This window comes from Spermophilus citellus, assembly GCF_964194105.1.
Source record: "Spermophilus citellus genome assembly, chromosome: 2".
Classification (NCBI taxonomy): domain Eukaryota; kingdom Metazoa; phylum Chordata; class Mammalia; order Rodentia; family Sciuridae; genus Spermophilus; species Spermophilus citellus.
In genome coordinates, this window is record NC_138183.1 from 257,610,821 (window position 1) to 257,671,768 (window position 60,948).

General features: G+C 58.1%; 1 protein-coding gene across 1 annotated transcript; it reads left to right on the forward strand.

Moving 5' to 3' along the window:
* Window positions 1-34,273: 34,273 nt before the first annotated feature.
* MUC6 (mucin 6, oligomeric mucus/gel-forming) lies at window positions 34,274-60,679 on the forward strand (the record flags this gene model as incomplete). Its single annotated transcript, XM_081280508.1, has 31 exons — window positions 34,274-34,331; window positions 37,922-38,038; window positions 38,144-38,384; window positions 38,503-38,629; window positions 38,980-39,070; window positions 39,157-39,266; window positions 39,419-39,626; window positions 39,740-39,862; window positions 40,292-40,412; window positions 40,495-40,633; window positions 40,704-40,808; window positions 40,891-40,960; window positions 41,045-41,182; window positions 41,382-41,543; window positions 41,621-41,715; window positions 41,819-41,951; window positions 42,105-42,354; window positions 42,429-42,481; window positions 42,576-42,685; window positions 43,078-43,229; window positions 43,447-43,588; window positions 43,677-43,784; window positions 44,220-44,405; window positions 44,517-44,756; window positions 45,390-45,546; window positions 45,669-45,812; window positions 46,398-46,460; window positions 47,005-47,043; window positions 56,937-57,085; window positions 57,965-59,128; window positions 59,450-60,679. 31 exons carry the CDS (start codon window positions 34,274-34,276, stop codon window positions 60,677-60,679), a joined length of 6,225 nt encoding a protein of 2,074 aa, XP_081136634.1.
* Window positions 60,680-60,948: the final 269 nt, after the last annotated feature.

Sequence of the window (60,948 nt, forward strand, 5' to 3'; positions counted from 1 at the left end):
AACATCACAGTGATCCTCACCATGTACTCTATGTTAGGTGTATGTGGAACATCACAGTGATCCTCACCATGTACTCTATGTTAGGTGTATGTGGGAACTTCACAGTGATCCTCACCATGTGCTCTATGTTAGGTGTATGTGGGAACATCACAGTGATCCTCACCATGTGCTCTATGTTAGGTGTATGTGGAATATCAGAGTGATCCTCACCATGTGCTCTATGTTAGGTGTATGTGAGAACATCACAGTCATCCCCACCATGTTCTCTATGTTAGGTGTATGTGGGAACATCACAGTGATCCTCACCATGTGCTCTATGTTAGGTGTATGTGAGAACGTCACAGTGATCCACACCATGTACTCTATGTTAGGTGTATGTGGGAACATCACAGTTATCCTCACCATGTGCTCTATGTTAGGTGTATGTGGGAACATCACAATGATCCTCACCATGTACTCTATGTTATGTGTATGTTGGACATCACAGTGATCCTCACCATGTGCTCTATGTTAGGTATATATGGAACATCACAGTGATCCCCACAATGTACTCTATGTTAGGTGCATGTGGGAACATCACAGTGATCCTCACCATGTGCTCTATGTTAGGTGTATGTGAGAACGTCACAGTGATCCACACCATGTACTCTATGTTAGGTGTATGTGGGAACATCACAGTGATCCTCACCATGTTCTCTATGTTAGGTGTAAGTGGGAACATCACAGTGATCCTCACCATGTGCTCTATGTTAGGTGTATGTGGAATGTCACAGTGATCCTCTCCATGAGCTCTATGTGAGGTGTATGTGGAACATCACAGTGATCCTCACCATGTTCTCTATTTAGGTGTATGTGGGAACATCACAGTGATCCTCACCATGTGCTCTATGTTAGGTGTATGTGGAACATCACACTGATCATCCCCATGTGCACTATGTTAGGTGTATGTGGAATATCACAGTGATCCTCACCATGTGCTCTATGTAAGGTGTATGTGGGAACGTCACAGTGATCCGCACCATGTGCTCTATGTTAGGTGTATGTGAGAACATCACAGTGATCCTCACCATGTACTCTATGTTAGGTGTATGTGGAACATCACAGTGATCCCCACCATGTACTCTATGTTAGGTGTATGTGGAACATCACAGTGATCGCCACCATGTACTCTATGTTAGGTGTATGTGGGAACATCACAGTGATCCTCACCCTGTTCTCTATGTTAGGTGTATGTGGGAACATCACAGTGATCCTCACCATGTGCTCTATGTTAGGTGTATGTGGGAACATCACAGTGATCCTCACCATGTGCTCTATGTTAGGTGTATGTGGAACATCACAGTGATCCTCACCATGTTCTCTATGTTAGGTGTATGTGGGAACATCACAGTGATCCTCACCATGTTCTCTATGTTAGGTGTATGTGGAACATCACAGTGATCCTCACCATGTACTCTATGTTAGGTGTATGTGGGAACATCACAGTGATCCTCACCCTGTGCTCTATGTTAGGTGTATGTGGAACATCACAGTGACCCTCACCATGTGCTCTGTGTTAGGTGTATGTGGGAACATCACAATGATCCTCACCATGTGCTCTATGTTAGGGGTATGTGGGAACATCACAGTGATCCTCACCCTGTGCTCTATGTTAGGTGTATGTGGGAACATCACAGTGATCCTCACCATGTGCTCTATGTTAGGTGTATGTGGGAACATCACAGTGATCTTCAACCTGTGCTCTATGTTAGGTGTATGTGGGAACATCACAGTGATCCTCACCATGTTCTCTATGTTAGGTGTATGTGGGAACATCACAGTGATCCTCACCATGTGCTCTATGTTAGGTTTATGTGGAACATCACAGTGATCCTCACCATGTACTCTATGTTAGGTGTATGTGGGAACATCACAGTGATCTTCAACCTGTGCTCTATGTTAGGTGTATGTGGGAACATCACAGTGATCCTCACCATGCGCTCTATGTTAGGTGTATGTGGAACATCACAGTGATCCTCACCATGTACTCTATGTTAGGTGTATGTGGGAACATCACAGTGATCCTCACCCTGTGCTCTATGTTAGGTGTATGTGGAACATCACAGTGACCCTCACCATGTGCTCTGTGTTAGGTGTATGTGGGAACATCACAATGATCCTCACCATGTGCTCTATGTTAGGGGTATGTGGGAACATCACAGTGATCCTCACCCTGTGCTCTATGTTAGGTGTATGTGGGAACATCACAGTGATCCTCACCATGTGCTCTATGTTAGGTGTATGTGGGAACATCACAGTGATCTTCAACCTGTGCTCTATGTTAGGTGTATGTGGGAACATCACACTGATCCTCACCATGTTCTCTATGTTAGGTGTATGTGGGAACATCACAATGATCCTCACCATGTGCTCTATGTTAGGGGTATGTGGGAACATCACAGTGATCCTCACCCTGTGCTCTATGTTAGGTGTATGTGGGAACATCACAGTGATCCTCACCATGTGCTCTATGTTAGGTGTATGTGGGAACATCACAGTGATCTTCAACCTGTGCTCTATGTTAGGTGTATGTGGGAACATCACAGTGATCCTCACCATGTGCTCTATGTTAGGTGTATGTGGGAACATCACAGTGATCCTCACCATGTTCTCTATGTTAGGTGTATGTGGGAACATCACAGTGATCCTCACCATGTACTCTATGTTAGGTGTATGTGACAACATCACAGTGATCCTCACCATGTACTCTATGTTAGGTGTATGTGGGAACATCACAGTGATCCTCACCATGTGCTTTATGTTAGGTGTATGTGGGAACATCACAGTGATCCTCACCCTGTGCTCTATGTTAGGTGTATGTGGAACATCACAGTGATCCTCACCATGTTCTCTATGTTAGGTGTATGTGACAACATCACAGTGATCCTCACCATGTACTCTATGTTAGGTGTATGTGGGAACATCACAGTGATCCTCACCCTGTGCTCTATGTTAGGTGTATGTGGGAACATCACAGTGATCCTCACCCTGTGCTCTATGTTAGGTGTATGTGGGAACATCACAGTGATCCTCACCATGTGCTCTATGTTAGGTGTATGTGGGAACATCACAGTGATCCTCACCATGTGCTCCACCTTAGGTGTATGTGGAACATCACAGTGATCCTCACCATGTGCTCTATGTTAGGTGTATGTGGAACATCACAGTGATCCTCACCATGTGCTCTATGTTAGGTGTATGTGGAACATCACAGTGATCCTCACCATGTGCTCTATGTTAGGTGTGTGTGGGAACATCACAATGATCCTCACCATGTGCTCTATGTTAGGTGTATGTGGAACATCACAGTGATCCTCACCATGTGCTCTATGTTAAGTGTGTGTGGGAACATCACAGTGATCCTCACCATGTTCTCTATGTTAGGTGTATGTGGGAACATTACAATGATCCTCACCATGTGCTCTACGTTAGGTGTATGTGGGAACATCACAGTGATCCTCACCATGTTCTCTATGTTAGGTGTATGTGGGAACATCACAATGATCCTCACCATGTGCTCTATGTTAGGGGTATGTGGGAACATCACAGTGATCCTCACCCTGTGCTCTATGTTAGGTGTATGTGGAACATCACAGTGACCCTCACCATGTGCTCTGTGTTAGGTGTATGTGGGAACATCACAGTGATCCTCACCATGTGCTCTATGTTAGGTGTATGTGAGAACATCACAATGATCCTCACCATGTGCTCTATGTTAGGGGTATGTGGGAACATCACAGTGATCCTCACCCTGTGCTCTATGTTAGGTGTGTGTGGGAACATCACAGTGATCCTCACCTTGTGCTCTATGTTAGGTGTATGTGGAACATCACAGTGATCCTCACCATGTGCTCTATGTTAGGTGTATGTGGGAACATCACAGTGATCCTCACCATGTGCTCTATGTTAGGTGTATGTGGGAACATCACAGTGATCTTCAACCTGTGCTCTATGTTAGGTGTATGTGGGAACATCACAGTGATCCTCACCATGTTCTCTATGTTAGGTGTATGTGGGAACATCACAATGATCCTCACCATGTGCTCTATGTTAGGGGTATGTGGGAACATCACAGTGATCCTCACCCTGTGCTCTATGTTAGGTGTATGTGGGAACATCACAGTGATCCTCACCATGTGCTCTATGTTAGGTGTATGTGGGAACATCACAGTGATCTTCAACCTGTGCTCTATGTTAGGTGTATGTGGGAACATCACAGTGATCCTCACCATGTGCTCTATGTTAGGTGTATGTGGAACATCACAGTGATCCTCACCATGTACTCTATGTTAGGTGTATGTGGAACATCACAGTGATCCTCACCCTGTGCTCTATGTTAGGTGTATGTGGAACATCACAGTGATCCTCACCATGTGCTCTATGTTAGGTGTATGTGGGAACATCACAGTGATCTTCAACCTGTGCTCTATGTTAGGTGTATGTGGGAACATCACAGTGATCCTCACCATGTGCTCTATGTTAGGTGTATGTGGAACATCACAGTGATCCTCACCATGTACTCTATGTTAGTTGTATGTGGGAACATCACAGTGATCCTCACCCTGTGCTCTATGTTAGGTGTATGTGGAACATCACAGTGATCCTCACCCTGTGCTCTATGGTAGGTGTATTTGGAACATCACAGTGACCCTCACCATGTGATCTGTGTTAGGTGTATGTGGGAACATCACAATGATCCTCACCATGTGCTCTATGTTAGGGGTATGTGGGAACATCACAGTGATCCTCACCCTGTGCTCTATGTTAGGTGTATGTGGGAACATCACAGTGATCCTCACCATGTGCTCTATGTTAGGTGTATGTGGGAACATCACAGTGATCTTCAACCTGTGCTCTATGTTAGGTGTATGTGGGAACATCACAGTGATCCTCACCATGTTCTCTATGTTAGGTGTATGTGGGAACATCACAATGATCCTCATCATGTGCTCTATGTTAGGGGTATGTGGGAACATCACAGTGATCCTCACCCTGTGCTCTATGTTAGGTGTATGTGGGAACATCACAGTGATCCTCACCATGTGCTCTATGTTAGGTGTATGTGGGAACATCACAGTGATCTTCAACCTGTGCTCTATGTTAGGTGTATGTGGGAACATCACAGTGATCCTCACCATGTGCTCTATGTTAGGTGTATGTGGGAACATCACAATGATCCTCACCATGTGCTCTATGTTAGGGGTATGTGGGAACATCACAGTGATCCTCACCCTGTGCTCTATGTTAGGTGTATGTGGGAACATCACAGTGATCCTCACCATGTTCTCTATGTTAGGTGTATGTGGGAACATCACAGTGATCCTCACCATGTGCTCTATGTTAGGTGTATGTGGGAACATCACAGTGATCCTCACCATGTTCTCTATGTTAGGTGTATGTGGGAACATCACAATGATCCTCACCATGTGCTCCTTGTTCGGGGTATGTGGGAACATCACAGTGATCCTCACCCTGTGCTCTATGTTAGGTGTATGTGGGAACATCACAGTGATCCTCACCATGTTCTCTATGTTAGGTGTATGTGGGAACATCACAGTGATCCTCACCATGTGCTCTATGTTAGGTGTATGTGGGAACATCACAGTGATCCTCACCATGTACTCTATGTTAGGGGTATGTGGGAACCTCACAGTGATCCTCACCCTGTGCTCTATGTTAGGTGTATGTGGGAACATCACAGTGATCCTCACCATGTTCTCTATGTTAGGTGTATGTGGGAACATCACAGTGATCCTCACCATGTGCTCTATGTTAGGTGTATGTGGGAACATCACAGTGATCCTCACCATGTTCTCTATGTTAGGTGTATGTGGGAACATCACAATGATCCTCACCATGTGCTCCTTGTTCGGGGTATGTGGGAACATCACAGTGATCCTCACCCTGTGCTCTATGTTAGGTGTATGTGGGAACATCACAGTGATCCTCACCATGTTCTCTATGTTAGGTGTATGTGGGAACATCACAGTGATCTTCAACCTGTGCTCTATGTTAGGTGTATATGGGAACATCACAGTGATCCTCACCATGTTCTCTATGTTAGGTGTATGTGGGAACATCACAATGATCCTCACCATGTGCTCTATGTTAGGGGTATGTGGGAACATCACAGTGATCCTCACCCTGTGCTCTATGTTAGGTGTATGTAGAACATCACAGTGATCCTCACCATGTGCTCTGTGTTAGGTGTATGTGGGAACATCACAATGATCTTCACCATGTGCTCTATGTTAGGGGTATGTGGGAACATCACAGTGATCCTCACCCTGTGCTCTATGTTAGGTGTATGTGGGAACATCACAGTGATCCTCACCATGTGCTCTATGTTAGGTGTATGTGGGAACATCACAGTGATCTTCAACCTGTGCTCTATGTTAGGTGTATGTGAGAACATCACAGTGATCCTCACCATGTACTCTATGTTAGGTGTATGTGGGAACATCACAGTGATCCTCACCATGTGCTCTATGTTAGGTGTATGTGGGAACATCACAGTGATCTTCAACCTGTGCTCTATGTTAGGTGTATGTGGAACATCACAGTGATCCTCACCATGTACACTATGTTAGGTGTATGTGGGAACATCACAGTGATCCTCACCATGTACTCTATGTTAGGGGTATGTGGGAACATCACAGCCATCCCCACCCTGTGCTCTATGTTAGGTGTATGTGGGAACATCACAGTGATCCTCACAATGTACTCTATGTTAGGTGTATGTGGAACATCACAGTGATCCTCACCATGTACTCTATGTTAGGTGTATGTGAGAACATCACAGTGATCCTCACCCTGTGCTCTATGTTAGGTGTATGTGGAACATCACAGTGACCCTCACCATGTGCTCTGTGTTAGGTGTATGTGGGAACATCACAATGATCCTCACCATGTGCTCTATGTTAGGGGTATGTGGGAACATCACAGTGATCCTCACCCTGTGCTCTATGTTAGGTGTATGTGGAACATCACAGTGATCCTCACCATGTGCTCTATGTTAGGTGTATGTGGGAACATCACAGTGATCCTCACCATGTACTCTATGTTAGGTGTATGTGGAACATCACAGTGATCCTCACCATGTACTCTATGTTAGGTGTATGTGGGAACATCACAATGATCCTCACCAAGTGCTCCATGTTAGGTGTATGTGGAACATCACAGTGACCCTCACCATGTGCTCTGTGTTAGGTGTATGTGGGAACATCACAGTGATCCTCACCATGTGCTCTATGTTAGGTGTATGTGGAACATCACAGTGACCCTCACCATGTGCTCTATGTTAGGTGTATGTGGAACATCACAGTGATCCTCACCATGTACTCTATGTTAGGTGTATGTGGGAACATCACAGTGATCCTCACCATGTACTCTATGTTAGGTGTATGTGGAACATCACAGTGATCCTCACCATGTACTCTATGTTAGGTGTATGTGGGAACATCACAGTGATCCTCACCATGTGCTCTATGTTAGGTGTATGTGGAACATCACAGTGATCCTCACCATGTACTCTATGTTAGGTGTATGTGGGAACATCACAGTGATCCTCACCATGTACTCTATGTTAGGTGTATGTGGAACATCACAGTGACCCTCACCATGTGCTCTGTGTTAGGTGTATGTGGGAACATCACAATGATCCTCACCAAGTGCTCTATGTTAGGTGTATGTGGAACATCACAGTGACCCTCACCATGTGCTCTATGTTAGGTGTATGTGGAACATCACAGTGATCCTCACCATGTACTCTATGTTAGGTGTATGTGGGAACATCACAGTGATCCTCACCATGTACTCTATGTTAGGTGTATGTGGAACATCACAGTGATCCTCACCATGTGCTCTGTGTTAGGTGTATGTGGGAACATCACAATGATCCTCACCATGTGCTCTATGTTAGGGGTATGTGGGAACATCACAGTGATCCTCACCATGTGCTCTATGTTAGGTGTATGTGGAACATCACAATGATCCTCACCATGTGCTCTGTGTTAGGTGTATGTGGGAACATCACAGTGATCCTCACCCTGTGCTCTATGTTAGGTGTATGTGGGAACATCACAGCCATCCCCACCCTGTGCTCTATGTTAGGTGTATGTGGGAACATCACAGTGATCCTCACCATGTACTCTATGTTAGGTGTATGTGGGAACATCACAGTGATCCTCACCCTGTGCTCTATGTTAGGTGTATGTGGGATCATCACAGCCATCCCCACCCTGTGCTCTATGTTAGGTGTATGTGGGAACATCACAGTGATCCTCACCATGTACTCTATGTTAGGTGTATGTGGGAACATCACAGTGATCCTCACCATGTACTCTATGTTAGGTGTATGTGGAACATCACAGTGATCCTCACCATGTGCTCTGTGTTAGGTGTATGTGGGAACATCACAATGATCCTCACCATGTGCTCTATGTTAGGGGTATGTGGGAACATCACAGTGATCCTCACCATGTGCTCTATGTTAGGTGTATGTGGAACATCACAATGATCCTCACCATGTGCTCTGTGTTAGGTGTATGTGGGAACATCACAGTGATCCTCACCCTGTGCTCTATGTTAGGTGTATGTGGGAACATCACAGCCATCCCCACCCTGTGCTCTATGTTAGGTGTATGTGGAACATCACAGTGATCCCCACCATGTACACTATGTTAGGTGTATGTGGGAACATCAGAGTGATCCTCACCATGTGCTCTATGTTAGGTGTATGTGGGAACATCACAGTGATCCTCACCCTGTGCTCTATGTTAGGTGTATGTGGGAACATCACAGTGATCCTCACCATGTACACTATGTTAGGTGTATGTGAGAACATCACAGTGATCCTCACCATGTACTCTATGTTAGGGGTATGTGGGAACATCACAGCCATCCCCACCCTGTGCTCTATGTTAGGTGTATGTGGGAACATCACAGTGATCCTCACCATGTACTCTATGTTAGGTGTATGTGAGAACATCACAGTGATCCTCACCATGTACTCTATGTTAGGGGTATGTGGGAACATCACAGCCATCCCCACCCTGTGCTCTATGTTAGGTGTATGTGGGAACATCACAGTGATCCTCACCATGTACACTATGTTAGGTGTATGTGGAACATCACAGTGATCCTCACCATGTACTCTATGTTAGGGGTATGTGGGAACATCACAGCCATCCCCACCCTGTGCTCTATGTTAGGTGTATGTGGGAACATCACAGTGATCCTCACTATGTGCTCTATGTTAGGTGTATGTGGGAACATCACAGTGACCCTCTCCATGTGCTCTATGTTAGGTGTATGTGGGAACATCACAGTGATCCTCACCATGTGCTCTATGTTAGGTGTATGTGGGAACATCACAGTGACCCTCTCCATGTGCTCTTTGTTAGGTGTATGTGGGAACATCACAGTGATCCTCACCATGTGCTCTATGTTAGGTGTATGTGGAACATCACAGTGATCCTCACCATGTACTCTATGTTAGGTGTATGTGGGAACATCACAGTGATCCTCACCATGTACTCTATGTTAGGTGTATGTGGGAACATCACAGTGATCCTCACCATGTGCTCTATGTTAGGTGTATGTGGAACATCACCGTGATCCTCACCATGTGCTCTATGTTAGGGGTATGTGGGAACATCACAGCCATCCCCACCCTGTGCTTTATGTTAGGTGCCCGTGGCAGCATCCCAGCAAACCCCTCCCATATGCTGTCATAATGTACCTATAAAACTATTTATAAAGTGGTGAGACTGGCTGAGCTCCATGGTACTGATCATCTCCCGGGACCAAGGTACTAGCACCAGGCAGCCCAGCCCCTTCCAGCTGGACCTAACTGGCCTCGCGGGGCTACCTCCAAGGCAGACCCAGCCCTAGTGTCACCGGCACAGAGTGGCTTAGCCCAAATGCAGCCCTGGCAGGGCCTCTCCCTCCCTGCGCAGGTGTGCCCTTGAGACCTCGTGTAGATGAGGTCATACGTGGCCAACATGGGGCTGCCTGGGCCTTTGCACTCTCTGAACACCTGGAGAGCGTCTATGCGGCCCCACATCCCCTCCCACTCCTGCGTGGGTTAAAGTTAGGATGTGGGCCCCAGTGCCGTGGGTGAAGGCCGGATCAGTGAGCACACCGAGGACTTTGTTTTGGGATAGAAGCCTGGGAGAGGCCAACCCAGCAGGCTGGGACCCTTGAGCAGGCCATGGATCCGCTGTGCAGGTGGGCAGTGGGCAGGCCTCCTTCGGGGCTATCCGACAGGAAACTGGATTTCAGGAGTTCAGCCACTCTGGGGCAGCCACCCCCTTTTTCCCTCAAGATGTGGCACAGGTGACACAGTGACTCACACTGACCAGTGTCCTCACTGTGTGACGATTTCCAGTCCTCCCTCAGCGAGTTCCTTGAAGGCAGTGACCTATGTGTGCTCTTCCATGGCCACCCTCACAGTCGGCGCACTCCATGACTTTGCTTCTGGCTGGGTAGGTGTGGGGTGTGGATGCATGCACGGATGGATGGAGCATGGAGTGCAGGTGGGTGAACACATGGGTGGATGGGTGAATGGATGGGTGGATGGACAGGTAGATGGATGGATGGGTGGATGGACAGCTGGATGGATGGATGAGTTGATGGATGGGTGGATGGACAGGTGGGTGGATGGATGCGTGGGCGGATGGGTAGATGGACAGGTAGATGGATGGATGGGTGGATGGACAGGTGGATGAATGTGTGAGTGGATGGATGCGTGGATGGAAAGGTGGATGGATGATTGACACATGCACACAACATAACAAAGTAATTTAGCCACCGTCCCTCCCCAGCACGTCCCCCTCCCTCCTCTGGCCCTTCCTCTGCTGATCTTCCTCTGGTTTTTGTGAGATCTGCCCCCCTCTTTCTCTTCACTTTTCCTCTCTAGTTTCTGCATGTGGGAGAGACACTGGCCCCTTGACCTTTCGACTTTGGTCTATTTCTCTTAACAGAATGGCCTCAGGTTCCAACCATTGTCCTGCAAATGCCACAACGTCACCCTTCTTTATGGCTGAATAAAATTCCATGTGTATATATACCTCATTTTCTTTAAAAAAAATTAGTTGGAGATGAACTAATAACTGTATTTAATCTTATTTATTTATTTATGTGGTTCTGCAGGTTGGACCCAGGGCCTCCCATGTGCTCTCCCACGGAGCCACAGCCCAGCAGAATCACCACTTTGTTTCAGTCCATTCCTCTGCTGACGGACACCTAGGCTGGCCCGGGTCTGGCTGCTGAGAATCGTGCTGCGGTCAGCAGGATGTGCACGTGTCCCTGCGGTCATCAGGATGTGCACGTGTCCCTGCGGTCAGCAGGATGTGCACGTGTCCCTGCGGTCAGCAGGATGTGCACGTGTCCCTGTGGTGTGCTGATGCCAGCTCTTCAGGGTGAGTGCCGAGTCGTGGGGAGCGGGTCCCATGGAGGTCCCACTCCTCTCTTGAGGCACCTCTGCTTGCTCTCCAGAGTGGACATACTAATTTGCAGTCCACCAACCTGGTACCAGTGGACCTTTCTCCCCATTATACTTGTGTTCCTGATGATGGCCGACTGACTGGAGTGCCCTGAGGTCTCACTGCAGTTTGATCCGCATTTCCCTAACTGATCATGATCTTTTCATACATTTGCTGGCCATTTGCATTTCTTCTTCTGAGAAGGTCTGTTTAGTCCACTCGCCCATTTCTGATCAGGTTATTTGGGCTGGGGGGTCACGTTTTTTGCCTTCTTCTGACCGTCTGGATATCGATCCTGCAGACGGTAGCTGACAAAGCTCTCCCATCCTGTGGGTTCTCTCTCCACATTCCTGATCCCGTCAATGTGCAGAAGCCTGTTAATCTGACGCTGCCCATTGGTCAACTCTTGGCTTTCTTTCCTGAGCCGGAGGGGTCCTCGTCTTTGTTCTCCTCACAGTGTATTTGGAAGAGCGAAAGCTGGTGATTTTGATGAATCCAGCTAACTGATCTCTTCTTCCACAACGCTGGCTTCGGTGCGAGACAGGAACTCTCGTCTCCCCAACAACCGTGCAGCTCCAGGTGAGGGTGCTGCAGGAGCTTCCCTAGGCCGGGGGAAGGCTGGCCGCGGTTCACACTGGCGAGCTGCTGGGACCCTGCGGTGTCTCTGCCAGTGCCACCCTGACCCAGCGAGTGCGACCCTCTCACCTGCTCCTTCTCAGCATTGCCGTGGCTACCTTCTGTCCTTGCACCTCCTGATTTTAGAGCCCATTTGCCAATTTCAAAAACAATTTTAAAAAATGTTTCCCGTCTCTAGGCATTTTTGACACGTGGCATTGGACGCAGATCCGTTTGGGAAGGACTGACATCTTAGCGCGTCAGTCACGGTCGGGAGTCCTGCTCCTTGGGTCTGATTTCTTCAGAGAAGGTCTCCACCTTGCCGCACCCTGGTCTTCCGCCTCTTCTGTCTGATTTTCCCCTAAGTTCTACATATTTCCGATGCTCTTGTAAGTGGCACTTTAATTCCTAGATTCAATTGTTTGTTGCTAATATACAGAAATACAATCGAGTTTTTCAGGACTTTTTAACTGTGGCATTTACACAGAATGTTTTTCCACATGTGAGATATATGGGCAGCCATCTCCCCAATCTTGCCTTTCAGATCCAAACTTAGCCCGGGTTAGACACTAACTCCCGTGCCCCTCCCCGCTCTAGGCACACCCCAATCTACTTCCTGTCTACACTTTTTGTGTGTTTGCACATTCTTCAGTGCTGGGGGTTCAACGTGTGCTAGGTAAGCACTCCTCCCGTGTGTCAGATCCCAGCCTTTTTGTTTGTTTGTTTGTTTTGAGACACGTCTCATTAAGTGGCCCTGATGTAGGACAGATGAGGCTGAACACCTGAGGAATTTTCAGGAAGCAGGAATTTATAAAGCAGATTTATTTCAGCTGTAGCTGTCCAGAGATGCTAATGTATAAAAAGCTTCTGGACCCCAGGTGTGGAAATCCTTTGAGATTTACACTCAGGTTTACATAACAGTGGGTGGTTATGTAGCAAGTACCCTTTGTCCCAAATCCTCAGGCGGGACAGAGGCTTCACAAGTTTTCACCAAGAAAACAGAAACAGTAACTTTGGTACAGTAAGCTCTCTTGAAACCGAGTATTACACAATTTATCTGCAAACCAGACTTTTACAAGAAACAGGAATCTTCAAACCACATTGACCTCTCTGCAGAAATGCTGTTGACGTTCTTTGTAAAATCTTGCTGACAAGAAGCTTAATTACTGGGAGGGGCTTCCCTGGAGAAGCTCAATTATGGTAAGGGTCTTTTCGGGGGCTACGTCAGCCTAGGTGGCCTGGAACTTGTGCTCCTCCCGCCTCAGCCTCCCGAGTCGCGGGGGTGACAGGCTGTGCCCCGTAGCCTGCGCCATCAGATTCTGTCCTTGGCAGGTGACTACCATTCCCTGTGGGACCCGCTGGATCTGGCCCATCACGCCCCCGCGCTGCTGCCCCATTCCAGCCCCGGCTTTGGCAAGGTGCAGAGATCTCCCAAGACCCTACTTTCAGCCCTTTGTGATATGCCCATGCTGTGGCTTCCCACGGGCACCCGCCACGGTCTAGCACCTGGCAGCCCTGCTCACCAGGGCCTGGAGCCCCGCCCACACGGCCCCGGAGCCCCTCCCACACGGCCCCCGAGCCCCGCCCACACGCCCCCGAGCCCCGCCCACACGGCCCCCGAGCCCCGCCCACATGGCCCCGAGCCCCGCCCACACGGCCCACGAGCCCCGCCCACAGGCCCATGAGCCCCGCCCACACGGCCCCGGAGCCCCGCCCACCCGAGCCCCGCCCACACGGCCCCCGAGCCCCGCCCACACGGCCCCCGAGCCCCGCCCACACGGCCCCCGAGCCCCGCCCACACGGCCTGGGGAGAGGAGATTCTTCCCACCTCCTCTCCAGGGCAGCGCCCAGCACGTGCCCTTCCGCTCCACACAGCGGACCCCATGCCGGCAAGGATCGCGCAGTGGTCTTGTGTGCACTTTCCTGGTGACCAGGAGTGCGTCCTCTTTTTCTGTCATTGTCCATTCGCAAAACTTCTTTGTCCACTTTGAACGGCTTGCACTGACCCACCGGCCCAGGCAGCAGCTCTCGGGACCCTAGCTGCCTAGACAGCCGTTCTGTCCCGCGTGGCAGTTCTGCCTCTTCCCAGCCTGGACGTCTGCTCAGGTTCCAGCCAGCTCCGTCCTTCCAGGTCTGTGCGCAGGACGGCCCGGTGGCTTCTCAAAGTCCTTTGGAGGCCTGGCGCGGTGGCGCCTGCCTGTAATCCCAGAGACTTCGGTGGCTGAGACAGGAGGATCGCAAGTTTAAAGCCAGCCTCAGCAACGGTGAGACCTGACTGTTAACAAAGTACAAAACAGGGCTGGGGATGGGTCAGAGGTTGAGTGCCCTCGGTTCAATCCCTGGTACCAAAAGAAAAAGCTACCCTCCTGTGTCTGCAAGACGGGTGCTTGTGTCATGTCCCACCACCCCGAGGGGGCAGAGCTGTGCCCCTCGGTCAGGAGACACAGGGCCTCAGGCTAGGCCCACCTGCCTTCCTAACATCCTCTGCTGCACGTTTCATAGGTCATGGGATGGGACTTGTTAACATGGTCCTGTCGGCCCCTGAGCTCAGGAGGGATGTCCAGCCACAGCTCTCTTCCTGGACCGTCTTTCTGTGGTTTTCGTATGGGGTCAACGCTGGCCTCAGAGGGCGCTGGAAGGGTTCCTCCTCTTCACTCTTTGGAGAAGAGTTTGTGTAGAGGTGGTTCTCGTTGCTCCCTCATCACTGGGCAGAGGTCAGCAGCCAAGCCATCTGGGCTCTCTCCGAGGCAAAGCCTCGTTTAGTTCCGTTTTAGTTCCAGTCGATTCCTTTACCACAGGGGGCCCTCCTAGTCATTGGCTCATGAGCAAGTTTTGGTAAAATGTATCTTCAGGAACCTGTCCACCTCCTCCAGGGCTGAACCTGCCCGGGCCTGTCCGAGCGTCCCTCACGATCCTCCAGCAGCTGTGGCATTGTGGCTGTCACACTCCTGTTCCTCTCAGTGGTGACGAGTCTCTCCTTGCCTGTTGGCCTGCCCAAGGCTTTCCTTGATGGCTTTGCTGGTCTTTCTCTAGTGTGTTACTGCGCGGCTTTATCAGGGTTTGTATTGGGCTTAATTTGCTCCTGTTTTCTTGCCCGATTCCCAAGGTAGGGGCATTGGCTGGAGCTCTTTCTTGTTTTCTCCTGCAGCGGTCAGTGCTGAAGGCTGGCCCACACACTGCTGTAGCAGTATCCCACAAATCACGGCCACTCCTTGAGCTTCTGCCCCCTCGTCCGCTCTCTGGGGTCTCTCCAGCCACTGCGCCTTGCAAACGCACCAGGATCCAGTACTGCCCAGCCAGGGAAAGGAAGCACACCAGGCATTTCCAGCAGAGGGGAGCCGTGTGGAAAGCGGAAGAGCAGAACTCGGCACTGAGGCATCCAGCACGGGAGCCCTGCAGCTTCCACTCCCAGGGCTGCAGGAGGAAGATGGAAGAGACAGGCTTACCAGAACACAGGCACAGAGAAAGAGGAGGGTCTGCAGGTGGGCTCAGCCACGCTCGCATGGACAGTGCCAAAAGAAGCTGCAAGGCTGCAGGAGGAGCCCTCCTCGGTGGCTTGAGGGACTCTAAAGAGAAATGTCACCCATCCCCAGCCCCCCACAGCACCTTCCAGGAAGCTGTCTGGCCAGGAAAGCTGGAAGTACTATCTGAAAATCTCTGGCCAGGTGTATCAGTCAGCTATTGCTGCATAAGAAAGCACTAAAAACCCAGTGGTTTCAAACAATAAACAGTGGGTACACGTGTGTGCACATGTGCAAATGCACACAGGTGAGTCTACACATGTGTTCTCCAGTGTCCCTGAGAAGGCCTGCCATGTCACATGGTAGCAATGATCACACCTAGAGCCCAGATCTTGGTTTCTAACTACCTTCCTCCCATAAAAGGAACCACAGCTCCTTCAAGGAGTGGCTGAGATTCTGGGCAAGGAAATGGCAAGATAAACTGAAGCATTTTGTGATGCTGGAAAATGAGGACGCACTCCAAACAGGATGAGAGCGTGTCAGAGGGACAGGGAGAGCCATGGCCAAGGGGCTCCCGGTGGCCAGAGCTGGAACCACAGATCACACTGGATATGCCCAAAGAATGAACTACCTAGGAATTCGGTGGTGCAAAGAAGTGACAGAATCCACTCGTTTTATAAAAGAATCCCAATTAATTGGTGTAGGAGAAATGGGGAAAATCAAAACTCACCATCAGTACCATGAGCAGGAATTGCTGCTGCTGATATCCACTAAAGACTCTAAAACCAGTGGGCTAAGGTCTGAAGAGAAATAAGCTATTTGCATAAATTCAAAATATCTTCCCCAAGAAATTTACCACTTATGAAGTAGCAAAATAGTGAGTTTGCTGAGAGAAGGCACCGGCGCCCCTCAGCCAAGTGGCCCATGTCATCCCAGGCTGCAGGCCCCTCCTTCTATGACTGAAAATGCACCACATTTTCACTCTCCCACTGGCTTGACCCTGTCCCTCGGCTGCAGGGACCTGGAAGCCCAGGGTGCAGGCACCGCCCTCCTCTCTGGTGCCTGTGGACCCAGCTGTGGGATCACGGGTCATGTGGTAGTTCTGGTTCTGACCCTTAAGGGACCTGCAGACCCCTTCCCGTGACATCTGCACTGATGAACGTCCTCTTGTGGAACAGGCTCACAGTCATCCAGACAGTGAGCGGAGGCGGGGTCTGGCTCCTCGTGCTGGCTGCGTGTGCCCAGACCCCCAGAGCCCACCAGAGCTCCATCCTCCAGTGGAGGCACAGAAGCTGTGCCAGGGGGGTTGAATGGAGGGGGTCTAGCCCACGGATTTGTTGGGGAGTCTGGGAGGTGCCAGGACCAAGCAGGGTGCTGGGGTGACCTCCCCAGGCCTCAGGGGCCCAGAAGCTGGTGTCAGACTGAGGGGGTGCCTGGGGCTGGACCTGGGGGGAGCCAACACTCCAGGGTGGGAAGAAGGCCGTCTGCTCCCACGGCCACCCTCTGCCTCCACCTGGTAGGCAGAGCTCTTGGAAGCAGCTGGCCCAGTAGTCTGGGAGGACCACAGAGAAGTGGACAGAGGCTAGAGCACCGTGTCCCCGTCTTGGGTCAGTCCAGGGATGGATCCCAAGCAGAACAAGCTGGAGGTGAGGGTGAGGCATGAATGGAGAGTGAAGAGCAGCTTAGCCCAGGAGCCACAGCGATGCCCGTGAGCCTGCGGTCAGCCCCCAGGACTGAAGGGGCGGGGAGGGGGTTCTCCCCCCTGAGAGCTGCCCTGGAGCAGACACCACCCATGTTCCAGGGGTCCTGCGGGTGGCCTCAGGTCCATGCAGAGAAGGGTCCGGGCAGAGGTGGGAGGCAAGGCCCTGGGGAGGTTCCAGCAAACACCTGGTGGCTGCAGGTGTGCTGGGAGGTGAGCAGAGGGGAGGTGAGTCTCCTGGAGAAGCACCCTGGACTGTTCCTCTCTCCCCAGCTGTCCAGAGCCCCAGCTGCACTGGGGAAGCAGAGCTGGGGGCTGCGGGCACCAGCTCTGAAGCCACGGGCACTCCAGGAGATGCAGGCATCACGGGTGGGAGACCGGGGTCCATGGACCGCCAACCCAGGCCATCTCCCTGTGGCCCTTCTGCAGCTGCTCTCCAGGTTCCAGAGCACACGCTGGGGGACACTGCTGAACCCTCGCCTGGTGCCCACACACAGGCCCATGCACAGTGCCCACACACAGGGCCCACGCCTGGTGCTCCTGCACAGTTCCCACACTGGGTACCCACACATGGTGCCCATGCAGTGCCCACACATGGTGCCTACATCTGGTGCCCACACATGGTTCCCATGCATAGTACCCATACCTGGTGCACACACCTGGTGCACACACCTGGTGCACACACATGGTTCCCATGCACAGTGTCCATACCTGGTGCACATACCTGGTGCACACACCTGGTGCCCACACAGGTGTCCATGCACAGTGCCCACACATGGTGCACATACCTGGTGTACACACCTGGTGCCCACACATGGTGCCCATGCACAGTGCCAATACCTGGTGCCCACACAGGTGCCCATGCACAGTACCCACACATGGTGCCCATGTATGGTACCCACACATGGTGCCCAACATGGTGCCTATGCACAGTGTCCATACCTAGAACCCACACTTAGTGCCCACACATGGTTCCCATGCACAGTGCCCAAACATGATGCCCACTCCTGGTGCCACACAGGGTGTCCATGCACAGTACCCACACATGGTGGCCACATCTGATGCCCACACCTAGTGCTCACACATGGTGCCCATGCACAGCGCCCACACATGGTGCCCAAGTGCAGTGCCTCTGCCTTACTTACTTGACCCTCCAAGAGGGCCCTGGAGGCCAGAGGCTCATCCCAAAGCCCCCCAAAAGTAGAACGAGATCCTGGGTTGGGCCCTCGCAGGGTTTTCCAGGGGGTCCCAGTCAGGGTGTGGGGACTGAACCATTGTGTGTACAGGAGGGATGGACTCCAGCATCCTGGGGCTCCTGGTCTCTCCCAAGGACGTCCCAGCAGGAAGCAGCCAGAGACTGCGTGAAGAGTCAGCAACAGCCACTGCCCAGCTGCCCCACCACCGGCCAGATGGCTCCAGAGCTGGCAGCTGGGCTGTAGAATAACTCACAGCCGATCAACTGCCGGTGAGGATTTCACCTCTCCCCTAATTCCCCCCGTCCACCACAGGGGGAGGTGGCTCTAAAGCAACCTAAAGCCATGACCAGAGGATGGTCCAGCACAGAGGGACTCAGTCCACTCTCCTCACCAGCACAACACAGAGGGACCCTGGTCGTGACCTCGGCCACCAGCACCCCCCCCCCCCCCGTCTAGGACAACACGGCCTCCCAGGGCACCCCGGGCTGCCGAGGGACCTGCTGGAGGTCGAGGTGGGCATTCTTGAACCTCACACTCAGAAAGTCAAGGGCTGTTTAATGAAGAGAAGCTGGGCAGGGCTGGGGCGGGCTCAGCGGTGGAGCGCTCCCCAGCACCTGCGAGGCCCTGGGTTCGATCCTCAGGTATTGTGTCAACTACAACTAAAACACAAATATTTAAAAAGAAAAGAGAAGAATCAGGGACCAGGGCTGTGCCTAAGGATGCTCCCCAGGCTGTCGGTGGCTGCCCAGACTGTGTGGAGGGGAGGGGTCCGAAGGCCATGAGACTGCGGCTGGCAGGGGGCGACGCTTTCTCCCACCCACCGTCCTACATTTTCCAGTGTCTGCAACTCTACAGCGTTCTGTGGAAGACACTGCCCTGTTTGGCATCTCCCCGGCCTTTGAGGTAAGTGCTCCCCATGTCACAGCCATGGGCAGGGCCACCGCCGGGTCACAAAGTAAAGAGGGAAGGGCCTCGCTCCAGGGTCACCGGAGGCCATAAACGCCTGTGTCCCACACCACACCACCATTTAACAAAATCAAACAACGCAATAAAGGAAGAGCGCCATAAAGACAGACGTCAGTCGTGCGGATTTTCAGCCACGTCCAGTCCGCAGTCCCAAGGGGGCGGGGAGCCCGGGTCCTGGGTGCCGACTCGGGCCTGAGCCTGGACCTGGGGAGAGGCAGGGAGGCCCCCCCCTGCATTCCAGTCATTTTTCCAGGCCACACTCGGGCCGTGGCTCACAGACGTGGGCCCCAAGGAGCTCTCAGCTGGCTCTGGGTGCCCTCCTGGGGACAGTGACCTCAACACAGCAGGTCTCCCACAGGGTGTCCTCAGAGCAGACAGGGGTCAGACTCATCAGCCTCTGGCCAGTTGGGAGACAGGGCCAGGGGTCCCCAAAGGAAGATGAGGGGTGACAGGTGGGTGCAGGAGCCTGCGCAGGGCACCGGGGATCTGGCCTCCAATGCAAACCCACCTCCGGGTGTCCAGGCCAAGCTCCCAAGCGTGGACCCAAGCCAGAAGGCCAGAGGTCACTCCCTCTGGCTGGCCATTATCAAAGAACAGAAATAGGAGGCAAGGTGGGGAGATGGGAGAAGGTAAGGTGGGGCCTCTGCGGTGGGGCCAGCAGGGCAGCTCTGCCGACGGTCAGATGTGGCCAGCAGCTCCACTGTGGTGCAAGCCCAGAAGAACCAAAACCAGGCACATGAGCGGACAGACAAGACGTGGTCCAGCCGTGCAGCTGGACGCTACTGGGCCTCCAGAGGGAAGGACCCCAGGACACTGCGCTTGGTGAGAGGGGCCAGGCACAGCAGGACAGACACTGCAGGATCCCGCGGGGCCCCCGCCGCCCGCAGGTCCACAGAGGCAGAGAGCCTAGGGGCCGGGGCTGGAGGGCGGGAGTCAGGGCCGGAGGGACAGAGCTTCAGACTGAGGAGATGAGGACGCCCTGGAGGTGGGAGGGCCACAGCAGGTGAGTGTGCCCAGCGCCCAGGGTGGGGCACTGGACGTGGTCCGGTCGGGAGCCTGATGTCGGGTGTGTTTTAACACAGTGAAGAATAGGATTTCTAGGGGATGGTTGTGGCTCAGTGGCAGAACAACTGTCAGCATGTGTGAGGCCCTGGGTTTAGTGCCCAGCACCATAAAAAATGAATTAACTCATTAAATTTAATTTTTTAAAGAGAGAAAAATCCTTTTAGATAATCAATAAGTAAATAGATAAGTGACCAGGGTGGCCAGTCCCCTGCTGTGACCCCTCGGGGAAGGTGACAGAGCAGGGGCAACTCTGGGGGCAGTGCAGTTGGGGGATCTGCACCTCCACATGGGAGTGACCTCACCACCCCCCAGGTGCAGCCCCCAGAAGACGTCAGGGAGTCCTTCATGTTCTGTCCCCAGCAGGCCCATCCTCCCATGGCCGCTGGCCACAAGGAGGATCTCCAAGTCCCGAGAGCGTGGGCGATGCCCCACACCACCACCTCAGAGTCCCCAACAGGTGTCAGTCCACTTCAAACCATGATGACAAACACACCACGTGCCGACCTGGTCACACTTTTATGGAAGATCATCCTGTTTCCGAGACAAAGACGTAGGTGACCAGAGCGCAGCCCCCCAGGGTCTTGAATCCCGGTCATCAGGTTCCCGGCCTGCCCGCCTACTGCGATGCAGGCCTGGGGTGAAGGTGTGAGCCCCTGGGCAGGCTCTCTGAAGGTGCGGCTCCAGGGCTCCGGGCAGCCGGGGTCTCCCACGTTCGGTCGGGAGCACTCAGGGTCATGGCCCCGCCAGGCCCACGCGGTGGCTGGGGGTGTCCAGAACGCTGCTCTTCACGAGCAGGCACAGACTCACAGGGCACCAGGTCTCAGCTGTGCTTCCTTTGTCCTGGGAAGGGCCTAGCAGCGCCCGTGTGGACAGGCGGTCCCATCCCGTCCTGCGGAGGCAGAGGCAGCTGGAGCACCATGCGGGTGTGAACGATCCTGACCTTGCGGGGCCACGCGGACATCGCCTCCCTCCGCCCTTCCTCCCCTGAGAGCATGTAGGGGAGCACGGCCTGCCCCGCCGGGCCACATGGGGGTCTGTGCCAGCAAGGAAGGGCTGGGGTGGGGCTTGGGGGCACAGGCTAGCCCACATGCACGAGGTCATGGAGCCATGCCCAGCACCACTAAAGCAGAAGGCTAGCCCTTCTCAGCCTTGTGGGGAGAGTCATTTGGAGTTCACAGACTCCCCTGAGGAGGTTGGGATGTCCAGAGACCCGCAGGCTGAGACAGGTCATCTCCTGGGGTTCTGCAGACCAGGTGCAGCCCCAGGAAATGCTGTACCCAGCCCATTCCCAAGTGAAGCCACTGAAAGCGCTCTCGGGACCACCTCCCTGCCACCCAGAGGAGCTCCCTTAGCCTCGGCTTCCCTGCCTGGTCACTGGTGGCCTCTCCAGGCACCCACTGCTGGGGGATGGGTACAGGGGCAGGGGAGGCAGGCACAGCCCCCAGGCCTGCGAGGAAGCCCGCGGTGCATGGGCGGGAGACGCCACAGGTCCTTCAAGGAACAAACAGGAGTGCCAGTTCCCGGGAAGGGCCAACAGCTGCAGGCCAGGCGGGGAGGAAAGTCCACCAGGAGGGTCAGCCACCCACACCAGGCCTCACCACGCCCGGGTTTATGGCCAGGTCCTGTTGCGGGCACAGGTCCAGCACCCTTCTTCCTGCCTGCATCTTCCAGGAACCAGCGGGGATAGCAAGAGCCAGGGGACCTAGGATCCAGGAGACCCCCAGCTCCTCTGTGTCCAGAGAGGGAGGAGACGGGCAGCATGTGTGCTGCAGACCACAGGGCTGGGGAGCACCACGGGGAGCAGGGCTGGACAGCAGGGCTGGGGAGCACCACGGGGAGAGGGGCTGGGGAGCACCACGGGGAGAGGGGCTGGACAGCAGGGCTGGGGAGCACCACGGGGAGAGGGGCTGGGGAGCACCACGGGGAGCACCATGGGGAGAGGGGCTGGTCAGCACCACGGGGAGAGGGGCTGGGGAGCACCACGGGGAGAGGGGCTGGACAGCAGGGCTGGGGAGCACCACGGGGAGAGGGGCTGGGGAGCACCACGGGGAGAGGGGCTGGGGAGCACCACGGGGAGAGGGGCTGGGGAGCACCACAGGGTGAGGGGCTGGGGAGCACCACGGGGAGAGGGGCTGGGGGAGCACCACAGGGAGAGGGGCTGGGGAGCACCACAGGGTGAGGGGCTGGGGAGCACCACGGGGAGAGGGGCTGGGGAGCACCACGGGGAGAGGGGCTGGGGAGCACCACGGGGAGAGGGGCTGGACAGCAGGGCTGGGGAGCACCACGGGGAGAGGGGGAGCACCATTGGGAGCAGGGCTGGGGGAGCACCATTCAGAGTGGGGCAGCAAGGAACCCCCCCCCTCCACATCACTACTGACTCTGGGCTTCTAGGACATCCTCTGGCTCAGGGTAAGTGTCAGGGAGGACAGATGAGGCCAGAGGACCCTGTCACCCACTCTGTGGGTCTGGCCAGTAGATAGAGCTGCAAGGGGGTTCCACCATCCCTCAGCACCTCGCATACCATGTCAGCTAGGAGGAGGTAGGGCGCAGGGTCAGAGGGCGAGTCTGGGGACTCCAGGGCTCCAGGCAGGCAGGTCAGGGTGAGGCTGGGTCGGGCAGGACTTGGGGTCTAGACTAATCACGGGGTTTGAGGTGGGTGGGAACTCGGCCCAGGGAAGGTGAGAGCAAGGTGTGAGGGTGGGAGCCCGGCTCAGGAACTGAGGCCACGTGCAGCCACTCAAGGAGCAGGACCCATTGCCCAGGAGCACAGGGGCAGCATGGTGGGCACCTGGTGTCCACTCCTGGGCAGCTTTGAGGCCTCTGCTAACTGGTTCATAATTGAGGGATGGGATCACAGTCCGAGATGCTTCTCCCAGGGCAGTGGACAACACTGCCTCCACCCGGCTGACTACTCCCTCTGCTCCGGTCCAGGCGGTCACCAGGGAGACCAGCTGTCCTCAGGCCACACAACAGCACAGGCCCAAGCAGGTGTTGGGTGCCCAGACGGCCTCCCAGCCCTGCCCAGGTAGGGCCTGACATGCAGAGGGGAGAGGCTCTGGGCCACCTCTGTGGTGCCTCCCTCCCCAGGTAAGGCCCCCAGGGACCACTTCCTGCAGGCCCATCTCTCCCACCAGCTCTTGCAGCTGGCCAGGGAGGGGAAGGGAGGACACTGCTGGGTCAGTGGCCAGAAGCCCTGGGGGCCCCATCAGCCCTCCAGTGCCCTGAGGCAGCTGCACTAAGTGAGAGACTGCCCTGCGAGGGTCTGCGATGCCCACGCGATGCCCACCTGGCATCTCCAAGCCTGTGTGGCCATGCCACGGCCTGGCCCCCAAGGTGCCGCAGGGCTGAGTCTCAGGTGGAGGAGACCTGGCTGCCAGGGAAGAGGCACAGGCCAGGGGGTTGGGGGTGGTGCCAGTTTCCAGAAAGGTCACCTCAAATAGTGGCCTGGGCAGAGGTATGGAGGACCTTCACTGCAGGGCAGGAAGGAGGCCCACGCCCTGGCAGGGTGGGGTCAGCTCCTAAGGGTCATACCACCACTGGGCTGCCCCAGAGGGGCCCCTGCAATGGCAGTGAATTGCAGAGATCACGGGCCTGGGGTGGAGTGGGGTACACCCCAGAGTCACCCTGAACAGGGTGCCTGGGAATCTGCCCAGAACCCCCGCCTCTTGGAAATGCCAATGTCCCTGTCGCAGCCCAGGGGCCCAGGGAAGTGCAGCAGCTCCCAGACCCTCAGTGGACACAGGAAGGCAAACGGGGGCTGACGTGGGGCCTGTCGGGCAACTCGGGACCTGAGGATCCAGCAGCTTGGACATTACTGCAAGGGTCATGACTGGGGACACGTGGCAGGGCCTGGCAGAGTGGAAAGGACATGCGTGGTGACAGCAATGCCAGGAGGCCTCACACGGTCCCAAGACACATGCTGGAGAGCCAAGTCCCCAGGGTGAGGGCCCCCATGGTCCTGTTCAGCCTGGCAGCCATGAAGGGAGGGGACAGCGCCCAGCCTCCCAAGTCAGATCTAGGGCCTGGCCCCTCCTGGAAATGAACAGCTCAGTACAACCTCGAGACCTGGGGGACCCCAGGACCCTGGAGTCAGCTGGGCTGAGCGTCACCCCCTCCCCCAGGAGACCAGGTATGGCTGCTGGAGGCCGGCAGAGCTGACCAGAGTCGGGCAGCAGGGCTGGGGCTCAGCCCCCACATCCTCACCACCCAGCTCAGGATTTCCTCTCCCTGAGCCTGCAGAAGGTTCCAGAGGGCGACACGCCACAATGCTGAGTCCCACCAGCAGGTGGCGCCTGACACCCCCGCTGTGTCCCCAGGCTCTGTGCCGGCCGGTGTGCCGGGCTGAGGGGTGTGGATCGCAGTCACCTGGGGAGCCTGGGGAGCCAGGAGAGTACACTCAGCCCCCCCCGAGGGACACTCTAGAACAGGCAAAGCAGTTTAGGGATCTGAACCGCGGGGCCGGATGAGCACAGCTGGGCAGGCGCACAGGGGTGTGGGTGTAAGCTCCCAGGGCGGCACAGCCCAGATCTGAACTCTCCAGCGTGAGTACCTTACACCTTGACATCCAAAGGGCGTGCGTGTGGGTGCATGAGTGTGTGTCTGCACAGGGGTGCGTGTGTGTGCCCACAGCAGGGGAGCAGCCCTGTGTGAGACATATGCTTGTGAGCCAAGTGCCTGGGAGGTGTGAGCACATGCTTGTGCTGATTCCCCTGCTGTGGGGATGGGGCAGCAGCCTGACAGGCACATCCCTCATTTCATGGTCCTGGAGTCCCTTCCACCTGGCCCTCCTGAGGGCAGAGGTACACCCTTCCTCTCTCTGGAACCACTACCGTCAGAGACTGACCTGCTCTCGCCTGACCTGGTCTTTGTCTCTCCTGTCCTCAGGAGAACCTGTCCAGTAGCCGCAGGCCCAGACTCCACATGCCCCCCAGGGACCCAGGACACCAGGGCCTGCATTCACTGTGAGACCAGGGGCACCTGGCTCCTCCGCTTGCTCCCTGCAAGCCTGACCCTGGGAAGGTCCCTGCCTCCCTGTGCTGTCCAGGAAGAGCCCTGGGTATCCATTTTCCCATAGAAAGGAAGCCCTAACTGGGAACCAATAACTGCAGCCAACCAGGGGTGCCGGGCCCTGCAGAACCAGACCCCAGAGCTGGATGGGGGCAGGCAGGGGTGGGGCAAAGCCAGTGAGTGGCTGTGGGCATCAGCTGCCATGGCTGTCACTGGGAAGCTCACCATGTCCTGCAGCAGTGGGTGCAGGAGAGGCCCGGGCCAGGAGGACACCTGTTCAGCCCAGGGACACCAAGACCCCAGGAGATGAGGTGGGGATAATGCTGCCACAGGGGCGGCCCATGGTGCTCTATGTGAGCCCCAGAGCCTGGCAGCCCGAGGGGTCAGGGTCTGCTCAGAAGCTGTGACCACAGCAGCTGGGGCCCCTCTTTGGCAAGGTGGGAGCCAGAGGCCCCCAGAGTGAGCAACGTTCCAGCCCCATGGAGCTGGACTTGCCCATCAGTAGCATGTGGGCAGGTGTTTGTTATGAGGGGGACAGTGGTGCAGAGGCCCTGGGAAGGACAGGCTGGCCCTTCCAGATCCAGAGTGGGACAAGATGCCCACAGCTGTCCCCAAGACAATTTCCAAAGAGCAGAGGAAATTTCACACCTGTGGAAACTTGTGTAAATATGTGTCCAATGGCATCTCCAGGGTCCGACGGCAGCACCTTAGAGGGTGCCCTCACTTGAAAACAGGCTGGTTGCAGAGGTAACAGAGATGGCAAGGTCACTAGGGAAGGCCCCTCTCCAGTATGACAGGTGCCTTGTGATAGGGGAAGTCTGCTCGCAGACACACGCAGGGCGCACATCACGTGACGATGGAGGCGGAGCTCAGGTGACCCAGGGTCTCAGCAAAGCAGAGAAGCAGAGACAGCCCTCGCAGCTGGGAGGGACCAGCGGCCAATGCCTGGAGCTCTGCGTCCAGCCTCCAGCCTGTGAGAGAACCTGCCCAGTTCCCGTGCTTCCAGGAAGCCACACAGGAGTCACAGGACTGCCCAGCACCTCAGGCAGGAAAGACAGGGCCAGGTGGGGGTGTTGGTGGCTAGCAGGGTGGGCCTGGACACGGGCTTCCTGGTGCCTCCCTCTCCTCTGTGTTTTCAGGTCAACTTAGTGACCAGGCACCACTGTGCACTTCTGTAAGAACTGATCAGGGCTGGGCTGGGGCTCGGCGGCAGAGCACTTGCCCAGTGAGACACTGGATTTGGTCCCAGCACCCATTAAACATAATAATAAAACTAAATAAACAGAATAAAGGTGTTGTGTCCCATCACAACTTAAAAAACTAATCAGGATTCCAGCTCCCCAAGGGCTACCATCGCCAGCAAGGAGCATCCTCAGGACGTGGGGTCAGTCCCAGACACAGGAGCCCAAGAGGGTGGCTTAGGAGGTTTGGGCTGCTGCCACACAGCACCACAGATGGTGGCTGTGGACGGTGACACTGCTTCCCAGGTAGAGCCCAAGTCACAGTGGCAAGTCGGGCACTTGTGAGGGCCTCCTATTCACAGTGGGCGCTCTCGGGGGCCTCTTCCATTCAGCGGGGACTTTGTCTCTGCCCCAAATTCCGCCTCCTCCTCCCATTGCCCTGGTACCATATGGATTTGAGGGACACAGCTTTCTGGTCCACAGTGGCCAGAAAGTAACCCTGCCTGGGTCACCACCTCAGCAGAGTCCCCAGGGCATGGTGAGAGGGGCCCAGGGGAGGCAGGTTGGGTCCTGTGGTCCAGGCTGTCTCAGTGCACGGGATTCTGGCAAGGACAGAGCTGCCCAGAGAAACCTGGGGACCTGCAGAAGACCCTGCCCTGGCCTGGACGTGGAGTGTCCCCCAAAGGCCATGTGCCAGAGCTTGGTCCTCGGCTGGGTGCTATGGAGACACGGTGGAGCCTGACGGGAGGCCACAGGTCCTCAGGGGTGTGCCCTGGAAGGGGATATGGGGATCCAGCCCCTTTCTCGTGGTGTGGCTCCAACATGGCTCCCACCACGGTTCACTGCCTCACCACAGGCCCAAAGTAGCCTATCGTGGACCGGAATCTGTCCTCCGTGTGAGTTTATTATCTCAGCTGTTTTGTTGCAGTAGCACAAAACTGACTGACACACCCACAGTGCATGCCTGGGAGGAGGCCCCTGGGGTGGAGGACCCCCCAAGGTATAGAGGGGACAGCTAAGGCTCCCCCAGGTGGGGAGCACATCTGTCCACCAGCACCCAGGACATTTCTAACTCATGGCTCGTGGTGTAATGGGCAGGGCAGTCCATAAGGTCTTGCCTCAGTGTAACAGCCCCTGGACAGAACGGCTCCAGTCCTTTGCATAACGAATTGCAAAGGTGAGACCCCAAACCACTGTTTCTGGCACCTTAACTGGGTCCAGAGCAAAGCTCCAGAAATGCTTGGCTCCCAACAAGGCAAAGCTCACTCAGGCGGGCACCCACTCAAACAGCACCAGCAAGTCAAGAGAAAGCAGGCTTGACCCAAATCAGGACCTTTCCCAACCAACACAGCACTAAAATTAGCAGGCGTGGCCTCAGCCGTCATTCATGTTCGATGTGACCAAACGGCCGTGGGCAGGAGTGAACATGGGAATCTGGAGGTGTGAAAAGTCCCAACTTAAACTTCCAGGGTTGAAGAGGACCCTGCCCAGGTGAGTGCTCTGATTAGACACTGAGGAGCCGTGAGCCTGGCCACTGGAGCTCTAGAGAGACTTGGGGGTAGGGAGAGCAGGAGCAGAGCAGGGTGGCCCACACAGCCTGATGCGCACATCAGCAGAGTCAGAGATGGGGGGGGGGGGACGGTGGAAAGGTGGCCACACCTGCTCAAGTGTGCTGAGGTCAGAGGCTTCCCACACAAGGAACTCAGTGAGCCCCCAACACAGAGAGGAAACTCTGCCAGGGCCAGCCTCAGGCAGGCTGCCACCATCGGTGCCAGGAGAAAACCTTGGAGTGGGGCAGAGCACGCACTGTGCCAGGATGACACCCACCACCTGAGAGGACAGCAGGTGGCACCTTCCAACCAAACTGACCCAACCTGCTGGGTGCGCACACAGGACGTGGGGAGAGTCCTCTGGGTGTAGGAAGCAGGTGCCCAGGGAATCCGGTCTACACCAGGGCACAAAGTGCCAGAAACAGGACTCTGGGGGCTGAAAATATTCTGCTGACCACTTTCCCTTCTGTGTTTCAAGGTGCTGGGGTGCTGGGGTGCTGGGTGCACACTGACCCCTGAGCCACAGTGGCCCTCTGCTCACTCTTTCAACCTCTTAAAGATATGGACATAAGGAACAGCAGCAATGCGGTGTGGGGCCTGTAACCGAGCTGTAAGATGTGCACAAAGATATCGGAAGCCCTGGGGGAGGAAAGGAGCTCTGGGCTCCCATTCTGATTCTGGTGCCTGCGGGAGAGGCTGCAGGGAGCAAGGATTGGTCCTGAAACCCCAGGGTGGCACTGGAATCACAGAGCACAGCCGCAGAGCCAGACAGCAGCACACAGCTGAATCCCAGACAGACCAAAAGAAGGCAGAAAGAGAAAGAGGAAGGGACAGAGGCAAAGAGGCCAGGTGGCTTGGCAGCCTCGCCAGCCCTGTGCCGTGAGGGCCGGGCATCCAGGAGTCTCAGATCAGCTCAGCTCCCCCAGCCCTGTCTAGACTCGCCCTCAGGCCACATCAGGGCCCCTTCCCCACCCCACTCTGGGTCCTCACTCTACCAGTTTCTCCCAGCTGGCTCTGGGCTCAAGCCCCTTGGGTACCCATGGGGCCTGCCCTGGCCCTCCCTGGTCCTGGCTGCTGCCTGGAGGACCCATAGCCTCCTCTAGCCCTGAGCTGCTGGACCCTGGCTCTGGGCTGCATCTGTCTGCAGAGGCCATTGGACTTGTGCTTCAGGGCCTCCTGACCACTTCACCCCCTGTGGGGACTGAGGACTTGTGCCCCCAGCCCAATTCAGGTGGCCACCACCACCTGGCCACAGCTTTCAGGGCCACAGAGACAAGGCACCGTCCTCCCGTCCTCCCAAAGCTCCCTCCCCATTGCCCAGGGGAGGGCCGGCACTCCGGGAGGGCCAAAGGCGCCTGACAGCCCAGCCATGCAGGGCAGTTCACTGTGTGCCGCAGGCAGCGCAGGGGGCCAGGCCCCAGGTCCCAGCCGGCCTTATCTGTTTGCTTTTTATTCAACATCCGCTTGTCAGTACAGGAGCCAGCAGGGTGACGCTCTCTGTGGTCACGCAGCCGTGCCCTGCTGGCCCTGGTTGGGGAGCCCTTGGACTCGGCCTAGGAGCAGGAACTGGGCTGATATTACCAGGATATGGGAGCCCAGCCCCGGGGCCTGGGCTCGCCCTGGGGGCCCGTTAGGGAGAGACTGCGCCCTGAGCCCCTGAGCTCCTGCCAGGAGCAGCCTGGATAAGGGCTGTGACCCGGGGTTTGTCCAGAACCTGGGCACCAGGGTACATCGAAGGGCATCCAACGGATTGGCCATGCTCCTCCCAGAGTGGACTGGGCACCTCACCCTCCCATGGGGTGGGGACAGAGAGGGGGAGGAGGTACGGGTGGTGGCAGGCAGTGCCGCCTGCACCCATCACGGGGCTCTGAAGTCACAGAGGGCACCCTGGGGGCTTACCTGAGGTTGCAGGTGGGTGACAACCCTCCCAGGAGGGGGGAGCTGGCTGCAATGTGTCCCCGGGCCCCAGCTAAGCCCTTGCCTGAGGGGAGGAATAACTGGGCCAGAGCCCCATCCTGTGGGGGCTGCCTGGACAATAGGTGGTGTCCAGTTCAAGCCCACCTTTGGCTCTGGCTGCCCTGGCCCTGGCACAGCTCCCTGGGGGCTCCACCCACCTACCCACTTTTGACACCAGCCCTATTGGCCATGGTTTCCCAGGCCCCAGCACCGTTACCAGTGGACAAAAAGGACCACAGGGTCTGGCCAGGAGGGGCAGTGAGCCCCACAGTAGATCTGGGGGCACGTTCCATCCAGCCGGGGCAGCCCCAAGACCAGGGGGAGGGCAGATCACCCCCAAGCCCAGCCCAGGTACCCAGGGGCCAAGGCCAACATGTGGACTAGGGAAGGCCCCCAGGAGCACCACAGACAGGCAGCTGCAGAGGGCCTTCGGGGGAGCCTGGAGACCCTCCCCAGGGCCGCACTCCCCTCTTGGAGCCTGCTGGTTCCATTATCATAGCCGGGAGGGGGGGGGCTCTGCAAGGGCCTCGGAAGAGGCAGGGTCAGTTGCTGTCAGGGGTGGGAGCCAGAGGTCAGGAAGTGGACAGGACCTCAGGCATACCAGGGTGGGAGAAGGCACAAGGGCTGGGGCTCCAGCAGGATCCAGCAGCTGGAGCCACGGTAGCTGCAGGACGAATGTGGACAGAGGTGCAGGGCTCACCGTGTTCGGGAGGCACACTGGGACAGCCGGGCTGCACCTGTAGTGGGGGCGTTACCTGTGACATTTGGGGGGGTAGAGAAGGAGGGAGAGTCCCTGCTGGGACAGTGACTGCTGCCCAGACCTCACTGAGCAACAGGCCCAGATGGCTACCACATGCTGCATGCAGGGCCTGGGGATATAGCTCCCACGCCTCCGCCACTCCATGCCAGGGTCAATGGGTTCCCACCGTCTCCCCAAGTAGCAGGTGCCCACGGGCCGGTCCTACCACTCCCTGACCCCACAATGCTCAGCCCAAGTGGCCCTGGTCCCCCTCTGAGGACTGGACCAGGCAGCCCTGAGCTTCACACCCTGATCCACAGGAAGCCCTGAAATACCCCAGGACCAACCCAGGGTCCACACTCTCTGGTCGGGAGTCAGGACAGGATCTCCTGGTCACAGCTGGGCCCAGTCCTGGGCCTTTTCAGCCACAAGAGAATTCCTGCTCTGCTGTCAAAATCTATCCCAAACATGCCCCAAAGCCAGTCCTCAGCTCTTTGATCTGATGTTGACCAGCTGCAAAGCCCCGGGGCCGGGGCAGGGGCTGCTCTTCCCTGTCCTCCCTCCAGGGAATGTCACACATGGCCCAGGAAGGGTCCAGTGGGCAGGTACAGGATGGGAGGAGCAGGCTGACCCATGTGTCCACTGCAGCATTTCTGTGGATGAGAAGCAATAAGCCCTGGGTTTGCAGCTCCCTGTGGCCCCAGCCCAGTGCTGGAGCCTTCTGGAGGACTTGCCCAGGAGGGTGTGCATGTCCTTACCCCAGCCCCAGCGCCAGGCAGAGGTCCTCCCACGGCTACCCAGGAGCCACAGCCTAATGGGCAGTACCTCAGAGTGGAGCCAGGAGGCTGGAGCCAAGCACCTCTCCCTGGACTCTGGGGCAGACCTCGCTGGACCTTAGGCCCAATCCGGATCCTCCTCCACAGCCTGCCTGGGCCCTGGGTGACCCCTGCTCATGGATGGCCATAAGAGTCAGGGGTCTGGGCTGGGTGTAAGCGTGGACCATCACCCACTTATATAGCCAGCAAGCTCCGCTTTCCAGGCAGCGGAACCGGGTCTTATCGCTGAGATGGCCTCAGGAACAATGGCCACATACACTCTTATCGTCCAGCCTCGGAGCTGTGGGCTTGGTGCACCCGAGCGCTCCCAAGTCAAGAGACAAAAACGCCTTTCAGCAGCAGTTTCCTGCCAAACAAGTGTGCTGGGAAGGAGGGGGCCTGAAGCCCTGGCCCGCACCAGGAGGGGCCCTCAGCCAGGGCCACGATAGCACTGTTGGGCAGAGCTGTCCACCCACCTCAGCACATGCCCTGAATGGCAGAGAAGACAGGACAAACCCCAGACAGCTGCAGACGCAAGCCCAGTGCATGCACACACACAGCCTCACATGACACGTGTCCTTCCAGATGCACAGACACAGGCACACAGTGACACCATCCAGCCCCCGCAGACATGCCCTCCAGTCAAATGCCCTTTCCATGCTGGCTGCCCTGATGCAGTGACCAGCCCAAGACCCCAGCCCACCCACAGCTCAGGCAAGGGCAGGTCCCCCAGGCTATGCAGCTGCTCAGCACAACTGGGCAAAAGTTTCACTCCTTACCCTCAGTTTCCCACCTGAACAGGTTGGCTGAGCATGGAAGAACCCCTGAGCCAGGCAGAGTGGTACAGCCTGTCATCTCAGTGACTTGGGAGGCTGAGGCAGGAGAATTCCAAGTTCAAGGCCATCCTGGGCAATTTAGCAAGACCCTCACCATCTCAAAAGAAAATATCAAAAGGACTGGGGATGCAGCTCAGTGGTTGAGCACTCCTGGGTTCAACTCCTAATACCAAAAGGAAAGAAAAAGAAAAAAGAAAGAAATGAAGAAATAACCCAGAACAGGAAACTCAGAAGCAGAGTCCAGAGAGAACTTCCACCACCAGCCTGAACACTTAACTGTAATTTTATATGAAAGCAATGTTCTTTTTTTTTGCTTTTTGGTTGTGTGTGTGCTGGGAATCAGATCCATGGCCTTGGACATGCCAAGCACACACCTACCACTGAGCTACACTGCAGTCGGACAGAGTCCCTTCCAAGCTGCAGTTTGTTAAGGTGAGCACATGACACCCACTGCTTCCGTCTCAGTGCTGCATGTCCCCTCCAGGGCGGGGGGTGGGCGCGGGGGCTGCACTCCAGGGCATGCCCCTTGGGGGTTGGGGGGAGGCCCCGGGTCCAGGCCAGGGGACTCAGCTCCTGTGAGATGAGGTGCTGTCCTATCTGGGGAGGTCAGGCTGAGGCAGTGCTGGGCAGGGACACCAAACCTGATGTGGGAGCTGCTGGAGGGTCCTACAGGGTAGGATACAAGACCCTTCCCCAGGAGAGGAGGCACCTGATCCCTGGCCCCCCACAGAGCTGGACAACCCCAGGAGTGACTGGTTAGAGCCCGAATCCCCTCCTAAGCAGCAAGAGGGCCCCAGGGAGGACCCCAGCCCTGCCCTCGTCCTGGCCTTCAACCTCACCATTGCCCTGACCTTTTGTGGCACTGGCACATGCCGCTATCTGCCCGCCTCCAGATGTTGTCCCAGAAGCCCACCCTTCCTTCCAGTGGGTTGGGCAGCTCTCTCAGGGGGTCCACCAGTGCCCACCATTCGTCCCCATGGAGGGGCTCTGGGATGAAGAGACCCCTAGTCCTGCTCCTGAGTTGGGTGGCCCCTGCCAGCCGAGCTGCTCAGATCTGGGGGATCACCTCGCAGGAGGTGACCTGTCCTGGGGTTCCCCCATCCCCACCCCTCAGAGGAGGCACGTGAGGAGAGGTGTCCAGGTGTGCAGCAACACGGAGACTCCCCTGGGCAGTCCCTCAGGCCTGGCCCCACAGGAGGGAACTCAGGGGTGAGGGCCCAGCACCTGGGCAACTCTCTGGGTATGGGGACCCAGTGGAGGTTAGGGCTCACCCAGAGCCACCCAGCACCCTGTGCTCCCTGACAGGGCAGACAGGGACCCAGTGGGAGGCCCCTGGGACGGAGGTGTCTGCAGGACCCTGGAGGGTGTGTCCCCTCCCCCGGGGAGTGGGCGATAACGGGCTGCGGCCAGCCGCTGCAGAATTTTCCAAGAAAGGTCAGGTGCTGATAAAGTGGAGGCTGAGATCCTGTTTGGCCACTGTGAGCCCGGTCAGCAGTGGCAATTACGGCAGAGTGTGGGGCACGGGTGGCGCAACAGGGGCAGGGCCACCACCCCTACATAAAGCATGTGGGACTGGCACTCAGGCGCAGTGCTGGCAGTGGCAGGACGGCTGGGAGCCCAGCAGGGGTGCCCGGCCAGCAGTTCCTCTCCAGCAGCAACACCATGGTGGGGCTCTGGCTGCTGCTGCTGCTGCCCCACGGGGGAGCCCTGCTCAGCACAGGTGAGTGGGGGCAGGTAGACCCGCCAGAGGGCCGGGACCCCCCGGGCCCTACACGTGGGCGAGTTCCCAGGTCCTCTTGCCTGGCTGACTCCGCCGAAGTGGACTGACCTGCAGGTGCTGATAAATGGGAGCAGGAGCAGCCAGGTCTGCAGGTGCTGCCTCCCCATGGGCCCACATGCCACTGGGTTCTGTCCACCTCCTGGGGAGCTGGGCACAATGGCCAGGGAGGGTACAGGAACAGGACAGGGGTCCCTTGGGCACAGCCCCTCCAGGAATGTGGGACCTGAAACACAGCAGCTCCAGACGGGTCAGTCTGTCACCCTCCCGCTCTCAACTCAGCCCTGGTCTCTGGGGCCTGAGGGTAGCCAGCAGGTGTGGAGGGGCAGGGACCAAGTCCCTCCATCAGGGAGGCTCATGGCCAGGAGAACAGGACGGACCGCAGAATGGGCCCCTGCCTCGGTTTCCCCTTCTGTAAATGTGGGGAGCTGCCTGTCCACTGCCTGACTCAGACCACTGCCCTTCAGCAGCAGCTGGGAGCCTGCTGGGGGTGGACAACAGCTAGACAGAGGGCACCCTTGGGGCTGTGCCCAGCCTGGGGCCAAAGCACTGGTCAGTGCTGGACTCCAGCAGTGTGACTCCCTTCTCCCAGGAGCCCCATCCCCACTGAGCAGGCCTCATCTGTCATGCCAGAGGCAGTGCTGAGCCCCACAGTGAGGGGCCAGGGCTCCAGTCAGGTTGTCTGGGACCCCTGCCCCCTAACCCAGCACACCTGGCAGGAGAAAGTGTGGGGTAGAAGAGCCCAGATGGGGTCTAGGAGGGGAGGGTTGGGCTTGGGAGCCCCCCCCCCCAGTGGGCATTCTTTGTGCACTGATTGTGCACAGACTGGGAGAGGGCAGCGGCCAGCAGAGCCTGAGGTCAGACAGCAGGTCATGGGACCTGGGGCTGAGGGAGGCCTGTGAGTCAGCCAGTTAGCCCAGGCCCTGCAGGGGTGGCAGGTGGGGCCACCACACGTGCACAGGAACAGTGAGTGCTCCTGCCGCCCCATGACCTGCCCAGGGCTGAGAAAGCCTGGGGGCCTGGCGTCGGGTCGGTCAGCAGGAAGCACAGAAAGTCCCTGGAAGGAGAGTCCACAGCACCGACGGCCTCCTGAGTTTCTTCCAAGGGACCTCTGGGGTCAGCGCCAGGTAGTCAGAGACAGAGGCTCAGTGAGGCTGGCGCCTGGTGAAAGGAGGGGCTTGGCAGGGGAGCGGAGCCACCCACAGGTAGGGACAGGGACCCTGGGGCCTGGCAGACATAACAATGAGGGGACTGGGGGCCATGGAGCCAGACACAGGTCTCGGGCAAAGAGGGGGTGAGAACTGACCCTTTGCCATTGGCACCATACAAGGTTAGGGTGGACCCAGACGTCACCGTCCATCTGAAAGGTAGAGGACTGAGTCACAGAGGGTTTTGCCCAGTGCAGACTGACCAAGGTCCCATACCCTCAAGAGGTGCTGTCCCTGGGGCACCCTGGAAGGGAAGACCAGGACCTAGGGTGGAGATGGGTGAGGAGTGGGCACCAGCCTGAGCCCAGCATGAGCCTCAGACCCACAGGGGAAGGCAGGCACATGCCACTGCAGCCGAAAACCACCTTCAGGGCCGGGGCCAGCGTGAGTGGGCCCACACACGCCCAGCCTGCCCACTCTCCAGGCACTCAAACCTGCGCTCCTGCCAGCCAGAGGACTCTCCCCCAGGCTGAGGCTCAGTCCCTAGGGCCAGACAGCCTCTGTGGCTAGGTGCCTCTGCTCAAACCTCAGCCACACCACCCTCAGCCACCCAGCTCAGCTCCCGGGGATGCCAGAGATGCACACACTCTGGAGGTGACTAGCAGCAATGGGAGGGGCAACGTCACCTCCCAGAGCTGGGCAGAACCTGGGTTAGGGCTCCAGGTGGGAAGTGGGAAGAAGGGAACCCCCTTGAGCTGTCTCAAGGGATGCACTGTGTGCACCCAGCTACTCAGCAGTGGGGAGCCAAGGCAGGGTCAGGCCCAGGAGCACCTGGACTGCCCAGCCGGCATTCAGATACTGCCATGGCCCAAGGGAGCCACAGGAGGGCCAGGTCCCCAAGGTGCGGGATGGGGGAGGAGGGAAGAATGTGCGTCAACCTGCCCCTTGATGAGGGAGGAAAGGGGTTGGGAGCCAGGAGGCAAACCCACAGGGAGGGCACCTCACAGCCTGCAGGAGACAGGCTGGCCATCTTCCCAGCTTCCTTACTCCATGGTCACCATGACCCATGCTATTTGGGCATCTCCCTGGTCACAGTTGCCAGTCCAGGATCAACCCAGGGGGCTGTCTTGGAGGCTGCCAGGCAGGAAAGAGTCAGGAAGACGGATGAGCTCAGAGCCCCAGGAGGGCAAACTTGGCCCTCGCTCAGCCCCTGGGCGGTTCACAGAGCTGGATGTGGCTCCCCACAGGGACACCAGGAGTTGTGCTAGGAACAGCAGGATGTAGCCAGGCAGAGGGTTCAGGGGACAACCCGCTCTATCTCCACCCTCATCACCTGCTTCCCAGAACACCCCATGCCCACCCTCCTGGCCCCGCTCACCAGCTCCAGCGGCCACCCCACCCCAGCTGCCCAGAAATCTCTGTGTCCTGTTCTCTCTGTCTGCAGACACACAGGAGGGGCCCAACTTGTCTGGGCAGCAAGTGGTGAGGGAAGCCTGGCAGACAGGCCAGCAAGTGTCCTGGCCAGAGGATGCCAGAGAGCCATGCCTTGGGGCCGCTCTGCCCTGAGGCCCAGAACTGGTTGCCCAGGGCTGCCCTGCTGGCTGCTCCACTTCTGCCTCCCACCAGACAGAGAGTCCCCCCAGGAGTCACTGGGCACTAGAGCACCCAGCTCTAGTCAGAGGTCACCTCCTCAGAAGGTCACCCTTCCCCAGTGGTGGTAGCCTCTCCCCACCCAGCACAGGCTGGCCACCCTTCCATCTGCTCATGGTGGCCGGCAGCTTCTGCAGCACTGTGTGCACGCATGAGCAATCTCCTGCCCAGGACTGGTCCATGGAAGCACCTCCTGCCCTGTGCCCCTGGCTGGGTCAGGGGCCCAGAACAGGGGCTCCATGAAGACAAGTTGAGCTAACGCTGCATAGATGAACTGAGAGGAGAGGACAGCAGGAAGGGACAGGACTTGTGCAGGCCACCCAGAAGCCAGGCTCAGGCTGGCATCCCCCACCCCATCCTCCTCAGGGCTGCTGTGCTGCCCACAAGCCGAGTGCTCCCTGGGTCCTGGGAGGGCGTGGGGGCTGGCACTGACCACAGGGCACAGGTCTGGACGCTGCTTCCTTTGCTACCAGGCCTCTGCCCAGAGTGCAGGCTTCACTCATGTACCACACAGGCAGGCTCACCAGAGCACAGCCTGTGTGACAGGGCCCAGGCCACTGCACGCCCTCGCCTGGAGCTCCCAGAAAAGCACCAAGCCTCAGAAGAGCCACTGCTCAGTCTGGAGCCAAGGGCTGATGCCCTGGGCAGCTGCACCACCCCCTGCAGCCTCTCCCTGCCAAGACCCCCTGGGTGAGCACACTGCAGGGGGCTGAGCAGCGGCCTCCTGTCTTACAGACCCCGCGACTGGAAATACCACTGACCCCGAGGCCGAGGGAAGCCTACAGTCCAGTAAGGCCCAGGACGGGGGTGGAGCCCAGCCCCAGGCCAGCAGCCTGGGGGACAGTGTCCACGGTGTGGGGGAGGCTTCCAGCACACCCAGAAGGCTACACCCCTCCCCGTGTGGGCTCCAGGGTCCTCAGTGGGGCCATGAGCTGCAAATTTCCCTTCTCTCTGCAGCCCTGAAAAAGGGCTGGTGTTCCTCATGGGGGGCTGGCCACTTCTCCACCTTCGACCACCATGCCTACGACTTCCTGGGGACCTGCAACTACATCTTTGCGGCCAGCTGCAAGGGCGCCTCACCTACCTTCAGCATCCAGCTGCGGCGAGGGGCGGACGGGAACATCTCTCGGATCATTGTGGAGCTAGGGTCCTCCGTTGTCACCGTGAATGAGACGACCATCTCCATCAAGGACATCGGGTGAGCCAAGGGGCTAAGCCAGGTAGTCAGGGGCTAGGGATCCTGACCCCAAGGATGTCAGGTGAGCCAGGGGGCCACCTGGGCAGTTGGGGCAGACACTGACTGCTCTCATCCACAGGGTGGTCAGCCTGCCCTACACCAGCCAGGGGCTCCAAATCACACCCTACGGCCAGAGTGTGCAGCTGGTGGCCAAGCAGGTGGAGCTAGAGCTGGTGGTCATGTGGGGCCCAGACGCCCACCTCATGGTGAGGACTGGGGGCCTGGGCAGGGGCATACGGGCCCAAGGTACAGGTCTCAGGAGGAGCTGCCCTCCTTGGGCAGGGGTCTCAACCTGCTCTGACCCTAATTGGCAGTACAGCCAGGCCCTTTCTGCCAGGCAGCACTGACCCCTGGCCAGTAACCTGGACTGGATCTAGGTTTTCTTGGTAGCTGTTTCCCCACTTAAAAATAAGGAGGATCCAGCAAGAGGTGGAACCCCCGAGGGGGAACAAGGTGTGGGGATGGTGGGGGCCCGGGGAGCAGGAGTGAGTGGCCCGGCCGGCTGGGCAGGAGCCCCTCCTGCACCCCATGGGGCCCAGCAGCACCCACCCTGCAGGTTCTGGTGGAGAGGAAGTACATGGGCCAGATGTGTGGGCTGTGTGGGAACTTCGACGGGAAGACGGACAATGAGTTTCTGAGCGAGGATGGTAGGTGGGGAGGGGCAGGCAGGGCTGTGGGGACCCAAGCCCACTTGGCTAGACCCCAAGGTGTTGACCCCCACCCCATGCCCTAGGCAAACTCCTGGAGCCCTACAAGTACGCTGCACTCCAGAAGCTGGATGACCCCAACGAGATCTGCACCTTTGAGGCCATCCCCAGGCCCCCCGTCCTGCAGGCCACACATGTATGTGAGGTGGCCAGGCCGTGGGGCCATGCTGGGGCCAACCCTCAAGGGGTCTGATGGGGGTCTTGGAGCCAACAACCCCACCTTCCAAGCCCCAGGCATGGTGTGGGAGGTGCCCTGGCCTGTGTGACCCTGAGTGGTCTGCTGCCCAGGTCGGGATCTGCACCCAGCTGCTGACCCTGGTGTCCCCTGAGTGTGATGTGCCCAAGAAGCCCTTGGTTCTGAGCTGCCAGGTGGACATGGCTACATGTGCCCAGCCGGGCCAGCAGAACTGCAGCTGTGCCACTCTGTCAGAGTACTCCCGCCGGTGCAGCATGACACACAGGCCTGTCAGCAACTGGCGGGGCCCCGGCCTCTGCTGTGAGTCCCGGCGGGATGGGGCTGGGCTGGGGGAGCCACAGGAAGGCCCCCTCCTGGATGGGGTCTGGGCTGCTGGCTGGGGTGAGGCCTCTCACAGACCCTGTGCCTCCTAGCTGTGGGCCAGTGCCCAGCCAACCAGGTGTATCAGGAGTGTGGCACGGCCTGCATCAGGACCTGCTCCAACCCACAGCACAGCTGCTCCAGCCCCTGCACCTTTGGCTGCTTCTGCCCCAAAGGTGAGGCAGGTGCTGGCTCCCACTGTCCCCAACACCTGGAGATGAGCCCTGAGAAGGGACAACACACCCTGCCTGACTTGAGCACAGACTTTCTGCATTTGGAGCCCCAATCCCAGGGCCCCTCTGCCCAGCCCCAAACCTCACAGCTCCTACGGACCTAGGAACCCACAGCCACACTTGCAAACCCACAGGCGTGAGTGAGGCCAAGGGGTGGGGGTCAGGGGGTCCAAGAACTGCTGCGGATAGGTGGGCTTTCAGGTGGGCCTGAGGCAGTTATGCATCCGAGACTCGCCAGGCCTGCCCCTCACCTGGGCCTGCACCTTGGTAAGGACCAGCAAGGCCTGCGCAGGACGGCTAGGGAGGGAGCATCCAGTGGGAGGGTGGGATGAGGTCAGTCCCACCCAAGCCCAAGAAGCCACTTTCTGGCAGGAATGGTACTCAATGACCTCTCCAACAACCACACCTGCGTGCCGGTCAGCCAGTGCCCCTGCATGCTCAATGGAGTCGCCTACAGCCCTGGGGAGGTCGTGAGGGCGGCCTGCCAAAGCTGGTGAGTACTGGGGAGGGCCCCTGCTGGCCTGGAACACAGGGGAGGAAGGCCGCTTACAGGGTCACCCCCTGTGGCCCCGCAGCCAGTGCACCATGGGCCACTGGACGTGCACAGGGCAGCCGTGCCCGGGCCACTGCTCTCTGGAAGGCGGCTCCTTTGTCACCACATTCGATGCCAGGCCCTACCGCTTCCACGGCACCTGCACCTACATCCTCCTCCAGGTAGGATGGGCTTCGGGGCTGGTGGGGAGGGTGTGGTCCCTCCACCCCTGAGCAACCTGGCCCCCCACAGAGCCCCCAGCTTCCCAACGAGGGCACGCTCATGGCCGTGTATGACAAGTCGGGCTACTCACACTCAGAGACGTCCCTGGTCGCCATCGTCTACCTGTCCGGGCAGGTATGGCTGCCCCCACAAACAGAGGTGGGCCCAGCTCTTGCCTGCTCTCAGCCCTCCCTGATGCAGGCTGCCCTCCCTCCAGGACAAGATTGTAATCTCCGAGGATGAGGTGACCAACAACGGAGACACCAAGTGGCTCCCCTACCAGACCCGTATGTCCCTGCCCAGCTCCCGGGCCTCCTGGGCCACGCCTCTGGGGGCAGGCCTGACAGCCTGCTGAGCACCTGCCCTTGCAGGCAACATCACCATCTTCAGACAGACGTCTACCCACCTCCAGATGGCCACCACCTTCGGGCTAGAGATCGTGGTCCAGCGTCAGCCCGTCTTCCAGGTGTACATCACCCTCGGGCCGCAATTCAGAGGCCAGACCAGAGGTGAGCCCCCACCCCTGCCTTGGCCAGGTGGGGAAGGACACACGAGAGGCTGCCACTGGCCCTGCACATGCAGGGAGCCCACAGGAGTGTGGCCACTTGAGGCCAGTCGCCTGTCATGGGGGCACAGCAGGACACTGCTGGGGTGCCAGGGGGCACAGGAAGGGCAGGTGGGGCTTGGCCCTCAGGGTCTGCCGCGCAGGGCTCTGTGGCAACTTCAACGGGAACACCACCGATGAGTTCACAAGCAGCGCAGGCATTGACGAGGGCACAGCTGCGCTCTTCGTGGACTCCTGGCGGGCGGGGAACTGCCCGGCTGCCCTGGAACGGGAGATCGACCCCTGCTCCATGAGCCAGCTCAACAGTGAGTCCACCTGCCCTGCCTCCCAGGCCTGGGGCTGGGGAGGGGACACAGGACCCACGGCCAGTCTGTCGCCCTAGAGATGTACGCAGAGACCCACTGCTCGGTGCTGCTAAAGAAGGATGGTGTATTCGAGAAGTGCCACGCCGTGCTGGACCCCAAGCCTTTCTACAAGGTGGGCCTACAGGCACCTGGGGAGGCAACACAGTCCTGGGCACCTGGGGCCATGGCCAGGGAGAGGAGGTGCCATGGCCCGCCACGGCTGGCTCTTCCCGCAGAGGTGCGTGTACCAGGCCTGCAACTATGAGGAGACCTTCCCGCACATCTGCGCAGCCCTGGGCGCCTACGTGCACGCTTGCTCCTCCCAGGCCGTGCTGCTCGGGGACTGGAGGGACAGCGTGGACAACTGCAGTGAGTGCAGCAGGCCAGGGGGTGGAGTCGGGGGTGGCTAGGACATGGAGTCCCAGGCCGCTTCTGCCTGGCCGCCCCCTGGCCAGTGGGCAGCACGGCCCAGACCACAGGCCCCAGCTGCCATGTGGAGGGCCTGACCCCAGCTCCCTGCAGCCATCCCTTGCACCGGCAACCGCACCTTCAGCCAGCAGAGCCAGGCCTGTGACCACACCTGCCTATCCCTGTCCAACCGTGAGGTGGAGTGCCACCCCAGCGCAGTGCCCGTGGATGGCTGTAACTGCCCTGATGGCACCTACCTGGACCACAGGAATGAGTGTGTGCGCAAGGCCCAGTGCCCCTGCCTGCTGGAGAGTCACAAGTTCATCCTGGCCGGCCAGTCCACCATGGTCAACGGCATCATCTGGTGCGGGTTGGGCCTGGGGGTGTGGGGCATCGGGGCGCAGGCTCACACAGCCTCATGCAGCCTCTTTCTTATAGCCACTGCATCAATGGACGGCTGAGCTGCCCAGGGCAATCGCAGGTGTTCTTGGGTACGTACAGCTGCAGAAGCCACCCAACGGGGGAACCAGAGGCACCCCTGGCCTCCCTCCTCTGAGACCCTAACCCCACTCTCCACTCCTGCAGCTTCCTGCCCAGCCCCCAAGACATTCCAGTCCTGCAGCCAGTCCTCAGAGGACAAGTTTGGGGCCGCATGTGCCCCCACATGCCAGATGCTGGCCACCGGCATCCCCTGTGTAAGTGGCAGTGAGAAGCCGCTCAGGGGCCTGGAAAGGGTGGTCACAGGCCCAGGAGGCTGCTCTGCCCTCACCCCTCTGTCTCCATCTCTGTCTGTCCCAGCTGTAAGTGTGGGCTGTGGGTCAGGGGTCAAGAGTAACTCTGTGGCCAAGCAGCTGGATGAGCATGCTCACCTACAGGGCTCTGTGAGGGCAGGGCCAGCCTGGGGCACCAGGCGCTCAGGCCCCGGGCCAGGGCAGCCTCAGGCAGGCAGCATGGAACCTTCCCTTAGAGAGGTGGCTCTACCAAGAAAGACCCCCGCAGGATTCACGGAAGTGCCTGGGAAGAAGGACAGGGCTGGGGCGGCAGGCTGGGGCTGCCCTCCAGGCGATGCTGATCCAGCCCCCTCCAGGTGCCCACTAAGTGTGAGCCTGGCTGCATCTGTCCTGAGGGGCTCTACGAGAGTACCAGTGGGCAGTGTGTGCTCCCCGGGCAGTGCCCCTGTGACTTTGCGGGGGTCTCCTACCCCGGGGGTGCTGTGCTCCGCACCGACTGCAAGAACTGGTAAGCCACACCCCACCCTTGAAGCCCAGGTCCCTGGGACCATCTGGACAGACAAGGGGCACCCAGGGTGGGGGACCCAGGGGTGGAGTGTCCAGGAATGGGATGCCCGGAGCTGAGGTCCCCAGAGGCAGGGTGCCCGAGGCCTCCAAGAACCCCAGGGACCTCACCACATGTGGGAAGAGAGCTGCCTCAGCACCCCACCCTGCCCTCTCCACAGCACCTGCTCACAGGGGAGGTGGACCTGCCAGCAGAGTGCCCATTGCCCATCTACCTGCATTCTCTATGGGGAGGGCCACATAATCACTTTCGATGGGCAGCGCTTCGTCTTTAATGGCAACTGCAAGTACACTCTGGCCACGGTAACTGCCAGGACCCCAGGAGCCAGGCGACAGGGACGGGGCTGGGCTGGGCACCCAGGGCTCCTGCTCAGCACCCTCATCCCTACAGGATGACTGTGGTGCCAACTCCCAGCCCAGCTTCAAGATCCTGGTGGAGAATGTCGTCTGCGGGAAGTCAGGGGCAACCTGCTCCCGAACCATCCAGATCCTCCTGGGCGTGAGCAGCGGGACCCCCCACAGGGCAGGAGAGGGCTGGGCCCATCACACAGCTGGGCCCTCGTGTCCAGGACCCTCGGGTCCCATCTTTGTTGTGCAGCCCCCCCTTCCCACCCCCTCCTCACCTGCATGACAGGGAGGGAGGAGGGCGTGCCCATTGCCCCCAGAAACCATTCACCAAGTGGGCATCTTGATGTTCTGCACTAGTGGCTGATGACCACCACCTCCTTCCAGGGCATCACCTGGGCAGATGGGGGGTCCGAGCCTGTTCCCATACTCACTGGAACCTTCTGCCTGGGGCTGACTCCCAGCAGGTGCCCCTGCCCAAGTCCTTGATGGACTTGGTCAGCCTTGCCTTATACACTCAGTCCTGGGGCAGCCCCAGGTACCACGGAGGCCAACCAGCAGGCAGCCAGTGACAGCCCTGTCTCCACAGGGCCTGACTATCACGATGGCGGACAGAAACTACTCCATCAGCGGGGAGAACGCCCAGGTGCACGTGCTGGTGAAGCCCAGCTCCTTGAACCTGGTTCTGGACGTAGATATCCCCAACCGGCTCAACATGACACTGGTCTGGAACAAGCACATGAGCGTCTCCATCAGGGTCCATCGCGCCTCCCAGGTACCTGCCATGCTGGCCAGACACAACCCTGGTCCAGCCAGAGCCCTGTGGTCTCAGGGTGGGGTGGATCAGGAAGGCCGCACGCTCCCTGCCTGACACAGAGTCCCGCAGGACGCCCTCTGTGGCTTGTGTGGCAACTGCAATGGGAACATGAAGGATGACTTTGAGACACGCAGCAAGTACGTGGCGTCCAACGAGCTGGAATTCGTGAACTCATGGAAAGAGAACCCGCTGTGCAGGGACGCGAGCTACACAGAAGACCCCTGCAGCCTCAACCCCTTCCGCCGCCCCTGGGCAGAGCGCAAGTGCAGCATCATCCACAGCCAGACCTTCACAGCCTGCCACAGCAAGGTGGGCCCTTGGGCACGGCCTTCAGCGCCCAGGGCTCATGACCCACCCTGGCCCAAAGTGGAGAAGCCAAAGTCCTCCCACAGTTGGGGGGTGGATATGGAGAGGGCAGAACCCACCATCTAAGACAGGAGCCCTGAACTAAGGTCCGACTGCTACAGGGTGCTTAGCAGCACCCCAGGCCTCTGCCCTCCAGAAGAGGGTGGTGGCCTCCAACAGTGTCAGCAGAATTCAGGTAGAAAGCCCACTCTGCAGCACCTGGTCAGGGGAGGAGACCTGGGGCTGCCCAGGGTCAGGAACTGGACACTCAGGTTCTCAGGCTTAGCAAGCACAGAAAGGAGGGTCCTCATGGCCCAGGGGCCAGCGAAAAGTCGCTGAGGCCAGGAGCTCAGGGCTGCAGATGCTAAGCCAAGAGCACAGGCACGGGGCAGGTCGGGGGACCCTGGCCCAGGGGGTCAGGGCAGGTCGGGGGGACCCTGGCCCAGGGGCGGTCTCTGGGAGCAGGAGCGCCCATCAGAATCCTGCCTCGTGGCCTCAGCCGAGCCCCTGCAGCACTGACCTGGGCAGACCTGCAGGGCAGGGGTGGCTGAGCACGGGTCTGCAGCGGCACAGACAGGCCTGGCCCTGGCCCTGCAGGTCTACCGCATGCCCTACTACGAGGCCTGCGTGCGGGACGCCTGCCTGTGCGACAAGGGTGGGGACTGTGAGTGCCTGTGTGACGCAGTGGCCGCCTACGCCAAGGCCTGCCTGGACAAGGGCGTGTGCGTGGACTGGAGGGCCCCAGACTTCTGCCGTGAGTGCCCTGCCCCACCCCCAGTAGCCCTGAGTCCTGCAGGGCCATGCCCGGCCCCACCCCGAGGCCCTGCCAACAGAACCCAGACCTCCCACCTGGACTGACCACTGCCTTTCCTCCAGCCATCTACTGCGACTTCTACAACACCCACTCGCAGGTGGGCGATGGCAAGTTCCAGTACACGCAGGAGGCCAACTGCACGTGGCACTACCAGCCCTGCCTCTGCCCTGGCCGCCTGGACAGCTTCCCAGACACGAATGTCGAAGGTGGGGGCACAGGCACCTTGTTTCCTCATGTGTGCACTCATCACTGACACACACACACAATTGTTTGCACGCTCATACACACACACCCACTCGCACACCAAACCGCACCTTCAGGCACCCACAGCCTCCTTCACCCACAGTCTCCTCCCTTCCACCTGGCCTTTCACGTACTCCTGCTCACAGTCACGGATTCACCACACACACGCTCACTCAGCCATGCCCAGGCCCAGAGCGGGATTAGGGACAGGGCCTCACAGAAAACCAGCTGCTCTGACATCCACTCTGGCCAGAGTGTCGTGGAAACCAGGCCAGGAAGCAAGACACTCAGGCACAGCCTGGTAGGGGACAAGACGGGAAGAGCCCAGGAGACAGGCGGGGAAGGGGACAGGCGGGGAGCCAGTTCAGCCGGGGCCAGAGCGAGGTGGCCACCAGGACAGAGCCCTGGTGCCCAGGAAGGGGGTTTCCGCGCTGGGAGTCAAGTGAGAGGAAGGCAAGGGCTGGTGGGGCTCGAGCCACAGGGGGACCCTGCTGGTGGCAGGGAGCTGGGTGCCAGCTGGTGCTGAGCCTGGCCCTTCTTTGCCCTAGGCTGCTACAACTGCTCCCAGAATGAGTACTTCGACCACCGCACGGGGACCTGTGTGCCCTGCAGTAAGTCCAGCTGCAGGCAGGCAGCGTGTCTGCCTGCCACAGACGTGGGATGCCCTGGTGCTCCAGGCCCCTCACAAGCTGCTGTCCAGCCCCAGCACCCACTCCTCAGGGCCCTGCCCCTTGAGGTATTGAGACTCCCACAGACAGGCAGTGTGGCTGTAGACAGCAGACAGAGGGACAGCACGAGACGCCTCTGGCCCCCCGTCTCCTCCACAGACCACGTCCTCACTCAGCTCCAGCTCAGAGCAGAGCCCCCAGGCCTGACAGGGTATTGGGGAGCCCAGTGGGAATCTTCCTGGGAATCTAAGTCATTCAGCAAGAGATACCACTGGGCCACAGCAGCCCAACAGCTTGCTTCTCCAAGCCAGCTGAGCAGAGGGAGGGAGGGCGGGAGGAGGCAGGCCACCCAGCGCCCTGCCCGGGGTTGCGTTCCCCTGCCTCTGCCACAGAGAGCACACCACTCTGCCTGGGCCTGCTCAAGGAACCCCTGGGCGAGGGCTGGGGGCCACACGGGCAGTGGCATCTGACCACACTCCTCTTACAGTGCCATCCAACACAACCCTGCCGCTGCTGCCAACCACAGGTGACTGCGCTCACTGGCTGCCACAGGGTGTGGGCGTGCTGGCTGGGACTTTCTGGCTCCAACAGAGAGCCCACACACTAGCCCAGCAGGGGAGGGGGCAGGGAGCCCGAGTGTGAACCCCAGGTCCCAAGGGGGAGGGCGTGCAAAATTTACCTCCATAGTCCTGCCCACTCAGCCCTTGCTGGACCGGCCACTGAGCATGAGGCAGGGACTCAACAGTAAGTCACCCAGAAGACCCCACCTGGAGCCCATGCTGCCATCAGAGGCTCAGCCATCCCCGGGGCCTTACACTCCATCCCTCCAGTCCAGGGGCCATGGGGCTGGGTGGCAGGAAAAGGCGAGACTCAAGGGGGTGCAGGTCTGCCCCTGCCTGTGCATGAGGGCAGGTCTGCCCCACGCAGGTGCACCACCCACAGAAGTCCAGCCCAGCACAGGGGCCTCCAGGACCACCAGCCCTGGGCCTAGCTCCCTACCCATAGCTACGTACCCCACTGCCCAACCCTCAACCCCTGCCTCCACTGAGGACTGGACACTCTTGACCACACGGATGCCATCGGCACTCTCCTCAGGCGGTAACATGGAGGGGACACTGGAGTATCTGGTGGGTGTGGGGAGGGGTATCATCTGCATCCCACCCCTCCACACACAGCAGACCTCCTGCTGCCTGGGACTCTGAGAGGACAGAGCATTAATCCACCCAGCTGACCAAAAGTAGGCAGAGAGAGAGCCCCACATGACCTATGGTCACTGCCAAAAGGCCATCATTTCCAGAAGTGAGATGGAAGACATAAGAGCAAGGCCAGGGGAGGCAAGAGGCCAGGGCTCCTCCAAGGAGACCCCACAAGGGACCCTGGCTCACAGGAAAGGGGCAGGGACTCAGGCACAAGCCTATGAGATGCAGGTGGGAACACCAGGTGACACTCTGGGTGGCAGTCCTTGGCAAAATCACCTCCAATGACAGCAGCCACCTCTAACCTCACAGCCACACGGAGGTCAACAGCCACAGGACTGACGGTGACAGAAGCCATAACAGAGGCCACAGCAGCTCCCGAGAGCCAAGGCACAAAGTCCACAGCTCAGCCCACAGCCAGGACCACAGAGGCTCCACCGAGCTCAAGAACAGGAACGCTTCCCAGCCAAGGTGAGTGGTGGCCGGGAGGTCAGCTTCCCACAGCCACACGTGCCACAGGGTGCCACAGGTGGGCCACACCCTGAGAAAGCAGAAAGGCAAGTCCAAGAACAAGGGACAGCGAGCCCAAGGGGACAGAGGACAGAGGCAGAGAGGAGGGGGCAGAGCCAGAAAGACGCTCACAGACATGGGAACTGCGAACAGGTACAGGAGGGCCACATTTAGGACCGCAGACCCACGGGGACACACGGACCACACCTCCAAGCCAACACAGAGGTCCAGAGAAAGAGACAGGTGACCAAGGAAAGGTGCTTCAGGGTCAGACCCACTGAGCACAAACACCCACCAGCGAACCCTCAGGGACATGCCCTCCAGACAGAGCAAGAGGCTGGAGCTTAGGACTGAATGGCAATACCTGTCCTGATCCACAGAGACACCAACCCACCAGGGAATGCTCAGAACCACCAGGAGTCCTGGGACCAGCAGCACAGAGCCACCTGGTGCCCTCAGAACAACATCCCCACAGCAAGAAGCCGATGACACTGAAACCTCCACAGCAGCCACATCCAGTCTAGGGACAGAAAAAACAGCCTCCTCCATCAAACCACACGGAACCACCATCAACACACGGCACACGGCCACCACGGCGACCTCAGACACTCCGCACAGTTCAAACACCCTCACAGGGGGATTTCATACGGCCACTGGTCTCAGGACCCCGCTGACCTCTCTAGTCTCCACACTGTCCACCCTCTCTCCAACACAAACTTCTCAAAGCCATACAAGCCCATCCAGCCAAGTGGTCCCCTCTGAAAACTCGGACACAAGTCCAATGACCACCACTCTTTCAACCACAGTGGTCAGGGCCACTGGACCCACCTACACCTCTCCCCTGATCACTACGTCTACCAGTGCCTCCCACAGGTCCTTCCTCACTTCCACAACCTCCCCTGCCTCCCTGTCACACCTTTCCTCCTCCCCACATCCCAAACCCACATCACCCCTGTCCACCAACATCACACCCACAACCACCAATACACAAACGGGGACCCCGGTGGCCCACACCTCCTCTGCCACTCACACCAGTACACAAACCTCACGGACCTCTCAGTCTTCAAACACCGCGTCTGCCTCCAACACTGCCCACCCCTCCGTGTCCGTCCCAGGAACATCCGTCCAGATCACCAGCGCATATCCAACTCCACCCGGTCCCCAGACCTCACTTACCTCTCGGGCTTCCCCATTGTCCACCCGTTCTCTCACACCAACTCCTCAGAGCCTCAGCAGCCCCTCCAGCCCAGAGGTCCCCTCGGAAGAGTCCGAAACTAGTTCAATGGACACCAGTCATTCAAACGCCATAGTGAGGGCCCCTGGACCCTCCTACACCTCACCACTGAAGACTACATCTACCAGTGCCTCCCACAGGTCCTCCATGAGTGCCACAACCTCCCCTGTCTCCCTGACACACCTCACCTCCACCCCACAACCCAAACACACCTCACCTCTGTCCACCAACATCACAGCGACACCCAACAATACACAAACTAAGAGCCCTGGGGCCCACACCTCCTCTACCACTCACACCAGGACACAAACCCCACAGACCTCTCAGTCTCCAAACACCACCTCTGCCTCCACCACTGTCCACACCTCCTTTCACCTCTCAGACCTGCCCCTACAAAACACCATCCTGTTTCCCATTCCTACTGGTCCCTGGACCTCACTTACCTCTGTCGGTTCCGCACTGTCCACCCCACCTCCCACACCAACTACACAGACCATCAGCAGCCCCTCCAGACCAGAGGTCCCCTCGGAAGAGTCCGAAACTAGTTCAATGGACACCAGTCATTCAAACGCCATAGTGAGGGCCCCTGAACCCTCCTACACCTCACCACTGAAGACTACATCTACCAGTGCCTCCCACAGGTCCTCCATGAGTGCCACAGCCTCCCCTGTCTCCCTGACACACCTCACCTCCACCCCACAACCCAAACACACCTCACCTCTGTCCACCAACATCACAGCGACACCCAACAATACACAAACTAAGAGCCCTGGGGCCCACACCTCCTCTACCACTCACACCAGGACACAAACCCCACAGACCTCTCAGTCTCCAAACACCACCTCTGCCTCCACCACTGTCCACACCTCCTTTCACCTCTCAGACCTGCCCCCACAAAACACCATCCTGTTTCCCATTCCTACTGGTCCCTGGACCTCACTTACCTCTGTCGGTTCCGCACTGTCCACCCCACCTCCCACACCAACTACACAGACCATCAGCAGCCCCTCCAGACCAGAGGTCCCCTCGGAAGAGTCCGAAACTAGTTCAATGGACACCAGTCATTCAAGCGCCATAGTGAGGGCCCCTGGACCCTCCTACACCTCACCACTGAAGACTACATCTACCAGTGCCTCCCACAGGTCCTCCATGAGTGCCACAGCCTCCCCTGTCTCCCTGACACACCTCACCTCCACCCCACAACCCAAACACACCTCACCTCTGTCCACCAACATCACAGCGACACCCAACAATACACAAACTAAGAGCCCTGGGGCCCACACCTCCTCTACCACTCACACCAGGACACAAACCCCACAGACCTCTCAGTCTCCAAACACCACCTCTGCCTCCACCACTGTCCACACCTCCTTTCACCTCTCAGACCTGCCCCTACAAAACACCATCCTGTTTCCCATTCCTACTGGTCCCTGGACCTCACTTACCTCTGTCGGTTCCGCACTGTCCACCCCACCTCCCACACCAACTACACAGACCATCAGCAGCCCCTCCAGACCAGAGGTCCCCTCGGAAGAGTCCGAAACTAGTTCAATGGACACCAGTCATTCAAACGCCATAGTGAGGGCCCCTGAACCCTCCTACACCTCACCACTGGAGACTACATCTACCAGTGCCTCCCATAGCTCATTCAACACTCCCAGACTCTCCCCTGCCTCTCGGTCACATCTTTCCCCCTCTCCACACCAGGAGTCCACATCACCTCTGTCAATGCACAGCAAGCCCCCAACCAGGAATACACACACTAGAGGTCCTGTGGCCCACACCTCCTCTGCTACTCATACCCGTACACGAACGCCGCGGACCTCTCAGTCTTCATACACCACCTCTGCCTCCACCACTGCCCACCCTTCTGTACCCCTCAAACTGACATCCCTCAAGACCTCCAGTGCATTTTCAGATCCTTCAGGTAAACGGCCCTCACTAAACTATCCGGTCTTCCCATCGTCCATATTCTCTCCTAAAGCACCTTCTCAAAGCCTCAGCAGGACAACCAGCCAAGAATCACCTTGGGGGACCTCCACCCCAAAGCCAGAAACCTCCAGTCTTCCAACCACAACCATCAAGGCCACGGGACACCCCAGCACTGCACCACTTAAGACCCTGCGTACCAAGGCCTCCACTCACGCCCACAGCTCAGTCAGCACTTCCAGAATCTCGCCTACTCCCCTGTCACACCCTTGGTCCACTCCGTTCCAGGAGTCCACATCAGCTCTAGCCACCACCAAGACAAAAACTGAAAGCCCTGTGGTACTCACCTCCTTGGGCACTCATAGCAGTCCACCAATCCCAGAGAACCTGGACTCTTCACACACCACGTATACCTTCGCCCCTGCCCACCCGTCAGTTACCCTCACAGGAACTTCCCTCAAGACCACCCAGAGGTCACTAGCTTCAACTGGGCCCCAAACCACACACACCTCTGTGTTTCCCAACTTCGCCACGCTCTCCATGAAACAGAGCCCTATCAACCTTTCTAGCCCAGAAGTCCCCTCCGAAAATTCTGACTCAAGTTCAATGGACACCAGTCTTTCAAATACAATGGTCAGGGCCACTGGACCCACCTACACTGCAGCACTGATTACTCTGTCTACTAGTGCCTCCCACAGTGCCTTCCCCACCTCCCGGACAACCCCTGCCTCCCTGCCAAAACCTTCCTCCTCCCCACACCAAACATCCACATCACCCCTCCCCACCAACATCATCCCCAAAACCTCCCCTGCCCCTCTATCCTTCCCGTCCTTCAGTCAATACATGAACTGGACATTACCCTTTACCACCACCATCACAAAAACCAGAAAACCCATGCTACTCAACTCCTTGGACCTTCACACCACTCAACAAAGCCCATTGACACCTAGGCCTTCATATTTCGACCCTGCCTCCACAATCGCCAACCCATTCAATGACCTCACAAGAATAGTTCTACACAACACCAGCCTACACACAATTCCTGCTGATACCCAGACATCACCAACCTCTCTGGTTTCCACACTGTACACCCTCCTTCTCACACCAACTTCTCAGAGTCTCACCAGCCCTTTGAGCCCACAAGTACCAAGAGGAACCTCCTCCCCAAGCCCTCCGGGCTCTAGTCTTTCAAACACAACTCTAAAGGCCCCTGGACCCACAAGCACTGCACCACTGACGACCACTTCTACCAACGCCTCCAGACTCACCCACATCTCAGGGAGCACTTGCAGAACATTCCGTGCCACACTGTCATATGCTTGGTCAACTCCATACCTGAAATCCACGTTAGCTGTAGCCACAACCCTCACACAAAAGGGGACCCTCGTGACAAACACCTCCTTGGCCACTCATACCACTCCGCAGATTCAGTGGACCGCTCAATCTTCATACAATGCATCTGCCTCCACAAATGCTCACCCTCACGTTGCCCGCACAACAATGACCCACCAGACCACCAGCACGTTTCCGATACCAACTATTCCCGACACCTCACTTGTGACTCTGATTTCCACACTGTCCACCCCCACTCTCACACTAAATTCTCAGAACCCCAGAAACCCACCTAAAATAGAAGGGCTATGGGGCACCTCAACCCAAAGACACATGGGTTTCACTCTTACAACCACAATCGGAAAGGGCATTGGATCAGAAAAAAATCCATCACCAAACACCAAGACAACGCAGGCATCCATACAAGCCAAAAGTACGCTCAGCACTCTTCCAACCTCACCTAACCTCCTATCATTCCCACTGAACACTCCATATGAAACCACCACATTACCTATAGCCACCAACATGAGACACATCGAGAGTCCCGCTGCACACATACCCAGGACTCCACACATGCCACGGACCTCCAAGGCTTCACACACCTCCTCTGCCTCCACCACTGCTCACCCGTCTCCTGACCTCACAGCTTCGCCCCTCAGGACCACCAGCCCATATCCACCACCTACTACTCCCAACACCTCACCTTCCCCCCTGGTTTCCACACTGTCCCCTGGATCTCTCACACCATCTTCTCAGAGCATCCCCAGCCCCTCCAGCCCTGATGTTCCTAGGAGCACCTCCTCCCGGAGGTCAACAGGCTCCAGTCTTTCAACCACAACAGTCAAGGCCTCTGGACCCACAAGCACTGCACCACTGGTAACCACATCTGCCAGGGCCACGACCCGAGCCAACCTCTCCGTCACCACTTCCAGAACCTCCACGGCACCTCTCTCCTTCCCATCCACCACTACTTACTTGAAAAGCACGTTACCTCCTGCCACCACCATCAAGCAAACCATGAGTGCGATGGGACTCACCTCCGAGACCCTTCTCAGCACTCAACAAATCCCATCGACCTCTCACTCCTTGTACATCACGTCTGCCTCCACCACGGCCCGCCCTTCCATCCACCTCACTGCAACGCCCCTCAAGACCAGCAGCACATTTCCAACTCCCACGGGGCCCCCGACCTCACCTACGTCTCTGCTCCCCACACTCTCCACCCTCTCTCTCACACCAACCTCTCAGACCCTCAACGCACAATCCAGTACACAGGTCCCCGAAGAAAGCTCCCACCCAAGTCCAATGACCACCACTCTTTCAACCACAGTGGTCAGGGCCACTGGACCCACCTACACCTCTCCCCTGATCACTACGTCTACCAGTGCCTCCCACAGGTCCTTCTTCACTTCCACAACCTCCCCTGCCTCCCTGTCACACCTTTCCTCCTCCCCACATCCCAAACCCACATCACCCCTGTCCACCAACATCACACCCACAACCACCAATACACAAACGGGGACCCCGGTGGCCCACACCTCCTCTGCCACTCACACCAGTACACAAACCTCACGGACCTCTCAGTCTTCAAACACCGCGTCTGCCTCCAACACTGCCCACCCCTCCGTGTCCCTCCCAGGAACATCCGTCCAGATCACCAGCGCATATCCAACTCCACCTGGTCCCCAGACCTCACTTACCTCTCGGGCTTCCCCATTGTCCACCCGTTCTCTCACACCAACTCCTCAGAGCCTCAGCAGCCCCTCCAGCCCAGAAGGGCTTTGGAGCACCTCCACCCCAAGGCACATTGGTTCCGGTCCAACAACCACAACCGCCAAGCCCACAGGACCCACAGCCACGCTACCACTGATGACCACATCTACCAGGGCCTCCACACAGGCCCCCAGCTTCATCAGCACCTTCAGGACCTCTCCTGCCCCTCTCCCACACCCTACGTCCACTCCACACACAAAATCCACATTACCTATTGCCACCACCAGCACACAAACATGGAGCCCTGAGGCACTGACCTCCCTGTCCCCGCACAGCACTCCACACATGCCACGGACCTCCCAGGCTTCACACACCTCCTCTGCCTCCACCACTGCTCACCCGTCCCCTGACCTCACAGCTTCGCCCCTCAGGACCACCAGCCCATATCCACCACCTACTACTCCCAACACCTCACCTTCCCCCCTGGTTTCCACACTGTCCCCTGGATCTCTCACACCATCTTCTCAGAGCATCCCCAGCCCCTCCAGCCCTGATGTTCCTAGGAGCACCTCCTCCCGGAGGTCAACAGGCTCCAGTCTTTCAACCACAACAGTCAAGGCCTCTGGACCCACAAGCACTGCACCACTGGTAACCACATCTGCCAGGGCCACGACCCGAGCCAACCTCTCCGTCACCACTTCCAGAACCTCCACGGCACCTCTCTCCTTCCCATCCACCACTACTTACTTGAAAAGCACGTTACCTCCTGCCACCACCATCAAGCAAACCATGAGTGCGATGGGACTCACCTCCGAGACCCTTCTCAGCACTCAACAAATCCCATCGACCTCTCACTCCTTGTACACCACGTCTGCCTCCACCACGGCCCGCCCTTCCATCCACCTCACTGCAACGTCCCTCAAGACCAGCAGCACATTTCCAACTCCCACGGGGCCCCCGACCTCACCTACGTCTCTGCTCCCCACACTCTCCACCCTCTCTCTCACACCAACCTCTCAGACCCTCAACGCACAATCCAGTACACAGGTCCCCGAAGAAAGCTCCCACCCAAGTCCAATGACCACCACTCTTTCAACCACAGTGGTCAGGGCCACTGGACCCACCTACACCTCTCCCCTGATCACTACGTCTACCAGTGCCTCCCACAGGTCCTTCCTCACTTCCACAACCTCCCCTGCCTCCCTGTCACACCTTTCCTCCTCCCCACATCCCAAACCCACATCACCCCTGTCCACCAACATCACACCCACAACCACCAATACACAAACGGGGACCCCGGTGGCCCACACCTCCTCTGCCACTCACACCAGTACACAAACCTCACGGACCTCTCAGTCTTCAAACACCGCGTCTGCCTCCAACACTGCCCACCCCTCCGTGTCCCTCCCAGGAACATCCGTCCAGATCACCAGCGCATATCCAACTCCACCTGGTCCCCAGACCTCACTTACCTCTCGGGCTTCCCCATTGTCCACCCGTTCTCTCACACCAACTCCTCAGAGCCTCAGCAGCCCCTCCAGCCCAGAAGGGCTTTGGAGCACCTCCACCCCAAGGCACATTGGTTCCGGTCCAACAACCACAACCGCCAAGCCCACAGGACCCACAGCCACGCTACCACTGATGACCACATCTACCAGGGCCTCCACACAGGCCCCCAGCTTCATCAGCACCTTCAGGACCTCTCCTGCCCCTCTCCCACACCCTACGTCCACTCCACACACAAAATCCACATTACCTATTGCCACCACCAGCACACAAACATGGAGCCCTGAGGCACTGACCTCCCTGTCCCCGCACAGCACTCCACACATGCCACGGACCTCCCAGGCTTCACACACCTCCTCTGCCTCCACCACTGCTCACCCGTCCCCTGACCTCACAGCTTCGCCCCTCAGGACCACCAGCCCATATCCACCACCTACTACTCCCAACACCTCACCTTCCCCCCTGGTTTCCACACTGTCCCCTGGATCTCTCACACCATCTTCTCAGAGCATCCCCAGCCCCTCCAGCCCTGATGTTCCTAGGAGCACCTCCTCCCGGAGGTCAACAGGCTCCAGTCTTTCAACCACAACAGTCAAGGCCTCTGGACCCACAAGCACTGCACCACTGGTAACCACATCTGCCAGGGCCACGACCCGAGCCAACCTCTCCGTCACCACTTCCAGAACCTCCACGGCACCTCTCTCCTTCCCATCCACCACTACTTACTTGAAAAGCACGTTACCTCCTGCCACCACCATCAAGCAAACCATGAGTGCGATGGGACTCACCTCCGAGACCCTTCTCAGCACTCAACAAATCCCATCGACCTCTCACTCCTTGTACACCACGTCTGCCTCCACCACGGCCCGCCCTTCCATCCACCTCACTGCAACGTCCCTCAAGACCAGCAGCACATTTCCAACTCCCACGGGGCCCCCGACCTCACCTACGTCTCTGCTCCCCACACTCTCCACCCTCTCTCTCACACCAACCTCTCAGACCCTCAACGCACAATCCAGTACACAGGTCCCCGAAGAAAGCTCCCACCCAAGTCCAATGACCACCACTCTTTCAACCACAGTGGTCAGGGCCACTGGACCCACCTACACCTCTCCCCTGATCACTACGTCTACCAGTGCCTCCCACAGGTCCTTCCTCACTTCCACAACCTCCCCTGCCTCCCTGTCACACCTTTCCTCCTCCCCACATCCCAAACCCACATCACCCCTGTCCACCAACATCACACCCACAACCACCAATACACAAACGGGGACCCCGGTGGCCCACACCTCCTCTGCCACTCACACCAGTACACAAACCTCACGGACCTCTCAGTCTTCAAACACCGCGTCTGCCTCCAACACTGCCCACCCCTCCGTGTCCGTCCCAGGAACATCCGTCCAGATCACCAGCGCATATCCAACTCCACCCGGTCCCCAGACCTCACTTACCTCTCGGGCTTCCCCATTGTCCACCCGTTCTCTCACACCAACTCCTCAGAGCCTCAGCAGCCCCTCCAGCCCAGAAGGGCTTTGGAGCACCTCCACCCCAAGGCACATTGGTTCCGGTCCAACAACCACAACCGCCAAGCCCACAGGACCCACAGCCACGCTACCACTGATGACCACATCTACCAGGGCCTCCACACAGGCCCCCAGCTTCATCAGCACCTTCAGGACCTCTCCTGCCCCTCTCCCACACCCTACGTCCACTCCACACACAAAATCCACATTACCTATTGCCACCACCAGCACACAAACATGGAGCCCTGAGGCACTGACCTCCCTGTCCCCGCACAGCACTCCACACATGCCACGGACCTCCCAGGCTTCACACACCTCCTCTGCCTCCACCACTGCTCACCCGTCCCCTGACCTCACAGCTTCGCCCCTCAGGACCACCAGCCCATATCCATCACCCACTACTCCCAACACCTCACCTTCCCCCCTGGTTTCCACACTGTCCCCTGGATCTCTCACACCATCTTCTCAGAGCATCCCCAGCCCCTCCAGCCCTGATGTTCCTAGGAGCACCTCCTCCCGGAGGTCAACAGGCTCCAGTCTTTCAACCACAACAGTCAAGGCCTCTGGACCCACAAGCACTGCACCACTGGTAACCACATCTGCCAGGGCTACGACCCGAGCCAACCTCTCCGTCACCACTTCCAGAACCTCCACGGCACCTCTCTCCTTCCCATCCACCACTACTTACTTGAAAAGCACGTTACCTCCTGCCACCACCATCAAGCAAACCATGAGTGCGATGGGACTCACCTCCGAGACCCTTCTCAGCACTCAACAAATCCCATCGACCTCTCACTCCTTGTACACCACGTCTGCCTCCACCACGGCCCGCCCTTCCATCCACCTCACTGCAACGTCCCTCAAGACCAGCAGCACATTTCCAACTCCCACGGGGCCCCCGACCTCACCTACGTCTCTGCTCCCCACACTCTCCACCCTCTCTCTCACACCAACCTCTCAGACCCTCAACGCACAATCCAGTACACAGGTCCCCGAAGAAAGCTCCCACCCAAGTCCAATGACCACCACTCTTTCAACCACAGTGGTCAGGGCCACTGGACCCACCTACACCTCTCCCCTGATCACTACGTCTACCAGTGCCTCCCACAGGTCCTTCCTCACTTCCACAACCTCCCCTGCCTCCCTGTCACACCTTTCCTCCTCCCCACATCCCAAACCCACATCACCCCTGTCCACCAACATCACACCCACAACCACCAATACACAAACGGGGACCCCGGTGGCCCACACCTCCTCTGCCACTCACACCAGTACACAAACCTCACGGACCTCTCAGTCTTCAAACACCGCGTCTGCCTCCAACACTGCCCACCCCTCCGTGTCCGTCCCAGGAACATCCGTCCAGATCACCAGCGCATATCCAACTCCACCCGGTCCCCAGACCTCACTTACCTCTCGGGCTTCCCCATTGTCCACCCGTTCTCTCACACCAACTCCTCAGAGCCTCAGCAGCCCCTCCAGCCCAGAAGGGCTTTGGAGCACCTCCACCCCAAGGCACATTGGTTCCGGTCCAACAACCACAACCGCCAAGCCCACAGGACCCACAGCCACGCTACCACTGATGACCACATCTACCAGGGCCTCCACACAGGCCCCCAGCTTCATCAGCACCTTCAGGACCTCTCCTGCCCCTCTCCCACACCCTACGTCCACTCCACACACAAAATCCACATTACCTATTGCCACCACCAGCACACAAACATGGAGCCCTGAGGCACTGACCTCCCTGTCCCCGCACAGCACTCCACACATGCCACGGACCTCCCAGGCTTCACACACCTCCTCTGCCTCCACCACTGCTCACCCGTCCCCTGACCTCACAGCTTCGCCCCTCAGGACCACCAGCCCATATCCATCACCCACTACTCCCAACACCTCACCTTCCCCCCTGGTTTCCACACTGTCCCCTGGATCTCTCACACCATCTTCTCAGAGCATCCCCAGCCCCTCCAGCCCTGATGTTCCTAGGAGCACCTCCTCCCGGAGGTCAACAGGCTCCAGTCTTTCAACCACAACAGTCAAGGCCTCTGGACCCACAAGCACTGCACCACTGGTAACCACATCTGCCAGGGCTACGACCCGAGCCAACCTCTCCGTCACCACTTCCAGAACCTCCACGGCACCTCTCTCCTTCCCATCCACCACTACTTACTTGAAAAGCACGTTACCTCCTGCCACCACCATCAAGCAAACCATGAGTGCGATGGGACTCACCTCCGAGACCCTTCTCAGCACTCAACAAATCCCATCGACCTCTCACTCCTTGTACACCACGTCTGCCTCCACCACGGCCCGCCCTTCCATCCACCTCACTGCAACGTCCCTCAAGACCAGCAGCACATTTCCAACTCCCACGGGGCCCCCGACCTCACCTACGTCTCTGCTCCCCACACTCTCCACCCTCTCTCTCACACCAACCTCTCAGACCCTCAACGCACAATCCAGTACACAGGTCCCCGAAGAAAGCTCCCACCCAAGTCCAATGACCACCACTCTTTCAACCACAGTGGTCAGGGCCACTGGACCCACCTACACCTCTCCCCTGATCACTACGTCTACCAGTGCCTCCCACAGGTCCTTCCTCACTTCCACAACCTCCCCTGCCTCCCTGTCACACCTTTCCTCCTCCCCACATCCCAAACCCACATCACCCCTGTCCACCAACATCACACCCACAACCACCAATACACAAACGGGGACCCCGGTGGCCCACACCTCCTCTGCCACTCACACCAGTACACAAACCTCACGGACCTCTCAGTCTTCAAACACCGCGTCTGCCTCCAACACTGCCCACCCCTCCGTGTCCCTCCCAGGAACATCCGTCCAGATCACCAGCGCATATCCAACTCCACCCGGTCCCCAGACCTCACTTACCTCTCGGGCTTCCCCATTGTCCACCCGTTCTCTCACACCAACTCCTCAGAGCCTCAGCAGCCCCTCCAGCCCAGAAGGGCTTTGGAGCACCTCCACCCCAAGGCACATTGGTTCCGGTCCAACAACCACAACCGCCAAGCCCACAGGACCCACAGCCACGCTACCACTGATGACCACATCTACCAGGGCCTCCACACAGGCCCCCAGCTTCATCAGCACCTTCAGGACCTCTCCTGCCCCTCTCCCACACCCTACGTCCACTCCACACACAAAATCCACATTACCTATTGCCACCACCAGCACACAAACATGGAGCCCTGAGGCACTGACCTCCCTGTCCCCGCACAGCACTCCACACATGCCACGGACCTCCCAGGCTTCACACACCTCCTCTGCCTCCACCACTGCTCACCCGTCCCCTGACCTCACAGCTTCGCCCCTCAGGACCACCAGCCCATATCCATCACCCACTACTCCCAACACCTCACCTTCCCCCCTGGTTTCCACACTGTCCCCTGGATCTCTCACACCATCTTCTCAGAGCATCCCCAGCCCCTCCAGCCCTGATGTTCCTAGGAGCACCTCCTCCC